General features: G+C 48.0%; 2 long non-coding RNA genes across 2 annotated transcripts; one reads left to right on the top strand and one right to left on the bottom strand.

Annotated features, from left to right (window-relative positions):
• Nucleotides 1–14,174: 14,174 nt before the first annotated feature.
• Nucleotides 14,175–15,640, bottom strand: LOC142473323 (uncharacterized). The gene is made up of 3 exons (XR_012790036.1): nt 15,517–15,640; nt 15,174–15,272; nt 14,175–14,202 (listed from the first exon to the last, which is right to left on the bottom strand). It is a non-coding gene; the product is annotated as an uncharacterized LOC142473323 (long non-coding RNA).
• An 8,642-nt stretch (nt 15,641–24,282) lies between these two features.
• Nucleotides 24,283–55,174, top strand: LOC142473324 (uncharacterized). The gene is made up of 3 exons (XR_012790037.1): nt 24,283–24,572; nt 53,193–53,291; nt 54,164–55,174. It is a non-coding gene; the product is annotated as an uncharacterized LOC142473324 (long non-coding RNA).
• The last annotated feature ends 16,915 nt before the right edge of the window (nt 55,175–72,089 follow it).

The following is a 72,089-nucleotide window of genomic DNA, read 5'->3' as shown; positions in this document are numbered from 1 at the left end:
GTGTACACTGCAGGTTAGTGCTGTGCAGTCAGTGCTGTGTACACTGCAGGTTAGTGCTGTGCAGTCAGTGCTGTGTACACTGCAGGTTAGTGCAATCAGTTCTCTGTACACTGCAGGTTAGTGCTGTGTACACTGCAGGTTAGTGCAGTCAGTGCTGTGTACACTGCAGGTTAGTGCAGTCAGTGCTGTGTACACTGGAGGTTAGTGCTGTGCAGTCAATGCTGTGTACACTGGAGGTTAGTGCAGTCAGCGCTGTGTACACTGCAGGTTAGTGCAGTCAGTGCTGTGTACACTGCAGGTTAGTGCAGTCAGTGCTGTGTACACTGCAGGTTAGTGCAGTCAGTGCTGTGTACACTGCAGGTTAGTGCAGTCAGTGCTGTGTACACTGCAGGTTAGTGCAGTCAGTGTGGGGTAGCGGTGCGTGTCTTTACTGTCACTGTGGGGGGTAGAGATGTGTGTGTGTGTGTGTGTTTGTGTGTGTGTGTACTGTCACTGTGGGGATAGGTGTGTGTGTGTGTGTGTGTGTGTGCCTGTGTGTGTGCCTGTGTGTGTGCCTGTGTGTGTGTGTGCGTGTGTGCGTGTGTGTGTGCGTGTGTGTGTGCGTGTGCTCTGTCACTGGGAAGTAGGAGAGTACACAAACTGATGCTGAAATGCTGTTTTATTGCAAAGTAAAAGGGAAAAGCAGCGTGCAAATGATCTTTGTGATTATACGGTTACAGACAGAGGAAGAATCCCTTCTCAGCACTGACAGTGTGACACAGACACAGATATTAGGTATACTGTCAGCACACGCACGGTTATTAGTAGCATGTTCTTCTCATGTGTGTGTGTGACACATGCTGAGTCTCACTCACTAAAGCACACACTCACATTAGTGCATGTTAGTACTAGTCACGTCAGTGACACTAGCGTGTGCTAAATCTCTGGCGTGGATTAGTGAGGGAGACCCTTTTATCTTCATGTTACAGTCTGTCTCATTGTAACAGTGATCTCTCATTTCTATCATTATTATTTCATGGAGAAAGCATGAAATCAGGACATTTAGGAACCCCCATAAAAGCAGCGTGACACTTATATTGTCCTTATACAGAGAGCGCAGAGTTACAGGGCATTGTCCTTATACAGAGAGTGCAGTGTTACAGGGCATTGTCCTTATACAGAGAGCGCAGTGTTACAGGACATTGTCCTTATACAGAGAGCGCAGAGTTACAGGGCATTGTCCTTATACAGAGAGTGCAGTGTTACAGGGCATTGTCCTTATACAGAGAGCGCAGTGTTACAGGACATTGTCCTTATACAGAGAGCGCAGTGTTACAGGGCATTGTCCTTATACAGAGAGCGCAGTGTTACAGGGCATTGTCCTTATACAGAGAGCACAGTGTTACAGTACTTTGTCCTTATACAGAGAGCGCAGTGTTACAGGACATTGTCCTTATACAGAGAGCGCAGTGTTACAGGACATTGCAAAGCTCAGTGTAAGGAGCAGAATCACTGAGGGATTAACCACAAATTCTACGCCCTGCAATAGTAAAGCAAGGACCAATCTCTGCCTCCCTGGTCTCTATCTGCCTGCGTCTCTCGTCTCCTGGCTCTGACTCGCTGCTCTCTATATTTTCCGCCCGTGTCTCCCGTACCCAGTCCCATGGATTAGCACCATCTGACTCTCTGGGCTTTTTAAAATGATGTATCTCCCGTCTGAGAAGAGATCGCACTTCTTCCAGGAGACATGCCAGTCTCTCCATGCGATTTCCCTGCTCATTCTCCTCTCACTTGGGGCCTCATGCAGTAAGCGTTGATAAGGGAAATATGGCCATGTTATAGCCAAAATTGGGTTTGAGATTCAGTAAGCGCCGATAAGTGCTTCATATCGCCAGGTTTCGGAGCCGATAATTTGGTTATGGCCAGTCGCCTGCCGATAAGCCTGTTTTCGACACTGATCGCCACTTTTTTAAATCGGCTGGATTCAACAAAAAAAAACAGCTTATCGGGGCTGATCGGCACTACGAAATTGAGATGTTATGGCCGATTTCTCCCGCCAACTAAAGTTGGCAGTTTGGACGGGAGAACGATCGCTAAGGCTGCCGGAACGGCACTTAGAAAAAAAACATCTTCTGTACATCAATGGAAGTCAATGGAGCGGGGACGTATAACAGTATAGTACTGTTTACGTTTCATTGCTCACAATACAAGGGGGATTTGCATTACAGTGTGGGGGCATTCCCTGCATTGTGTCACAGCTGATGTGTCTTATTTGCATAACATTCGACTTTTACATGTTTTCAGCATTTGCGGGTCACATTACTCATCATGTGATGATGTGGCAAGGGAAAATACTATACTACACTCTTAAAGGAGAACCTCACATCATATCACACATTTTACTCAACTCAGCGACAATTATTTACATGATGTCACACATGTCACACATGTCACTCATACACAGTATATTCATCTTCCTTTACATTACACAATGCTTGTAATGTGACACGCATCTTTAAACGTTCATGTACATCTGTCTTCTCATGTTTACATATACTTTTGGGTCCTCCCTATTTTCATGACGTCACTTATTGGACGCTCAATCACATTGCATGTTTACATTGTAACCGTTGCATTACAAGCACTTCAACCTAACTTATACACACATGTACAGTAATTCAGCATTGGGACACCTTGTAAACTCATTCTATACCAACTATCCTCCTTACACAAATGCATGCATATGCACACGACTATTCATTGTTGCCAACATGTCACAATAACATGGATAATTACACATGTTACACAAAACTTTTCCCACGTCAATCTCAGCCTTTTTGTCTCATTACATGACTGACTCTTGCGTTCACAAGTGTTACATGCATTGCACATGCAACTATTTATTTGCAAGCAATCTTTGTACAAAGCTTCACGTCACATCATTGCCAAATATCATCATTCCCTGCAGAATACACACAACAAATACTTAGAACAACAAGTGCACACAGCTTGCCACAGAAGTACTTTATTATGTTAATGTAACACCTTGCATTTTACTATGTCACCTGACATCATCACATACCTATTTAAAGGACGCACATTACCTGCTCATTCACAGCTACTCATTTCAAAATGTTGCGAATGTTTAGGAGACGGAGGAACATTCTTTTCTATGACATGCTTGATGATGAAGACAATCATATAGGGCAAGGGAGGGACACACCGAGGGACAGTGACAGTGACGCGGATACGACAGGGACAGGGAGAGGGACAGGCCGAGGGACAGGTAGAGGGACAGGAGATCAGAGGAGAAGACAGAGGAGACAACTTGTGCCTCGTCCGCGTCTGTACAGGGAGAGAACCCTGTTAGATGGGATGAGTGAGGAGGAGATTGTAAGTCGCTATCGTTTGAGTTCAGCAGCAATCTTAGCTCTTTATGAGGAGATAAGGGGGGATTTAGATTTTTTCACAGCCAGAGGTCGTGCAGTCCCTGGGCTTGTTAAAATGCTGTGCTCATTACATTATCTTGCTTCCGCGTCATACCAGACAACTGTGGGCATAGTGGGCGGGGTCTCGCAATCTACATTCTCGCGGGCCTTGACCCAGTTTCTCTATGCACTCAATAGACGCGCTAGGAATTATATTCATTTTCCTACAGAGGCGACAGAGTGGCTGGAAGTCAGGACTGGCTTTTATAATATAGCAGGGATACCATGTGTGCTGGGTGCAATCGATTGCACACATGTTGCTTTGATTGCACCTAGTCAGAGTGAGCATGTGTACCGCAATCGGAAGCACTACCATTCACTCAATGTACAGGTGGTATGTGATGCCACGATGAGGATAATGCATGTGGTACCCAAGTTCCCTGGTTCCAGTCACGATTCCTCTATCCTGAGGAACTCTTCAGTCTTCCATGCGTTCGAAGAGGGACATTTTGAACCTGGTTGGCTGCTGGGTGAGTACATATTTACATGTTCTAACACAAAACACATGTTGATTTAGGAATGTTGGCATTGTACAATTTGATCACTAATGTCAGCTTATGTGTGCTCCATTCATTATAGGTGACTCAGGATACGGAATTAGGCCGTGGCTCTTGACTCCGGTGCTAAACCCTCAAACTGAAGCAGAGGACAGGTACAATGCAGCCCATATATCTACAAGATCTGTTATAGAGAGGACATTTGGCCTACTCAAGACCAGGTTTAGGTGTCTGGACAGAACTGGTGGGGCTCTTCTATACAAGCCTCAAAAAGTGTCTGATATTATCCTTGCCTGTTGCATTTTGCACAATGTTGCACTCAGGCACAATGTACAGTCAGACCTAGCTGAGGCTTTGGTAGACGAGCATCCCACCCATGTAGCTGCTGAAAATGAACAAACAGCCAGTGGTGGCCAGACACGACAGAATCTCATCAATTCATTTTTTTCTTGTAAGTACAAACTCATATGTTCCTAGTACTACTTTTATAGTTTAATTATGTTATATTAACAATAATGTTTCTTTATATAACCTTCTGTTAGGACACAGATGAATATGGGTTGCACACCTTTCTTTTCTCTGCTGTGTGCACAAAGGGATGTGGCACCGGTATGTTATTGTTGCACAGGTTATATAATCCCTCTTCAATTGTACTTTAGTTGTGTGTATGTGAATACAACTTGGGTAACAAAGCAATAATATTTTAGCATTGTGTTATTCCTTATGCTAAGACAAAACACATATTATGCCCATAATCATTCATGCTTCTAGTATGCTTACATACAATGTTATTGGTGCAGTGTAACATGTACATCCATATGATGTGTACACCAGGCTGATTTACATTTTGAATGTCATGAAATATACATGGTGTTGTACATTTAACACCAAATACACACTTTGCTGTGTTGTTTACGGTACTGAAGATGGCATGTCAATGTTTGCAATTTATATATTGTTCCTTTGCATTATAGGTATATCTCCAGTATGACTGATCATGGTATGTATATTTGCTGACATCTCTCATAAGATGTGGCTACCTCAATCTTCCTATAATTATTGGAACTAAAAACCCAACATATTGGTTTAAACACAAATGTTACATATATGTACTTTCTGTATCATGTATATGCATTTAGCTACTCTTGAGCTTTCATGTGCATTGTATTACAAAATGATTACTCACATTTCATCACATTTTATGTATGTTTCCTTATAATTTCCATTAATGTAATATAGAGGTGGTTGGAGAAAAGGGGATAACTGTACTTATTTGTTTACTTACGGGAGCACATTCATCACTAGCATAGACACACTTTTTAAGACAACTGTTTGTGTCTCTATCAATTGGTGTAGGATCCATGTATAACACCGACAAATGATAACACCAGCTTTATTATGGTAGCTTATATCATCATATTGACTATACTATGTATTTCTAAACGATTAATAAACACAGTAAACTATAGTTAGTTAGGTTAATGAAATATACACAGAAACGTACTTCATAACATGATGGTGATGTCATATTCAGAACATCATGCATTGGAGGGGACCATAACATCTGGCCAGTAACATTATTTGCTACAGTCCCAAACCATTTTATCTACATACCCATGTAACAAGAGATTTTAAAAATAAATGGCTACTTGGTTGTAAGTGTCCTTTACATTGGGAGAAGGAGTGGCTCACTGAGTAAAGACACACACTGGCACTGATAGTTTGAAGCAGGGGAGTCTGGTTCAATTCCCGGTGTGGGCTCCTTGTGACCTTGGCCAAGTCACTTTATCTCCCTGTGCCTCATGCGGCAAAAAAACATTTGTACGTTCCACGGGCCAGGGACCTCAGGCTGAAACATGTGTCTGTAAATCGCTGCGTACAACTAGCAGCCCTATACATGAACATGCTCATATTATTATTATTATTGTTACATAGTTTCGACAGTCATACGTTCCATTACATATTAGAATACACAAATGTGTTAGCAGAGTGGGAATGGTTGTTATATATAAAACACACCATGTCATAAAATGTTAGTAGTCATTAAAGAACACTCAATAAAAATTCATGAGGCACTCTTTTGCAACATCATTATGTTAATTAAGTGCTTATGCAATATAGGCATAAGGGTATCACATTTTTAATTGTTTGTTAATAAGCGCTGCAAGCAATATAAAATTAGTTCCATATGTAGTATAGTAGTCGGTGGCTCCTCCTCACAATCATCTCATATAAAGGTAGACTCTTCTGAAATCATACATTGATCCGATTGTACAGTATCTTCCCCGACATCTCTGAAATACAGCAAACACATGATGGTCAAAGATGGCACCTTACTAGATATGCATCCGTGACAACGCGTTACGCAGCTCTATATGATTGTGTAGATACACACGTCAGTCACTTATATGTTAGAAGTAAAACTGTTCATCAGTATGTAATGTTTCTTTAAATTTGTAGCAGGCATAACTATGTATAAGAAGTGAACGTTGCCTGTATACTGAAAGATGTGCGCGCACATCTTTGTGTGCGCACGCACTTCACGCTTGGCTCCACTAACTGTTAGCGCATGCGCAAAACAAAGCGTACGTTGTGCGTTCAATACATGTTGAAAATACCAGTAAACATAACATCTTTATTTCAAATACAATGAAGACGAAACTACATTCGTTCTAAACGAGTACATCTGTATTCTTTTTAAACAGACGTGTTTGAACAGAAAGCACGGCCGATAACACAATGCGCAAATGCAATACGTGTGACGTCATGTTAAGCCAGCGTGAAACGCACGCTAACACTCCTCCCACTCAATTAACATTCGGCTAACGCCCAGGGTACGCCTACAAACACTGAGCCGCACGCATCACACACTGCAGTTACCGTTACTATAACAAAACATGACAGCCAATAGGCTTTGAGGCGCGCACGTCGCTTGGGGGCGGGACTTACATCACTAATCCTTTTTAAGGACGCCTTGGCCCATGACAAGGGTCCCACGTCATACGTGGTGGACCCGGTTTTCAATGTTGTAGATGTTGCATGATAACAAAACGGGTATGTGTTAGAGTAATGGTAAAATGTTGCTAATATGTTTAAAGGGATAGGAAAGTACGTATATTTATTCCGTCAGCAATGTGTACTACTCTTTCAGGTCCTACTATATTGTATTAGGAAACAATTTGTTTGTGATCGCTACATGTTATGCAGTCTGCAATGTTACGCTGTATCCACGCATTGAAAGTGAAAATGGTGGTTACAAAAAAAAAAAAAATTTAAACGCAGAGTCAACGCATAACGATTGTTATATTTACCATTCTTCTAGAATTAACTCTTCGCCTGGCTGCAACTGGTCGCTCCAGAAATGCAAGCCATTTTCATCCACGCTTAACCCAACCGCTGAATCCAGTATGGCACATATCTCCTCCAGGATGCGCTCATAGGAATCGCCACTGCTTTCTTCAAATAATTGGTCGGGAGGTAGGTTCATTTCTTCCGGTTCCCATTCCAATGCAATTTCAGCTGAAAGGCTTGGTACATAATCATAGTACTTTTGTTCTTGTACAATGTGGGTTTCAGGAATGGAGGCTGCAGATATTGCAGCACGTATCGATTCAAACGGATCAGTAGTAGCGGATACATTGCTATTGCCATTAGGAATAAATATGCCTTTCACGACAATATAAGTGCCGTCTTTCAGGATAAATTGTTTTTCCGGGGCAATCTTCCAGAAACCATAGGTGTGTTGTAGCTTATCCTGGTCACGTTCAAAAAAGTCATTACTTGATAAAGTGAATCTTATTGAGGAATTAAAATTCCGTGCATGCTTACGGTCTTGGTAATAAGGATATTTTGCTCGAATGAAATCATCGATTTGGCGTGTGCTTGCTTTCTGTCCGCGACTGTTCAAGATGGCTTCACAGATCATGTACTTATACCCTAAAAGGGGATTAATATTGTTAACAAATTCATCAGCCATGTCTGAGTAGCACAAAAGCTGTGTGCAGGTCTGTGTTATTTGCTCATCAAAATGAATGTGCTGAATGGCTAACAAACTCCTGTTTTTCCTTGTCAAGGTCAACAAAAGTAACTACTTTGACTCCTTATTTCAAACGCCAATTGGATTTGTTTGTCTAATTGGGTTAACAGTTGTGGTTCGTGATATGGGACTGTGGGAGAAACATTTCTCCTTCTTTTATCTCGTTTGTGAAAAACATCCCTAGACTGTGAATGCGTTCACATAGTGTTTTTTTGAAAACTAACAAAGACCAGTGTGTGAAAATATTTCTTAGCCAGGCATATCAGTAAAAACACACCTGCAAAAAGAAATGTTTTTTCCCCGCTTACATTTCTGTGTGTATGTGAAAGTCTGGTTAACTCCCTGTCTGCATGAGTTTAAATACGTGTGTATATATATATATATATATATATATATATATATAAATATATCTCTTATAAAAATATATATATATTTATATATAATATTTTATTTTTTTTTATATTGCAGGAGTACACACAACATTGATGGCATTAAGTATACCTTGTATGAAACCTATTTAAATGGTGAGAAACATGATTGAATGAAGTAATAAACATTTGTTTAAGCACAATACTGTTAGAGTCTCATACTTAGGATATTTCTCAAACATTAGGCCTGTATTATTAAAATAGTGTGCTTTCACAAGGAAGCATGAAGTGTATTAGTTTGTGTATACCAGTTTATATAGTACTATATATATATATATATATATATATATATATATATATATATATATATATATATATACACACATATATACATATATATATACACATATATACATATATATATACACATATATACATATATATATACACATATATACATATATATATATACATATACACATATATACATATACATATACACATATATACATATATATATACACATATATACATATATATATACACATATATACATATATATATACACATATACATATATATATATACACACTCACACACTCACACTCACACTCACTCAGTGTGTGTGTGTGTGTGTGTATATATATTATTATACATTCTGAGATGTTATAGAAACGAACACACAACTGATTAAAGGACAAAATTACAATGGCCAAGCAAGGCAAAGGTAAGTAATAATTTACACATAATCCTGCTGTACACGTACAAGAAAGATGTTTGCACTTACTTAGGTGTTTTAATAATTGCATGTGACTAATATGCATATGCAATTCTTACATCAATTAACACACCCAAATGCAATGTTTTGCTGCAAAGTCAATGGCAGCTTCTCTAAACTTAGCAACTGGCTCCTGGTGGACCATTACTGAACAGACGATTACAACATAAATATTTATAACACAATTACTTATGAGTGTTAACATTTCCAAAACTTCACGTGTACAAGAACATAGTTGAAAGTTTGGAAACAACACAGTCTTCAGCATACATACAATAGTAATTAGATAATCTGAAGTCAACAAAACAAGGCCAAAGACATATTTTCTGAATTATAACATTTATTTTTTTTGTTCCTTTTGCGAGCGAGTAACAGGCCTGCTTGTTGTCTCTTGAATTTTCCTTTTTCTTTTGCCACCAACTTTAGGCACAACAGAGCCACTTTGAGTGGCCTCTGGCACTTCACGGGCAGGGCTTGTGGCCAGTGACTGTTCACCTACGGGGCTTGTGGCCAGTGACTCACCTACAGGGCTTGTGGCCAGTGACTCACCTACAGGGCTTTTGGGCAGTGATTCACCTACAGGGCTTTTGGGCAGCGATTCACCTACAGGGCTTTTGGGCAGCGATTCACCTACAGGGCTTTTGGGCAGCGACTCACCTACAGGGCTTTTGGGCAGCGATTCACCTACAGGGCTTTTGGGCAGCGACTCACCTACAGGGCTTTTGGGTAGTGACTGTTCACGGACAGGGCTTGTGCCCAGTGACACATGTGAGCAAGTTGGTAGACACTGCACAAGTGATGGTTGGTCTGTTTCATGTGTGTCTTGTTTTGTTTTTGTCGCCTCCTTTGTAGGTGTCTGCTGCTGAATTTGTACAGATGGCAGCGGTAGGATGTCATCAGGAACCTGCACAGCAATGTCTGCTACTTGACCGGTAACATTTGGGCCTGGTGAATGAATATCAGATGAATGTGGTGAAAACTGACCTGCATGAACAGATCCTGGCTGGGAGGTGTTGAATTGTGGTACATTAGTCATTCTCCAGTAATTAGCTTGTGTTTGCTGAACAACTAATGCTTCGAATGAGGTGTTGATTTTTTGCAACTGTTTAGGCACTTCAATGAAGACTCTGTGGAGATGTGCCAATTGTGATACTGTTTCTTCCTGCAGTCCAATCATCCTTTCCAGCACTGTCATCATGTCTGAATGGCGACGATTTTCTGCGTCCACTATTTTTCCCTCTGAAGCTACAATTGCATCGTATGTGGAAGTTGATGGACGATTTGGCGGTACAACAGTTTCTATTGGCACCTCTTCATGGTCACATGATTGTATTTCAGTCTCTTCTGTGGCGTTATCCTCATCATACTCATCATCCTCATCACCATGATGTTCTAAAAAGAAATGTACACATTATTAAATGGCATGTTAATGTATGCTGTGTTACTATGTAATTGTACTGTGTCCTAAGTAACACCTAACATGTTAGCATACGTTTTATAACCTCATTAAAAACTACCTTGACTTACGAATAATGTTTGGACTCAGTATGAAATATGAATGAATGAAAAGTTGCTCTAAACTCAGAAGTCCTACATGATAATTAACATCACTAACACAATACATGTTGCCTTACACTTAATTTTCACTGACACTAAGTAATCCTATTTAAAGAAGATGTGCAAAACAAATAATGCACATGACAACATAACATATAGAAGAGCACATATTATATGGCCAGCAAATGATACACTCACCTTCTAGTAGTGTTGAGCTGGCTGACCCAGGTGAAGACACTTGTTCCATCTCAGGTGACACATGTCCTCCAGGGGCAACTATATATAACAATAACATAAGTTTTACATTTACATGTGTAAATATTGAACAAACACTTATTGTATGTTCTGTATTTATGATTAACTAACAACATCAGTTCCTTAACCGAAAATGTGTGTGAAAGTGAACATAAATAGTTGTAATAACACTGTACATGCATGTGTACTTAGAATTTTTGAGTTCCCTAACATACAACATACTATGTTTCTGCAGTAATGCGTGAGGATAAATAGATTAAATGAGTACATAAAAATCATATGTTGTGTAGTGATATCAGTATCATAATGTACATAACTATCATGAGATGACCATTCACAATGGTTATCATGAAGGTGGTCATATTGCAAAAAGTGTTGTTTTTGGTAGAGGATATGTGTGGTACATTAATCGAAGATGTGGCACACCTGAATGTGGCTGTGACTCAACAAGACAACACATGCAGTGTGTGATAATGTGTCTTTGATAGTAGTTCAACTATAGATATGAGTGAACTAATGTGTGACGTACGCTTTGATAAGTAATGAGTTGTTGGGGCATTTAGTAGCTAGAGTTAAGCTTTCAAATGAGTGTGATTAACTTCAGTTGTGCTATTCAGGTTGTAAGAAAGGTATTCCCTTCCCCAAAAAGCCTAATCAGCCACACCTTTCAATGACTTGAAACAGGTGCAAATGGTGTGAACTAAGTTGACCGTGAAATGAGGCTGTAATTAGTGTGTGTGCTGAACCCCACCCCCTCTGTTGAAGTGTATGCTGTGATGAGATATTAATTGCAGCTGCTTTAACACAATGGTAGATGAGCTAAGTAGTCATCTGCAGTGTTTAAGTTATGAAAACAATGACATAACATATGATACGTGTGCCTCATTATGCTGTCTGTATATGACATAAAGCAAAAATGGACCTTTTCATAAGCAACTATAGATGTGTTAGTGCCAGTGATGTTTGTAGGCCGTTACATGCAATTTCTTTGATGCATGCTTAAAATAGGCAGTAATGTCATGTTTGTCGGAGTAAAATCAATAAAATACACAATAATATGATACATATTTCTGTTCTGTACCTGTAGCTACTAATAATTTCTCATGAACATGTGTTACACATGTGTACTACCCTGTTGTTCCCCATCTTCGCCCACCATCAATTGCTTCCACTGCAGCTATGCATTTTGGGAATTCACATGTAAATGAGCACGCAATGGCACGTGCTATATTAGTTACTGCTTTTAGTAGGACTACTACATATATGTCTATTTTGAGATATATATATACAGAATCAGACATATACATATATAGATGCAGGTATGCTTATATTGTGAAGACAGTATAAAAAGCAGTGTAAATATGCAAAATAACTGTAAGCAACGACACGCCTAGTACAGTAATATTTATCACCTGCTGGAAATTGTGACGGATAAATTCCAATGTCACGGTCACCAGCCAAGCCTTCCACGACGACGGTAAGTAATTTTGGCCGAAGCAGCTCCTCCAATGGAGTCAATATGAGACGTTGTGGTGTGGGCCCACCTCCAGTGCCAGTAGCATGCACGCGTTGGTCTTGTATTTTCTTTTTCAATTTGGACCTAATATCATCAAATCTTTTCCGACAATGATACTTGTCCCTGACACTATTCCCACAGGCATTGACACCAATGACTATTGTGTCCCACATTTCTTTTTTGCTTGCTGCACTTGTCCGCCCTTGAAAAACATATAAAAGATATGAGGTAAATTAATAATAATATAAGCACCAGTTTCCTACACTGCTAGCTGTTCCAAGAGATAGCAAACATGCTGTTTTATGTGTAATATGTGCAGCACATGAGCATTCACTACTAAACCTATACATGTAAGCAAGGTTGCATTCATATTGTATGCAGTTCTGGCAAATTGACCGCCTGTGTTTATTTGTCCTTGTAAGGCATGATAAAAAGCTGTGTTTCCACACTAATGAACATAGAAAGATATTGTGTACCCATATTTGCATATGAACAAAACTCAGATGACCTAGGATCACATGTATTTGAATAATAAATGTAAAGTTACACTTACCTACTAAATGTCCATAGAGACTGTCATAGTGCTCCAGAATGCCAGTGACAAGAGCCCTATTTTCCTGGTCATTGAAGCGAGGATTACGTGGCTTCTCCACACGTTTTTTCCGAGCAGGTTTAGGGTCAGAGCTTGGCTGGTGCTGACTGGACTCTCCTTCTTCCAATGGAAGAGCCTCCAAAAGCTGGCCACCAGCAAGCACGCCACCACCAGACACCCCATCAGCAACTGCGCCACCAGCAGCACTCCCAGCACCAGCACTCCCACTCCTAGCACCAGCACTCACACTCCTAGCACCAGCACTCACACTCCTAGCACCAGCACTCACACTCCTAGCACCAGCACTCCCAGCACCAGCACTCCCACTCACAGCAACAGCACTCCCACTCCCAGCACCAGCACTCCCACTCACAGCAACAGCACTCCCACTCCCAACAACAGCACTCCCACTCCCAGCAACACCACTCGCAGCACCAGCACTCCCACTCCCAACAACAGCACTCCCACTCCCAGCACCAGCACTCCCACTCCCAGCAACACCACTCGGTGCACCAGCAACATCACTCCCCTGAACAGAACGTTCACTCCGACGCGTACTCGCACGAGTAGCACTCCCACTCCCACCAGCATCACTCTTCCCACGCTTTGCGGGCATACTTCCAGCACTCACAAAAAACAGACAAGAAATGTACAGGCAATCACACGACCCACTTCCACATATAAAACAAGACAAAGATGTAAACAAAACAACAAAGGACAAAGCTCACCCAATACACAACAAGTCTCTCAGTCAATATGCAAATCTTCAATCGTCCAGCTCTGTGCGTCTCTCTCTCTCTCTCACTCCCAACAACACAGAGAATGATTAGCAGTACACGTTGCCTTTAAATATGGCGCGCAATCAAAAACATGCTTGTTTCGCCTGATTCAGCAAGATTTGTGATTGTGCAACCTAACAGCACCCCGCCACGCACGCCGATACACCTGTGTGTGATCGGCTCATCATCGTGAGAGTGGGCGGATTTGTTTTCTGGTTGATTTTGAATGTATTCGGCACTTACTGCATACGGAGAGGGAAAAACGCCAATAACATGACTAATCGATAAGCTTGCCGATTTCACATAATCGTCGCTTACTGCATGAGGCCCTTGGTCTCCAACATCTGATCTTCTTCACTAGACAAGAAGACAACAAACTGATGTCAGGAAATGTCCCCCGGGGAGTTAGGGGGCAAATATTTCCCACAGATTTAACCCATTCACTGCCACAGGGGCAAGTAAAGAACTGCAGAGAATTATAATAACACGCAGAGAGATATAATAACACGCAGAGAGATATAATAACACACAGAGAGATATAATAACATGCAGAGAGATATAATAACACGCAGAGAGGTATAATAACGTGCAGAGAGATATAATAACACGCAGAGAGATATAATAACACACAGAGAGATGTAATAACACGCAGAGACATAATAACATGCAGAGAGCTATAATAACACACAGAGAGATATAATAACACGCAGAGGGATTTAATAACATGCAGAGAGATATAATAACACAGAGAGATATAATAACAAGCAGTGAGCTATAATAACACAGAGAGATATAATAACACACAGAGAGATATAATAACACGCAGAGAGATATAATAACACGCAGAGAGATATAATAACACAGAGAGATATAATAACACGCAGAGATATATAATAACACAGAGAGATATAATAACACGCAGAGAGATATAATAACACAGAGAGATATAATAACACGCAGAGAGATATAATAACACGCAGAGAGATATAATAACACACAGAGAGATATAATAACGCGCAGAGATATAATAACGCGCAGAGATATAATAACGCGCAGAGATATAATAACATGCAGAGAGATATAATAACTCGCAGAGAGATATAATAACTCGCAGAGAGATATAATAACACACAGAGAGACATAATAACACGCAGAGAGATATAATAACACGTAAGGCAGGCTGCTTATGGAACAGGCACAGGAAGGTTAATATCAGTTACAAGGTTAATATCAGACACGCATCACATGAAGGATCCCCAGCTACAACCCTACACACAGCACCAATAAATCTCTATTCCTTTCTCTGTCCCACAAACTCCATTTCTTACGTCTCATATTTGGCCGATTCCACCAATGTGACGATGGAGATTATCCCCAGGAGAAGCGCGAGCAGCAGAGGTCTCTGGGAGAGAAGCATCTTTACAGATCTGTTAGAGAATGTTACAGGTTATCACAGGTGTAATAATACGCTCAGCACGGGACAGACCAGACATATCTGGGGGGCTGCACCCCGGGGATACAGTGTTACTTACAGTATAGTATCTAGTTATTACACGTGAGGAGTATTAGTGGGGTTTGTATTGCAGAGAATATTTATAGACATTACATATAAAACGATCAACGTAGTAAAAATTACAGTTAATATAAAACATTAGAAATAATTGTACTTACAGCTGGGTGGAGATGGAGCTGAGATGATTCACCTGTGAATATCACCGGGTCTGTGTTACTATGGAGGGTGAGGTGAGTGTTATATACAGAACCTGATGGGAATGTGTCACTATAGAATCAGCAGACTCTGTGAGAAAGAAATCACATTATTTTATGGGTAAATATTACATTTCTCGGGCAGAACATTTTGGAAATAAACAAATAACAGAGTTTACTGACTGTCTCGTGTGACAAATAATCATTTGCTTGATTAATGTGAGACTTTCCTGAGAGTAAAGTTTGTGTCACATCTTCTCAAACACAAATAACCATCACGTGTGTATGTGCTGCAGGGACACGTATGCCACGGGGTTTGGGGGCACAAGTGGTGTGAGAGTTTCCCATGAGCCCGATACCTGATAGTGCTGGCTGACTTAGTGGGATTCTGGGAGGATATTTGGAGAGGCCCGGAGTGTGCGTTACTAGTGTGTTACTGTGTGTGTGTCCTGTCATTGTGGTGCTATCAGTGTTCTAATGTGTTTCTGTGTATTGTCACTGTGGGGTTACCACTTTGTTAATGTGTGTGTGTACTGAAAACGCTGTGCAACCAGTGTGATAAAGTGTGTGTGCGTGTGCGTGTGTGTGTGTGTGTGTGGGTGTGTGGGTGATGTCACTGTTGGGTCACCAATCTGATTGTGAGAGGGTACTGTCACTGAGGGGTAATGAGTGTGCTAACTTGTGTGTGGATTTGACCTCAGAGCCAAAACAAACACTTGTTTACTGTGTCACTGTGGGTGTGTAATTGTGTGTGTGCCAGTGACAGGGTTACTGAGCCTGTGTGTGGCACTGACAGGGTTACTGAGCCTGTGTGTGGCATTGACGGGGTTACTGAGCCTGTGTGTGGCAGTGACAGGGTTACTGAGCCTGTGTGTGGCAGTGACAGGGTTACTGAGCCTGTGTGTGGCAGTGACAGGGTTACTGAGCCTTTGTGTGGCAGTGACAGGGTTAATGAGCCTGTGTGTGGCAGTGAAGGGGTTACTGAGCCTGTGTGTGGCTGTGACAGGGTTACTGAGCCTGTGTGTGGCAGTGAAGGGGTTACTGAGCCTGTGTGTGGCAGTGACAGGGTTACTGAGCCAGTGTGTTGCAGTGACAGGGTTAATGAGCCTGTGTGGCAGTGAAGAGGTTAATGAGCCTGTGAAGCAGTGAAGGGGTTACTGAGCCTGTGTGTGGCAGTGACAGGGTTAATGAACCTGTGTAGCAGTGAAGGGGTTACTGAACCTGTGTGGCAGTGAAGGGGTTAATCAAGCTGTCTGGCAGTGAAGGGGTTACTGAGTGTAACAGTAAGGGGGTAGCCAGGCTCTCAATAAAGGCCAAGCCCATGAAAGGGTTACCTCTGATCCGTATAGGTGGGTTCAAGAGAGTCAGCTCTTGGGCCCAGTAACATTGTACCTGTGACATGCATGGCCTGTAATAAAGAGATTTCTGTGTTTTTTCCTTTCCGGGCGTGCCAGCAAGCAGGGATTTCCGGGCGTGCCAGCGAGCAGGCATATCCGGGCGTGGCAGCGAGCAGGGATTTCCGGGCATGCCAGCGAGCAGGGATTTCCGGGCGTGCCAGCGAGCAGGGATTTCCGGGCGTTACAGCGAGCAGGGATTTCCGGGCGTGCCAGGGAGCAGGGATTTCCGGGCGTGCCAGGGAGCAGGGATTTCCGGGCGTGCCAGCGAGCAGGGATTTCCGGGCGTGCCAGCGAGCAGGGATTTCCGGGCGTGCCAGCGAGCAGGGATTTCCGGGCGTGCCAGCGAGCAGGGATTTCCGGGCGTGCCAGCGAGCAGGGATTTCCGGGCGTTCCAGCGAGCAGGGATTTCCGGGCGTGCCAACGAGCAGGGATTTCCGGGCTTGCCAGGGAGCAGGGATTTCCGGGCGTGCCAGCGAGAAGGGATTTCCGGGCGTGCCAGCGAGAAGGGATTTCCGGGCGTGCCAGCGAGCAGGGATTTCCAGGCGTGCCAGCGAGCAGGGATTTCCGGGCTTGCCAGCGAGCAGGGATTTCCAGGCGTGCCAGCGAGCAGGGATTTCCGGGCGTGCCAGCGAGCAGGGATTTCCGGGCGTGCCAGCGAGCAGGGATTTCCGGGCGTGCCAGCGAGCAGGGATTTCCGGTTGTGCCGGCGAGCAGGACTTTCCGGGCGTGCCGGCGAGCAGGGATTTCCGGGCGTGCCGGCGAGCAGGGATTTCCGTGCGTGCCAGCGAGCAGGGATTTCCGTGCGTGCCAGCGAGCAGGGATTTCCGGGCGTGCCAGCGAGCAGGGATTTCCGTGCGTGCCAGCGAGCAGGGATTTCCGTGCGTGCCAGCGAGCAGGGATTTCCGGGCGTGCCAGGGAGCAGGGATTTCCGGGCGTGCCAGCGAGAAGGGATTTCCGGGCGTGCCAGCGAGCAGGGATTTCCAGGCGTGCCAGCGAGCAGGGATTTCCGGGCGTGCCAGCGAGCAGGGATTTCCGGGCGTGCCAGCGAGCAGGGATTTCCGGGCGTGCCAGCGAGCAGGGATTTCCGGGCGTGCCAGCGAGCAGGGATTTCCGGGCGTGGCAGCGAGCAGGGATTTCCGGGCGTGGCAGCGAGCAGGGATTTCCGGGCGTGCCAGCGAGCAGGGATTTACGGGCGTTCCAGCGAGCAGGGATTTCCGGGCGTGCCAGGGATCAGGGATTTACGGGCGTGCCAGCGAGCAGGGATTTCCGGGCGTGCCAGGGAGCAGGGATTCCCGGGCGTGCAAGCGAGCAGGGATTTCCGGGCGTGCCAGGGATCAGGGATTTCCGGGCGTACCAGCGAGCAGGGATTTCCGGGCGTGCCAGCGAGCAGGGATTTCCGGGCGTGCCAGCGAGCAGGGATTTCCGGGCGTGCCAGCGAGCAGGGATTTCCGGGCGTGCCAGCAAGCAGGGATTTCCGGGCGTGCCAGCGAGCAGGGATTTACGGGCGTGCCAGCAAGCAGGGATTTATGGGCGTGCCAGCGAGCAGGGATTTCCGGGCGTGGCAGCGAGCAGGGATTTCCGGGCGTGCCAGCGAGCAGGGATTTCCGGGCGTGCCAGCGAGCAGGGATTTCCGGGCGTGCCAGCGAGCAGGGATTTCCGGGCGTGCCAGCGAGCAGGGATTTCCGTGCGTGCCAGCGAGCAGGGATTTCCGTGCGTGCCAGCGAGCAGGGATTTCCGGGCGTGCCAGGGAGCAGGGATTTCCGGGCGTGCCAGCGAGAAGGGATTTCCGGGCGTGCCAGCGAGCAGGGATTTCCAGGCGTGCCAGCGAGCAGGGATTTCCGGGCGTGCCAGCGAGCAGGGATTTCCGGGCGTGCCAGCGAGCAGGGATTTCCGGGCGTGCCAGCGAGCAGGGATTTCCGGGCGTGCCAGCGAGCAGGGATTTCCGGGCGTGGCAGCGAGCAGGGATTTCCGGGCGTGGCAGCGAGCAGGGATTTCCGGGCGTGCCAGCGAGCAGGGATTTCCGGGCGTTCCAGCGAGCAGGGATTTACGGGCGTGCCAGCGAGCAGGGATTTCCGGGCGTGCCAGGGAGCAGGGATTCCCGGGCGTGCAAGCGAGCAGGGATTTCCGGGCGTGCCAGGGATCAGGGATTTCCGGGCGTACCAGCGAGCAGGGATTTCCGGGCGTGCCAGCGAGCAGGGATTTCCGGGCGTGCCAGCGAGCAGGGATTTCCGGGCGTGCCAGCGAGCAGGGATTTCCGGGCGTGCCAGCAAGCAGGGATTTCCGGGCGTGCCAGCGAGCAGGGATTTACGGGCGTGCCAGCAAGCAGGGATTTATGGGCGTGCCAGCGAGCAGGGATTTCCGGGCGTGGCAGCGAGCAGGGATTTCCGGGCGTGCCAGCGAGCAGGGATTTCCGGGCGTGCCAGCGAGCAGGGATTTCCGGGCGTGCCAGCGAGCAGGGATTTCCGGGCGTGCCAGCGAGCACGGATTTCCGGGCGTTGCAGCGAGCAGGGATTTGCGGAGGAATGGGTGACAGAATGTGGCTAGGTAGTCGGGGCCCGGAGTTCTCGGATCCCCTATAAATGTACCCGGGAATCCTGCCTGATTCTCAGGTACATGTAGGCACATTGTCCCGGCAATATCTCTCCTTGAGAACGCTTGCGCGACTCACCACTATGGTTCCCTGCTTCAGCACAGCAAGGAAGGTAAAATGAGGCACAGGGATGTAAAGTGTCCCTGTAGCTGTGGGCATCCCTATGTAGCATAGAGGTACCCCAGTTAGTGCCAGGCAGCCCAGAACCAGTATTGGGTTCATGGGTATCCCCACCCGTAGATAAGGTTGTGGGGGGCTCTCAGAGTCCAGATAAGACCTATAGATAGTGTGGGGAATATAGGCTGATAGAGAAATACAAGCACACGTTTTATTCCCCATACCCAGGGTTTAGGGATGTATTAAAGGTTTATTGTATTAATACATGTAATGCAATGTTCTGTAGGGTACTATAAGCTGCTGTGCCCTGTACATGGGCCGGGCTTACGGAACCGGTGTCCCCGAGACTGTCAGGGCTGCCAAGCTGGTGCCAGTAAGTCTGGGAGACATCGTAGTTCAAAGCAGCCAGAGGTGTGGCAGGCAAATGGGCAGCCGGGAAAGTGCCCAAGTTCGGGGGTCAGTGGCGGCATTCCGGGGTGCCGGCTGTTCTGGAAAGAGAGGTGTTTGCCACTTCCGCTGATATAGAGAAAACTTTATTTACAAAATGACCCATAAAGAATATATTTAAAATCAAAACTCATAGTGCTAGCTCTGCTGATCGGTAGGTAAATAATCCTGTCCGAACGTATTGCTCTCAGCGTGGATGTAGCGCTTACATATACTCTAGATCCACCATGTATACATACATTGTATAGCTACATATACTCTAGAGCCGCCATGTATACATACATTGTATAGCTACATATACTCTAGAGCCGCCATGTATACATACATTGTATAGCTACATATACTCTAGAGCCACCATGTATACATACATTGGGTAGCTACATATACTCTAGAGCCGCCATGTATACATACATTGTATAGCTACATATACTCTAGAGCCGCCATGTATACATACATTGAGTAGCTACATATACTCAGGCAGAAAACCAAACTCATCTCCTCACCCCTCTCTGCAACCTGCACTCTCTATCCTATCCCCTCACATCCCCACCGCCAAGAATCCTACACTAACTCATCTCCTCACCCCCCTCTGCAACCTGCACTCTCTATCCTATCCCCTCACATCCCCACTGCCATGAATCCTACACTAACTCATCTCCTCACCCCCCTCTGCATCCTGCACTCTCTCCTATCCCCTCACATCCCCACCGCCAAGAATCCTATACTAACTTATCTCCTCACCCCCCTCTGCAACCTGCACTCTATCCTATCCCCAGTCACTGGGGCTCCTTCTGAAGCTCCTTCTGAGAGACTTTGAGATCTAAGTTAAGATGTAGGATAGTTTTCCTTGAAATGTCCAGCTCCTCAGTGAGACTGTGTAGTTCCTTTCTGGAAACTTCCAGGTCTGTGCGGCAGCTGTTGGTCTCATGATGTGAGGCATCCAGTGCTCTGTGGAGTGTCTGAACCTCTTTCTGAGCTACGTCCACCTCTATCTGGACACTGTTGACCTCCTGTTGTGAGGCATTCAGCTCTATGCGAAGAGTGTGAACCTCTTGCTGGAAGATTGTCATCTGCTTCAGTGCCTCCTCATACTTCCGCTTTAGCGTAGCCACCATTTTGAGAAACAAGGAAAGGATCCCACAAGATGCACTCACTGGGGGTAGAGCTCAAAATAAATAAATTTTATTAATGATAACAAGAAAAACAATCTAATTAAAACCTGATATCCTGGCGCATGTTTAGGCACAGCGGAGTGTGGAATGCTTGATATAAGTCTATGCCTGGGTATTAACACTGTATGAGTGATCCAGGATAAGGACTAGTATCTCGTTCATAGCCTGGTGTTGGTAATGATAGTATAGAAGGTGACAGGTTGGTAGTCTATATGTGTAGCTCCAAATATAGTCCAAATATAGTCACAGTGACATAAGGACAAACAGTAGTGGTCGTTTGTCAACCTTCTAAAGTCAGAGGTAGTGAGTCAATCACTCCCCATACCTCATGGTATATGACAAGTAGTGCCAAGGGTTAAACACCTGTACCATTTATCCATGAATATCAGACACCAAGCACAATGTTCATATATAATTATCCCTGATTATGCTGCAGTCATGATGTTGCTAAGCAGGTAATAACAGATGTTTGCTCAAAAAACGACTTTTGTTCTGCTGCATGTGGGTATGAAGGGGTTAACCAATTGTCCCACTTTGTCATGGATGTTAAGCAAGCTGTAGTGATCGCTTAGGCAGCCTTCTGGAGTCAGAGGCAATGATTCATTTACTCCCCATAGCTCAGAGTGTGTATCAAAAAGTGCCAGGAGGTAAACAGTTAACCTACTTGGCCAAAGATACCAGACAGGCAGTAATGATCGTGTGTGTAGCAGCTTGCTGGAGTCAGACGCTGCGAGTGATTCTGCCACACACTGCAGAGTGTATGGCAGGGGAGTGCCTGAATCGCCGAGTGCAGGGATTTATAGTGAGATGAACAGGAAAGCAATCCTAGCTAGTGGGATCCACAACTGGCCCACATCTTTTTTAGCTAATTGTACTCCACTCTGTGAACCGGTTCGTGCTGTGGTCTGGTCTAGGGGTGTGGGTTCCTCATTCTCTGAGTTTTCCCACTCCGTGGAGCTATCGTGGTGATCTTTAGTTTTATATTTTTTTGGAATTTTATATATCTTGCCTGTTTTATAATCGTCAGTATCTCTCAAGAGTTTCATGTGTTTCCTTGTTTTTATATCTTTAGTAAATTTCTCAATGTTTTTTTTTGAGTTTGTTCTCCAGATCTTTATAGTCTGGGTTATTTTCCCAAACATTGGTATTTTTGAGTTCAGTGTTCAGGTCAATAGTAGCCTGTTCCAGTCTTTTTGTCTCATAGTCTATAAGTAATACCATAAGCTCCTTTGAGCAATTTGACAGAGTATTCTCCCATTTATTTTGAAAGGTTTCGTCATCTATTCTAAATGATGGGAACAAATTAATGCGTAAGCCTCTAGGTATTAATTCTTTAGTAATATAGTTTCTTAGGCTTAATGTTTCCCATACTAGACGCGTTTCTTTTTTATAACACCTTTCAAGGTTGTTAAAAAATGTCTTGATGTCCACTGGGGGGGTCGTTACCCCTTGCGCAATTTCCTCTGAAAACAGTTGTTCTGCCTCCAGGAAGCGCTCCCTGAATTCTATTTTGGACGTAAGGAAACCTGTCATTCTGGGTTAATAGGACCCGTTTTTTAACCTTGTTTCCCTGCCTAGATCACCTTTTCCCCTTTGCTTGTCATTACATACTCTGTCATGATGACGCTACCGGGTTACCATGACAACCAGAGTACATAAGGCTGCAGGGAGCATAGACCCGCCCACCCCCGAAGAAGTTCCAGTCAGGAACGAAACACGTGTCGGGTGAGACGTCCTGTGTGACGTCATCAGCGCGACCCACTAGCTAGTAGTGTGGTCAGTCCGGTTCACAGAGTGGAGTACAATTAGCTAAAAAAGATGTGGGCCAGTTGTGGATCCCACTAGCTAGGATTGCTTTCCTGTTCATCTCACTATAAATCCCTGCACTCGGCGATTCAGGCACTCCCCTGCCATACACTCTGCAGTGTGTGACAGAATCACTCGCAGCGTCTGACTCCAGCAAGCTGCTACACACACGATCATTACTGCCTGTCTGGTATCTTTGGCCAAGTAGGTTAACTGTTTACCTCCTGGCACTTTTTGATACACACTCTGAGCTATGGGGAGTAAATGAATCATTGCCTCTGACTCCAGAAGGCTGCCTAAGCGATCACTACAGCTTGCTTAACATCCATGACAAAGTGGGACAATTGGTTAACCCCTTCATACCCACATGCAGCAGAACAAAAGTCGTTTTTTGAGCAAACATCTGTTATTACCTGCTTAGCAACATCATGACTGCAGCATAATCAGGGATAATTATATATGAACATTGTGCTTGGTGTCTGATATTCATGGATAAATGGTACAGGTGTTTAACCCTTGGCACTACTTGTCATATACCATGAGGTATGGGGAGTGAATGACTCACTACCTCTGACTTTAGAAGGTTGACAAACGACCACTACTGTTTGTCCTTATGTCACTGTGACTATATTTGGAGCTACACATATAGACTACCAACCTGTCACCTTCTATACTACCATTACCAACACCAGGCTATGAACGAGCTACTAGTCCTTATCCTGGATCACTCATACAGTGTTAATACCCAGGCATAGACTTATATCAAGCATTCCACACTCCGCTGTGCCTAAACATGCGCCAGGATATCAGGTTTTAATTAGATTGTTTTTCTTGTTATCATTAATAAAATTTATTTATTTTGAGCTCTACCCCCAGTGAGTGCATCTTGTGGGATCCTTTCCTTGTTTCTCAGTACATATCTTTATCCCTGATAGCACCCTCTCCAGTCCTTACTCTCATATCCTAGTGGCTGAGCGGGGTTACTCCACCTCTCCCCCCCCTCCCTTATTACTACGTAGCCACCATTTTATCAGATTGGCTCTGCTTTTCATCCATGCGGAAATAGCAGCATTTGCAGTATCTTGCTCAGTCTTGAGATCGTCCAATTCTGTCCTGGCTGTAGAGTACATTGCGAGCACATATTCCTGTAGCTTCACGTTATTTTTCAGTAGCTCCGTGTAACCATCTTTCTTTTGATTCAATTGTTCACGGAGTAAATCACAGTCACGCCTGGCAATTTTCAGGGCGTCTACAGGGCTGGTCAAGGGATCGTCACTCACTGGTTCCAGCTCCGCTTCCCTGGGATGACTGGTTGAGGGTTCCTCACTGTTAGCACTGGACAGACACTTCTTTGGGGTACACGACTTCTGCCTTGGGCCCTCTGGATATTCGGTTATACGCGGGACGAATTCTCCATTTTCTCTAGCCTGCAGGGCATCTCGGTCCCCCTTTTTCTCCACAGGATCTGCGGACTTGTCTGTTACTTCCACGGTAAGTGAAGAACCGCTTTTCTTTTTCTTTTGCTTCCTTTTTGATTTGGATGACACCGTCCATTCAGGGTTACTGGGGTCTCCCTCTTCATTTGAAGTTTTAGCAGCGTCACTGAATCCACCCGGCTTTTCTTGCAACTGTAATAGCTGACGGAAATATTCGGTGATCCACTGCTCCCGCTCTGTCTCCTGCTGATCATATTCGTCATCAAAGGGAGCGGTCTTTTCTGTTCGTGCCGAGTTCAGGCACCCCCACCATTCCTGGGGTGTTTTGTGGGGGTGACTCGGTTCGGGTTCCCCGTAAGAGATGTCTTCCTCTTTATTGGACTGGAAGGGCCACTCTTCAGTGGGGTAGGGTTTATTACAGGAACGCTGCATCTTGTCCTCCATTTTTAGGCTATCAGGTGTCATTTTCTTCCTGACCTCAGGAGGCGCTATTGCAGCTGTAGTCACTGTATTTGCTAGAACCCCCAATTGTGGTAGTCCTACAGATGGGCATATTGTGCTTGTAGAGGTCGTAGCTCTCACAGGCATCTCTGTAGATTTTTCTTTCTTGGGTAATTTTTTTTTTTTTTCAATATCAGCAGTACTGTGCATGCATTTTCTTTTATCAGGTATACAAGATTGTGCAGTTGCTAGGTAAAAAAGTCTATTTGCTATACACCATTTATTTGCTATGTGCAATTTCTCCGCTTCAGCAACAGAATTTGGTTTTCTGCCTGAGTTCAGTAATTTTCAGTCTCATCTTTGGGTATTATGGCATTCACACTTCACACTTTGGGTGTCTGTTTTGCTCCCAAGATAATAGGCATACTTTTTTACTTGCAGAAAAAAAAACATTCTTTGCAGTGGACTCAACACTCAGCAATTGGCTTTGAAAAACCTTTTTCTTTATAGGGCAATTTTACACTCAGCATTTGTTTGCTAAAAATTCCCTTGCTTCAGCACAGTCTTGTATCAATTTTCACACTTTTCTGCATATACTCCATTCACAGCTGGTAGCCCTATGCGGTGTGGCAACCTTTATTTGCAAAATCAGTACCACTCGTGGGTCACCATCTGTATTCACTGCTTCAGCGAAACTTTTGAAAACAACAAACACCTATCCCTTTCCAAGGGCTGACTCACTTCTTGAACCCTGACTATGGCTGAAAGGCAAAGACCCCTATTTCAATGACCATATTACGCTTTGTGATAGGCAAATAAAGTTTTAGCTACTTCAGCAGTCTCTCTCCTCTTGGGATTGGGGTAAAGAGTCCATCTGTGTTTTTGTAAGTTTCAATGCAGTGTAAGTTTCAGTGCAGTGGTGTGTCCCTTTAATTCTGATCTCTGCTGCATGAGGTTTTTTTTGTTTTTTTTCTCTAAGTTTCTCAGACTTGTTTGTAGGCAAAAAAGCATAACAAAAAATTTCACATAAAACTCTCCGGTCCTTTTTAACTACAAAGACACCTCTTGTCCCACCTCGGACACCATATGTGGACGGACGTTCACAGAGGTACACAATTAGGAGGCTTTATAATGTGAAATTATAATAGGCTTTATTGTGCCTGTTCCTTTTCATCAGGAAATTATCCAAACACAGAGGGGGGAACAAATCTTCCATTCACTTGGGAGTATTTCTAGTGAAATCCTATGCAATTAGTTCACATCTCCCTTAGTCAAGCAGTTCTCGCAGCCCCAAAACATATAGCATGAAAATAAGCAGATATAAGCAGTCTCTTAAGAATAAAAGTCTTATCTGTTTCTGCCACAAAGGAGAGGGGTCTCTAGGAACTGCCGGGGACTGGGGCTATACTCTCCCCCTGGTGAAATCCCAACGATCTCGCTTGGGTAGCAGACATAACCATGTACAAACATTATATAATAAAAATGCAGTACATAGAACACACCACGTATCACATGTGCATTGTGGAACTTGGTACATCTCATAACAACCACAGTAGTACCCGAGGGTTTGCTGTTTGCTGAGACCAATTGCGGGGTGCCCCTAACTGATAATGTGGGGTACCTCACTTTGACTTTTGTGAGCCTCCGTCGGGATAATCTCTTGGAGATCATGCTCGGGGGTAACAGTCACTGGGTCCATGCTACTTCCTCCCTCCGGTGGAAGGAATTGCACAGTGTCTCTTGGCCAGACCTTTACCCAGCCATCTGCAGAGCACATGCGGTATACCGGGAGGCCTGGACCTTTTCCTCTGTCCACCACATGATGAATAAAGCACTCCATGTAGTGCCTGAAGAAGGCAATCGTTACCAGAGTGGTCACAGCACAGTCTTTGTTGGCTCCATCAGTCACTTCTGAAGTGATGTCTTCGGAGTACCTCACGAGCTCGGGGTCTGGAGACATACGTACTTGGTGATCCTTTGCGTAGAAGTAAGCACCGAGCAAGGCCTCCTCACCGGATATCTCCATCACATCCTGCAGGGAGTAGAGATTTGGTGCCTCACCGTTGCATTGACTCACGGTGGCCAACAGGTCCTCGGGGACGCTGTCAGTTTCCACCCCGGATGTCTTGGGACCTGTCCACGGCACTTCTGGGGCAGTCCACTCACTTTCTGGAAACTCGGGAGCGTTGGATCCCAGTCCTGGGACCATTTGGGTTGGAGCGCAGTTAGGGCCTTTTCCACGGCCGCCTCCATCGGAGCCAGTGGGGAGCATGGAGGTTCCTTACCACTCTGCTGGCTTGCGATGGGTTCCTCCTCCTCCGGACTCTCCGACACACTGGGAGTCGCCACGGCCGTGTGACTCGTCCGCGGCGCCGGCCGCACCAGCGTTTGCTGCCGAGGGAGGTCGCTGTGCAACGGGCCCACAGCAGGGTCCGCAACAGATGCTTCAGCTTCACTTGGGTGGTCCGCCGGCTGGCGCATCACCATGGCTGGTTGTTGGTCGCTGGAATCACTAAGAGAGGAGGGGGGTAGAGACACCTTACCCTGTGCTTCCGGAATCTGCGGTTCAGGAATCTGCAGTCCTGAGGGTGAAACCGAGTCTAGAACCGGGGTGCACGGACCCCCTGGAACATCTGCTACAGCCCACTGAATCGGTGCGACCACAGCATTGCAGCTGTCCATTTTGGGCAATGTAGCTTAAAAATTGTATGGTTCTAGAGCCGAGTCTAGAACCGTGGTTATAGCACGTGGAGCCTCCGAATCTTCCGTGGTTGAGGTAGAGGGGTTAACGGCATCGATTACCCCAATAGAGAGGTCATTTGCATCTTCCTCTGCGGATTCTGGCTCTGGGACCGACTCTGGAACTGGATCTGGAACCACGGTTAGAGTGCAAGAGTCCTCCGAAACATCTGTGAGTGTGATAGATTGGTTACCTGGATTGACCTGTCCAGTATGGAAGTCGATCGCTTCTTCCTTGGCGGGTTCCGTAGGCCGCCGCTACACGGGCCTCAGGAACTGTGCTCCGCAGTGAGCACAATCTGGTCCCCAGGTCAACTGGCCAACTGGGCAGTTAGACTTGAGATCGTAGCATTGTACACACGTCTCCCCGCTCACGGTTGTCATATGGCATCTTAGTGGTAGCTGAGAGAGATCTGAACGCATGACAACAGACATATCTACACTTTGCTGTAAGCACGGACACAAAAGAAAGGGTACAGTCATTCCTTGTAACTGCCAGCATACATACAGCTGGGGGTGGGGTTTTCTGCATCTTGTATGGTGAACAGAAGTTTCTGATTGCTGCTCAATGTGCTCACTCCCCCTGGTGGAAATTAAGGGAGGGGCGGCACACTCTTTCAAAAATAGTTTCTGGCTCTGCAATGAGTCACTCACATTGCGGGGGCGGGGCCCTGGTTTTCCCGCCACTCCCGGACAGATCTTTGCAACACATGTTGGTGCACCCTGGTAATCAGCAGCACGTGCGCTCTCCTGCTTTGGCGGAAGACGCCATTTTACTGGGTCAGCGTAGACAAAGGGGTAACCCTCAGACGGGCACTCTGGCATAATCAGTGCGGGCGGCGCCTCTGACAGGCATCAGTGTGAGTTGCCACAAAAAGTATCGTTTTCCATGTGGACGTGGGATCGTGTTCTTCATCTAAGACACAGGCGTGCGGCCACCCAGGAATTTTACACATATAATACCTGACCCTGGCAACGGGTATAGTTGTGGGAAGGCCTCCTACCGCCACCACCTGGCCGGGTTCTAGATATTGCCTCAAGGCCCAGGCAAGGACCTCGTGTCCGGACTTTACAACCATGATGGACAATTTGACAAAAAAATAGAATAGGGCACCTGTAACAGGGGACTTATCCCTGTTCACAAATGTGCCTCTAATCCAGCAGTGTGGTGGTTAACTGCTGGTAGCAAATTAACTAGCACCACCTGCCTGATTACAGGTAGTAGAAAAAGCCTGCCTTTGAGACAGGAAGTAACTCCTCCCTAACTCTGACCTGAGAGCTGACCTTTGGAGAGACAGAGCAGAGGTTCTTGAGTCCCAGGAGAGACTGACCAAAAGAAACCCAGATCTCTGGAGCTGAGCGGTCTTGAGCTCTGCACAGCAGAGCTGAATTCAAGACACAGGGAAAACTACTGCACCTGAAGCTGAATCAGGAAGTGAGATTTTCCCTCCAAGAAACAGATAAGACTTTTATTCTTAAGAGACTGCTTTTATCTGCTTATTTTCATGCTATATGTTTTGGGGCTGCGAGAACTGCTTGACTAAGGGAGATGTGAACTAATTGCATAGGATTTCACTAGAAATACTCCCAAGTGAATGGAAGCTTTGTTCCCCCCCCCTGTGTTTGGATAATTTCCTGATGAAAAGGAACAGGCACAATAAAGCCTATTATAATTTCACATTATAAAGCCTCCTAATTGTGTACCTCTGTGAACGTCCGTCCACATATGGTGTCCGAGGTGGGACAAGAGGTGTCTTTGTAGTTAAAAAGGACCGGAGAGGGGGCGTGTCCGGCATGCCAAAGAAGATGGACGTGTAGGAGCTGAGCTCCACAGGCCCACGCGTATAACCCGTCAAACAAACACCCTTTAATCCCCCCCCCGACCCTAAAAAACTTAACTCCTACCAGGATAAACCCCCCGTTATGGCAACTAAACAAAAAGTGCCACCGGGCCAAGGAGCAATCAATTTTTTTCCGCAATCGCAGCGGAGCTCGGAGCTCTCCCCGAAAAATCAAGATGGCGGCGGGCCAACAACAGCACGAGGCCCCAAGCAGCAGGCCGCGGCAAAGGAGCAACGGGAGCAAGCACGAGCCCCAGAAACCATCCCTACAAGGGAATTTATGCAGGAACTGATGGCAGGCATGCTGGACAAACTTCATGCCTCTATCCTAGCAAGATCTAAAAGCCGTAGTGTCTGAACTAAGAACCGAAATATCAGGCCTAGCGGAACGAACGGCGACGCTGGAAGCTAAGATGGAGGAATCCCTCCAAACTCAAACCACAACAGATAACGAAATTTTCCGGCTGGGAAGGGAAATTTGCTTTCTGAGAGACAATTTAGAAGACCAGGAAAACCGCGAGAGAAGGCAAAATCTGAGGATCCGCGGTATCCCAGAAGCAGTCCTACCGGAGCAACTCCAGACTTACCTTCTAGGGCTTTTCTCATCCCTGTGTCCAGACTTAGACAGCAAGGAACTCGAAATGGACAGAGCCCATCGGGCCCTTGGGCCCAGATCGGAGGACCCACACAAAGCAAGGGATACAATAGTCCGCATGCACCACTTCCTCACGAAGGAGAAGCTGATGACTGCGTGCAGAAAAAAAGACACCCTCACATATCAGGATGACCTGTTGTAAATCTACAACGATCTGGCCAAACAAACCATCCTTAAAAGAATGGCACTCAAACCCCTAACCGTTCTCCTCAGAGACAACGGAATTAGGTATAAATGGGGGTTCCCATTTAAGTTGGTCGTTACCAGGAATGGGAGAACCCACGTTACCAGGCACCCCACTGAAATGACAAGAACGGCGAAAGCACTGGGCCTATCCCCCCTCCATCGTGGAGTGTCGATCCAGAGGACAACCGGGAGCAGGAGAATGAAGGCCCGGCAGTGAGGGCCTCTGAGCGCCTGGCAGGCCGCAAACAGAGACAATAAAGATTTCAAAAGGTACCTCTCTGTTCTCCCAGTCCCAGCACCGCACCGTCACGAAATGCCTTACGGGACAGCATGTCAATCCAAACATTGCCTGAGTGAAGACCGCACCGAAGGAGACAGAAGGGGGCGCCATACCAACCCGAGCCAGTGCGGAGAGGAGACCGACCACCGAGACCGGAGTGACCAACACGGAAAGCCGCACATGCATCCAGGAAGAGCCACCCACGAGACCAGCACGCGGCTTAACCACCAGACCCGCAACAAGGCTCCCTTTGTGGTTGGGAGGGGGGAGGATCTGCGGTGGCGGGTGGGGGGGGGTGGGTTTCCCATTCATGGTGTCCTGTCCGTCGGAGCCCCCACACGGACCCGCCTGCCCGGGCCGCCGCCCCCCCCCCCTCATCAACCGTGAGTACAATACCGCTATAGCAATGGCTACTACGCATACCGGAACGGCCCCCACCTGCGCTGGCGGTATACACACCTTCCGTGCTAACCGCTATAAGCTTCAAGGCTCAATGTAAGGACAGAAATGAAAGTGACAAGTGCTAATTCCCAATCCCCAAAAGTTAACAGTTATTAGGAGTTAATAGTAATGTTTCCCTCACCCCATCCCAACCCCGTCTCCCCTCGCCCCCACTCCCCCCAGTCAGCCCCCGATGGTCCCCCCCACCCTTCCAATCCATCTGTTCCCCACCCCCCCATCCCTTACTAACCTAAATAAACACGTACTTGGGCCCGCGGACCCAAGAGCTCAGCCTCACCCATGAGGGCACCAACCAGCTGACAGAAAGACAGCGCTGCGTCAGAGAAACACACACCAGACTCACTGGGTGTCGTGAAACTGACTGTAACCTGTATAACAACATACCACACTGCAATCACACATACACACACTACGGGTTAACTAAACAAGGCACCAGCAACGCTGACATAACTGCTCCCACCGTCAGCCTCTCACTTGAGTGGCAGCCCCCTCCCTCACCCCACCCGCCCCCACCGGCGATGCCCTCCCCTCCCCCCCCACCTACTAACCCCCCCACCCCCCCAACCCCCGGAGCGCTAGACCCTAATCATAACGGGCGGGGTAAAATAAGTGAACCTACACGATCTCACTGGTACACCCCAAAAGTGTCCCGCTGTTCCCACACAGAGAGATTAAATGCAATAAATAAATGTATATCCTAAAGGTTAAAACCCACAACCACAATGCAGACGCACTGTAATGTATATTGCTGAACGTATCATGACTGTATTGAAAACTGTTTAACTATGTGCTGAGGGACCAGATATGAGCTGGCATAATTCCAACCTCCTCAACACATAAGACTTAACCCACAGAATGCATATACCATGTGTGACAAGGAAACCTGCACTACCAAATGTAAAACTGTAAAGCTGATCCTCTTAGCTATGTCAACAAATGTACTGCTGTAACCAAATTGTGAACCGTGTATCATAGCTATGCAAACGATGTGGCAACAGAACCCTAGGGACCACTGCTGACCATTTACAGACTCTAGCCTACCTCCCCCTCTCCACACCCCCCCCCTCCTGCCCCCCCCCCCTCCCCCCCTCCCCCCTCCCCCCCCTCCCCCCCTCTCCCCCCTTCCCCCCCCCCTCTCCCCCCCCACCCCTCCCCCACCCCCCCTCCCTCCTAGCCCCCCCTTCCTCCCCTCTCCCCCCCTCCCCCCCCTTCTACCCCCCCACCCCTCCCCCACCCCTCCTCCCTCCTCCCCCCCCTCCCTCCCATCTACCCCCCTCCCTCCCCCTCCCCTCCCCCCCCCCCTCCCTCCCCCCCCCCCTCATACCATTGAGACACACGTAATACCAAAATGTTTACCCCATAGACCCATGACTGCAAACACATGGATACTACACAGAAGCAAACAATGTTGTGAGCATGAATAAACATGGAACAATGTATGGCGGGCCCGAACTTGCCCAAAGGTAAAATATTATATGACAGAACTGAGAGTGCGTAAATATGCGAAAGGTACAATTCCCCACCCTGAAGATACTATAACACTTCTGAATAAATCATCTAAACACTACAAATATCTTAAAAACGCACTCAGGTATGTACCAAGAACCAAACCACAACCACCGCACGCCTCAAACACGCCTTACTCTACACGCTGATTACCTTTAAGAGGTGCAAATTAAGCATAAGATGACTAGCACCACGCCAAACACGGATTGTGACCTCCTTGACACATTAGAATCAATCCACAGGGTACCTACGCCACAGACGAGGCAAAGCCAGAGGAACTCAGGACTACAAAATGTTGAAGTGAAAAGTTGCTCCCCATATTCATATTAACGTCTGCATTGTTGTTATCAAAATATGTACCATGTCTTATAACCATGCAAAGGATGACGTAACAGTATCATACTATGCTTTACTGATCAATTACAGACCATGCCTTATATTCTCTTCTTCCCTCTTGCCAGCTCCTCTCCTCCCCCTTCCTCCATACCCCTGCCCACCCCGCTCCCCCCCTCTCTATTATCCACTCCCTTCATTTCCCTCCCCTTCCCCCTCTACCCCCCCCCTCCCCCCCCCCCTCCCCCCCCTCCCCTCCCCCCCCCCTCCCCTCCCCCCCCCTCCCCTCCCCCCTCCTCCCCCCCCCCTCCCCCCCTTCCCCCCTCTCCCCTCCCCCCTCCCCCCTCTCCCCTCCCCCCCCTCTCCTCCCCCCCCTCCCCCCCTCCCCTCCCACCCCTTCCCCCCCTCCCCTCCCACCCCTTCCCCCCGAGCAGCCCACCCCCATCCCTTCCCCCCCTCCCCACATACCTGTAATCAAAGGTCATGGGGCCGAAGGGCCACACAAGCAACAGAGGGCCAGGACATCACTGTTGCACCCCTGACCTCGGGCCCCGAACCCACCCCAGAACGGGTAAACCTACCCGGATGCCGGTTTCCAGGAGACAAGGCAAAACCACATTAGGACCCTTCCAAGGCCTACTCTCTCTTCTCCTCTATCTGCTGATCCTGTCCCAGCAGATCTATCCCCCTCCCCTCTACCCTATCCCAACCACCCCCTCGCCTGAACAGCTCGAATACAAGCCCCCAAAGAAAGATATTGAATCAATACCCCCTACTCAAAAGATCTATACACCCAAACGCACCATCTCACCAAAAAATGGAAGCAAGGTCTCGACTAATGGGAAAGCTGAGACCTCAGGCCTACGCACTACAAAATTAAAACATTAAAATGGCAACGACAGCCCCGATTAGAGTTAGATCCTTAAACGTAAAAGGACTACAAAATAATAGAAAGCGACGATTGGCCCTTCAGGACATGAAAAAAACAGGGGGGGACATTATATTCTTGCAGGAGACCCACTTCACATCTCAGGACCCCCCAAATTTATTCAAAAAAATGTTCCCAATAAGCTTTTTTGCTTCCTTCAGTAGTAAGAAAAGGGGTGTAGCTATCCTGATCAGACAAGGCACCCCATTCAATCATATCAAAACAACAGCGGACCCAGAGGGTAGATTCCTAGTGGTGTATGGCTCCTTAGCGGGCTCGACAATTGCCCTGATCAATGTATACGCCCCGAACGAAAACCAAAATGAATTCCTGCAGACAGTTCTCGAGGGCGTTGACCCGGGATATCTATCCTCGATGATAGTGGGAGGAGACCTAAACATGGTATTGAATCCCGCCGAGGATAGATCAACTACGATGGGTCCCCCCCGTACAACCCAATCCCAGATCAAGGGGAAAAGGTTTAGGGGAATTCTAAACGAATTTTCATTGGTGGACACATGGAGATCCCAACATCAGGACCAGAGAGACTATACTTTTTACTCAGCTCCTCACCAGACTTACTCTCGAATAGACTATTTCCTGACCACAAAAAACGTACTGGCGGCAACTATGGAATCAGACATTGGCTCAATCACCTGGTCGGATCACGCCCCAATCACCTTGACATTATCACTCCCCTTTGAAAAAACGATAAACTACTCCTGGAGACTTAACGATTCGCTATTAAACCACCCAGAGATAGAAAGGGAAATAAGAACCTCACTTAAGGACTATTTCTTTTTCAACACAGGTACAGTCTCCTCTCCAGCAATCCTATGGGAAGCCCATAAGGCAAACATCAGAGGAAAAATCATCTCCATCGCCTCCCATAGGAAAAAAGCCCGCCTAACACAAATCAAGGAATTAACCGATAGTATTAAAACATTAGAACAAGCCCATAAGGCCGACCCTACTAAGAAATTATATAAAATGCTGACAACAGCTAGAGCAAAACTTAGGCAGATTCAGCTGGAGGATGTGGAAAAAGCCCTTAAATGGACAAACCAATTATATTATGACAAGGGGAACAAGGCAGATAGACTCTTAGCAAGTAAACTAAGAGGGGTGCAAAAGCGATCCCAAATAACGGCTATCAAAAGCAAGTCTGGTGAGATACAATATAGTGATAATAAAATTGCAGAGGAATTCACTAAATACTACACGGAGTTATATAACCTTAGATCTAAGAATGACCGCTCTACGCCAATAACCATAGAAAATATAACACAATATTTGAATAAATGTCAACTCCCCACCTAAACGGAGGAGGAAAACACAGTCCTCAATGCTGAGATAACAAAAGAGGAACTGGAAATAGCGGTCAAATCACTAAAGATTACCAAGTCTCCCGGCCCTGACGGTTTCACCAATGTCTACTATAAAAGATTCCTACCCACACTATCCAAACATCTTCTAGCTACATTTAACCATTTCATGGAGGGGAACCAGATTCCCGCATCAATGTCTCTAGCTAATCTGGCCATTATTCACAAGGACGGCAGAGACCCGATGCAGTGTGGAAGCTATCGTCCAATCACCCTACTCAATAGTGATCTCAAACTATACAGTAAAATCTTGGCAAACAGATTAAATCCCATCTTACCGAGACTAATAAACATAGATCAAGTCGGATTCGTCATGGGCAGACAAGCCTCAGATAACACTCGGAAGATAATCGACATAATTGAGCATGTCCACCTCTCAGGGACCAAAGCACTCTTGTTAAGCCTAGATGCAGAGAAGGCGTTCGATAGAATAAACTGGCAATTCCTGGACCAAACTATGCGTAAATTCGGATTCAAAGACCCATACTTAGAGGGGGTCCGTAGATTATACCATAACCCATCAGCAACGGTAAAATTACCAGGCGGCAATAACCAGAGATTCGAGATCACAAATGGTACTCGACAGGGGTGCCCCTTGTCTCCTCTCCTCTTTGCACTAACCATAGAACCGCTGGCATCAGCAATACGACTCAATAATGACATCCAAGGCATAGAAATTGGACAAAGCCAGCACAAGATATCCCTATTTGCAGATGATGTCATATTAACCCTCTCCAAACCCCAAATTTCCCTACCCAACCTTCATAAAGAACTCCATGATTTTGGGCAAATTTCGGGTTATAAGATAAACCAAGACAAATCGGAGGCCCTGATTCTAAGCCTGCCAGAGCCAGAGGTGAAACTCCTCCAATTAAACTTTAACTACCGTTGGAGCTCCTCCTGTATCAAATACTTGGGAGTTAAGATATCGAGGACCTACCAAACTCTATATCAACATAACTATCCGGCCCTGTTCAAAAAAATCAAACAAGACCTAGACAAGTGGGGAGAATACCAAATATCATGGATCGGGAGGATGGTCTCGGTTAAAATGAACATACTCCCTAGGTTACTATATTATTTCCAGACACTCCCGGTCCCCATCCCAGGCTCAGAATTAAAGAATATTCAAAAATCAATTTTCCATTTTATTTGGCAAGGTAAAAAACCTAGAGTCGCCAAAACGGTTCTTCTGGCCCCACGGGGGAGAGGAGGAATAGGAGTTCCAGACGTGTCAAGATACTACCTGGCCGCACAACTACGACAGGCAGTGGTCTGGAACACTAACCCAAAACAATACTGTTGGCTAGGTATAGAAACATATTATGCCGGGACGCCTTCACTACCAGCTTGTCTTTGGTCCATGAGTAAGGAGGACATGCCAAGTAGCAAATTCCAATTAGGCCCGATGAGACACACTTGGGAAATTTGGACGAAATGCAGATATAAATTTAAGCTCACATCACCTCACTCCCAACTTACACCAATTCACAAAAACCCAAAATTCCCACCTGGCTGTGAGCCCAGACAACTTGACCAATTTGAAACCAAAAACATTAGAGCAATTGTCGACTTCTTGAGCTTTGGGCAGTTCCTGAGTTTTCAAAATCTACGAACCAAATATGAACTAAGAGACCTAAACGTCTTCAAATATCTACAAATTCGGCACTTTATCCAAACATTATCCCCAACGTTGGAATTTCCCCCTCTCACTGGCTTTGAAAGGCTCTGCAGGGAGCCTGACCATCAGAAAGGTCTCATAACACAAATATGTGCAGAGCTAGAGAGAGCCTCAGAAGCTCCAACACATGACTATATGCTGCATTGGGCAGCAGAATTGGGCATTGTTATAGACCGAGAGGATTGGGAAAGTATTTGGGAAACAGCCTCAGGAACTTCCATATGCACCACAATAAAAGAGAACATTTATAAAATCCTGTTCCGCTGGTATCTTACCCCAGCCAAAATTAGCCAAATCTACCCACTGGCCTCCGACCTATGCTGGAGAGGCTGCGGTCATCGGGGGGACATGGCCCACATCTGGTGGTCATGTCCAGAAATTCAAAAATACTGGGAAATAATACATAATCTTATAAAAGAGGTCACAGACCTCACAATCCCAATTGAACCGCTGACCTACCTATTGGCCAGGCCCTTAGAGAAACTGGACCGACCAACAGGCAAATTAATCTCCTTGATCCTCACGGCGGCGAGATGTGCGGTGGCGGCCGCCTGGAAGAAAGTGTCCACCCCTCCAGACAGACGGTAATAAACAGGATTAATGAAGTCAAAGACATGGAGAGACTGTCTGCATTCGTGAAAAGGTCCACCACCGCCTTCAACAAAACTTGGGATCCGTGGTATACACGTGTAGCCCTTTTTGTTAACGCCTATACTAAGGGACTACGGTGGTGCATGTACCTGTGGCTTCAGGAGCTCTGAGCCTCCGCTCATTGGGAGCCTGGGGTCATATACCTTATCACTTACGGTGCAGCGCCTCCACTTACCCAGGATCCCCAGTATAGAGATTATACCCTGAGCAAGAACATAACAACAGCAGTATGCAACAGCAACCTTTTATATATCACACATGAATAACAAATGATCGGCAGACTCATCGTATAACATTACACACACACACCGTGGCTCGGCCACACCTTATTATGGGTAATGTTCTGTACATAGGTGGCTCTGCCACTCTCCCAAGGAGTATATCGTATAACCGGTAAAGTATGGTACCATATGGATTCACTCAGTAAGCCCAATTAGTTAGTGGGAGGCGGGATCAGCGCCTGGTGCCCGGGGTAGGTGCACTTGTAGATAATGATACCTTCCGGTCACTACGATGACCGTGACACTCCACACCTGGTCCTGGGGCTAGTCCAGCCTTGCGCCGTCTCTCCCTTCTGCAGCACCGTCAGTTGTTTAATCCAAGATGGCGGCCGCAGCTCCGCAGCTCCGCAGATAAACCTCACTAAAGGGAAACGTCCCTGACAACTATGGGCGTCCTTACAAAAGCAGCAGCCTACTGTGGCAGGGGGAAGACTCCTCGGGCCGGGGAAATACCCTTACCTAAGCGGACGGGTCACTGACCCTCCGCTCTCGCACACGAGGTTCCGCCAACCTCCTCCTCCACCTCCCTCTCTGCTCTGACCCTCCGCCCACACGCATCCGGTTCCTCTATACAAAGTCTCGCATCCGATTGGTCCTCAGCCTCAGCTGACCCTCTCACAGTTCGGAGTTCAGAGTTCAGAGTTCCTCCAAGTCTCTACAGATTGGTTACCCTTCGCGCGCTTCTCTCGCGCATGCGCAGCCCAACTTGTACGCAGTGACCTTGCTGGCAAAACAGGGACAATATGGCGCTGCCTATGTGATGCAACAGCGCGGAACCTTTATATATATATGCACATCCTTACATTCTCCCCTCTCCAGAATCCAACGTCCCCGCTGGACTACCTAACCCACATATATATAACTATTTACACAACCCTCTCCCTCCTAGATTAGGTTACACATTTCATTAAACAGTACCATCATAGCTTGCATCCTATGCCGAGCCCACTGCTGAGCCTCATAATGGGGTGCCCCAAATTGATCATATGCCATTCGCATGGGAGGCTGACTGTTTCTTTGACTTCGCCGGGGTTGATTCTCCTCTGCTTCTTCTGCAGAGTGTCCAGTCTCAACTGGTACTTCCATCTCTACCCTTGAGGGGTATTCAGCATTAGTACAGTCTCTTTGGGGTGTGAAACATGGGCTTTGTGGGTCTAGAGGCTGACTCGCGGGAGTCAAATGATCAATGTTCAGGCCAAGAGGCTCTTTACCCGTAGCTCCTTCGGGAGATGCCTCCACGGCCGGAAGGCCCCTTTGAGAGGTTCCTTCCATTGGATCCTCAGAGGTGGCAATTTTTACAGTCTCTGGGCCATCCTCTGTGTGTTCAACTTCTCCATCTATGGGCGTGGCTGGGATTTCCAATTCGTCCGTCCCTACTTGAGGTATGGGAAGCAGATGATTCCTATGCCACACTTTTACGCGGCCTTCAGAATCCTTGATCCGGTACACAGGAAGACCAGGCATCTGTGACTCTACCTCATACACACCCTCCCGCCACCGGTCGGCCAATTTATGCTTCCCAGGAACACCTAAGTTGCGTAAGAGGACCGCATCTCCGGGGTGAATTTCCTTGTGACGTACTTTGTGATCGTAGCGCCTTTTATTTCCCGCATTCAATTGCGCAGTCGTCCGTTCAGCCAATCTATAGGCCAGCTGTAAACTGTCCCTTAGCCGCTGGACATATCGAAAGTGCGTCCTATTGGATACCCCATCGGTAGATATCCGCAGGCGCACATCCACCGGTAAACGGGCTTCTCTTCCGAACATCAAGAAATACGGAGTATACCCGGTGGACTCATGTCGGGTACAATTATACGCATGTACCAATGCTTCGACGTGTTTACTCCACTCCGTCTTTTGCGGGCTCGTCAAGGTTCCTAACATATCTAACAGAGTGCGATTGAACCGTTCAGGCAGAGCATCCCCTTCGGGGTGGTACGGGGTAGTACGCGACTTGGCGATGTTCAATAGAGTGAGCAACTCCCGTATCAGTGTACTCTCAAAGTCCCTGCCCTGATCGGAGTGAAGACGATTTGGTAATCCATAGTGAATGAAATATTTCTCCCATAGTACTCGGGCCACCGTTACGGCCTTCTGGTCTTTCGTAGGGAACGCTTGGGCGTACCTAGTGTAGTGGTCAGTGATCACAAGAACATTACTAACTCCCCGACTGTCGGGCTCGATACAGAGAAAATCCATACACACCAAATCCATTGGACCCGAGCTTTTCAAGTGTGCCATAGGAGCCGCCCTGGTGGGCAGTGTCTTTCGTTGTAAACAGCGATTACACCTCCGACAATGTTGCTCCACGGACTCCCTCATTCTCGGCCAATAGAACCTATCCTGTAGTAGCCCAAACGTCTTGTCAATGCCCAGGTGACCATGGTCATCGTGAAGGGCCCTGAGGACTAGGGTTCTCAAACGTTCCGGCAAAAACAACTGACGCCAATCGGGATGGTTATGATAGGATATCACCCGATATAACAAACAATTGTCCATTTCAAACTTCCCAAACTCATTTAGCAGGAGTTTCACCAAGTCTCTGGGGGCTCGCTTCAGTATAGAAGGGTTATCTTGTTGTACCGCTTGACGGGCTAACTCCACTATGGGGTCTTGTGTTTGATAATGCACTAGGTCCCTCCACGAGATGATATTATCTTCAGTGATGTTCATCCCTTCTCGACCTTGATAGGCCAGGGGAATAGCCCGCGAATTACATCCCAACGAGTCAACAATCCGCAATTCCGAGAATGCTACGTGGTCGTCGACTACCGCAGCCACGGAGCAGAGGGCACGAATCCCTGGACCCGGTATCTCTTCCCAAACTTCCTCATCAGGGGTGGACTGAAGGCCCGGTCGACGAGACAGGGCGTCGGCACCTATGTTGGTGGGTCCGGGTTTGTATTTAAGGTTGAACCTGTAGTTGGCTAGAGCAGCTAACCAACGGTGTCCCGTGGCGTCTAATTTGGCAGACGTGTTTATATAGGTCATGGGATTGTTGTCCGTACGTACTTCGAACTGCACCCCATATAGGTAGTCATGCAGCTTATCCACTACAGCCCATTTTAGCGCCAAAAATTCCAGTTTGTGGACCGGGTAATTCTGTTCGCTAGGGGTCAAGCTTCGGCTCGCATAGGCCACCGGACGTAGCCCGGTCTCATACTTCTGATGCAAGACCGCTCCTAATCCGCTAAGGCTAGCATCGACATGTAGGACATATTCTCGTTCTGGGTCCGCATAGGCCAAGACGGGAGCCTGAGTGAGGCTGGCCTTTAAGTTCTTGAAGGCCTGTTCACATTCTGGAGTCCAGGTCTCCCCAAAGGGCGTCTGTGCCGTGATGCTTTTCCTCCCGATTTCTCCCGGGTATACTTTTAGAAGATCATTCAGCCGCTTGGCCTTGCTGGAATAGCTCTCAACGAACCGTCGATAGTAGCCACAAAATCCCAAGAAGGACCGCAATTCTTGGACATTGAGAGGCCTAGGCCAATTCACCACCGCCTCTATCTTCCCTGGGTCGGTGGATACTCCATCAGCCGACACAATATGACCCACATACGTCACAGAGGATCGACAGAACTTGCATTTGTCCAGGGACAGTTTGAGACCCTCCCCTTGAAGCCTATCCAGCACCTTCATCAGCCTCTCGGAGTGCTCCTCTAGAGTCCGCCCAAACACGATAATATCGTCCAGATACACTAAGCACTCTCGCGGGTTAAGGTCTCCGAGGGTTTTTTCCATTAGTCTCTGGAACGTGGCCGGGGCACCGCAGATCCCTTGAGGCATGCGGGTAAATTGGTAAAACCCTAATGGACAGATGAAGGCCGTTTTTTCTTGATCTTCCTGGCCCATGGGCACCTGGTAGTATCCGGACCGGAGGTCGAGCACACTGAACCATTTGCTTCCCGTCAAAGCGTTCAGGAGGTCCTCGATTCGGGGCAGTGTATACTGGTCGGGGATAGTACGGGTATTCAGAGTTCTGTAATCCACACATAGACGGACCGTCCCATTCTTCTTGCGGACTACCACGATGGGTGAGGCGTAAGGGCTCCGAGATTCCTGCACGATGCCAGCCGTTTCCATCTCGGCGAGTAATCTCCTCACTTCCTCAACATCCCTGGAGGCAAGCCGCCGGGAGCGCTCCCGGAAGGGGGTAGCGTCGCTCATTCGGATGGTATGGTGGGCACTGCGACTGCACCCCACGTCCATATCACTGGTGGAGAACACATTTCTTCGGTCGTGAAGCTCGTTCTGCAGTCTCTCCCTCCATTCATCCGGAAGTGGTGAGTCGCCGAAATCAAATTCCAATACTGAATCAACGATAGTAGATGAACACCTTGATTGTCTCGTCGGAACCTCCTCTTCGGGAGTCACGGGGTAGATCCTTCCCAGCGTCTGCCGCCTGTCAATAGTCATGGGGTACGGGGATATATTCTGCACGTACACCCAGGTGCGATCCGGAATCTTCCCGGGCCATTTCTTAACAGAGGCCAGTACTTTGTAGCCCAACCGTTGTTCGTCTTGGGCCACGCTCTCCACGGTGAAGAGTTGATCCTCTAACCGTCGTCGGGGGTAATGGCAAGCGGCGACCATCATTCGTCCTTCCCCCGGGGGAATTTGGGTCAGCCCCCATTCTTGGCTGTAAAGGACGCCATACTCTTCTTCGGTCGCAATTTTACCGCAGACCTCTTGGAGGGCGGGACAGGCCGCTAGGGCCAGCAGTGGGGCTTCTCCTGCTTCCTGCAAAAACTGGCGGAATACCGCGCGCACAATGTCAGCGTTGGTCCCCAAGATGATTGGGGCGCTGGGGTGGTCCTGCGGCTCGGGGCACACTAAGGCCTCCACTTCCATGGGGTGATGTTTACCAGTATTCAGCTGGAGAATATCTAACTGCACCTTTACTACTCCGTCTATGGGGTAATCTTCATGACTCAGTCCCCGTAGTCGCAAGGCATCCGCAGATAGCAACGGTAGTTGGTGTAGGTGTTGGTCGTAGAAGGGCCGATACACGATGGTCACTTGAGATCCCGTATCCAATAATGCGGCGGCGTAGATGCCCTCAATAACCACTCGAATAATGGAGGCGGGGCCAATTCGGGGGCTCGGAGAGGGTGGCAACACCTTTTCGTTATCCAGGGGCCGGCACGGCATTGATTGCGCCGATCGGGACGACGTCCTCCGCGAGGTGGGGCAGTGGGCCCGTAAATGTCCCATCTTTCCGCATGCGTAACACTGCATTTGGCTGAGGTAAGCCTCGTCTCTCCTGGTTGGGGGACTTCGCCCAGTCGGGGGACGAGGTCTGGGTGTCACGGGGGTGGGGACATCCTCGGGATCGGGATCCCCAGGTTCGGGCACGTCGGGCTTTGGGTCCACTTTCTTGGCTTCTTTACCCCCGGGCGGTGGCTTCTTCCCGGTGGCTAAGTCACGCCCTAACAACACCATCTCGTGCGCTTGGACCCGATCCATTAAGTCGTGAAACGACAGGGCTTGCCCGGGCGTTATGCAGCTACTGACCCGCACCGACACGGGGTGTAGGGGTAGGAGGCCCCTCAGCAACTGAGTGGTACGTATTCCGTTGGCTTCTTTCCGTGGCAACACGCCTTTCCTGACCATATTCCAGAGATCCAGGTGTAGTCGCCTGAGAAAATCGGATACCATCTCCCCTTCCTTCTGGGCTAACGCATGAAATTTCGACATCAAAGTATACATGTCCACCGGAGCTCCATACGCCTTGGTTAGGCAGTAGATGAGGTCTGCCGCATCAGCTTCCGGGTTGTCGTCTCGGTAGTAGTGCACCATGTGGGACGCGGGGGGCCGTAAGCACTCGACGATGCGCTGTCTACGGACCGCATCCGTGCAGGTCCATTCAGGTAGTACCTGTTCGGTATGATCCAGACAGTCCTCTATCCCTACTTCCCCTTGGGGCGTGGGTTTCTCCCCGGAGAAGGCCTTTAACTTCCTGTACTGGAGCGACTGGGTGGTATTGTGGATAACGGCAGCTAAGGCGGGCAAAGAGGTGTCTCCCGGTAAGCTATCCCCGACAGCGGGGTAAGCGTCCAATCTTGATAGGCTAAGTCGGTTGAGGCTAGCCCGCAGGCCGGACGGGGTAGAGGAGGAGCCTAGGCTCAGGGCTGCGGGCCAGTGAGGGTGCAGGCCACGGTCAGGGGAGTGGTCGGGGCCTCCCGTCGCGGCGCCAGCGGTGGGGGTATACTCTCTCCGGGGGGTGGAAGTGGCCAGGGGCGCAGGGGTGTCCGCCTGGACTATGGGACAGCGCACCCCCGGGGCCTCGGGCAGCAGCAGTATACGGGGCAAAGCCTCGGGGCATATATCTTGTTCAGTGGCATACAAGATCCGGCGCCAGGTCTGGTCGCGGTCATAAAAATGGTCTTGTACTTGGGCATTGTCCAAGAGAGGAAGCTTTCGGACCTGCTCGGTCACTGTGCCTAACGAGATCATGGCGGGGACATGGCCCAGCGCGAAAACACGGTTCAAGGGAATCCCGCGCCGTTGGGCCCACTTGCGCACCTCGAGCGCCGAGGGCACCGACATGATGTGGGTTGGTTGCACAATAGAGACAAAAAAAATGTGGGGGCACCCCAGGTCTAAGATCTCAGCAGCGCCTCCAAATGTAGCCCTTTTTGTTAACGCCTATACTAAGGGACTACGGTGGTGCATGAACCTGTGGCTTCAGGAGCTCTGAGCCTCCGCTCATTGGGAGCCTGGGGTCATATACCTTATCACTTACGGTGCAGCGCCTCCACTTACCCAGGATCCCCAGTATAGAGATTATACCCTGAGCAAGAACATAACAACAGCAGTATGCAACAGCAACCTTTTATATATCACACATGAATAACAAATGATCGGCAGACTCATCGTATAACATTACACACACACACCGTGGCTCGGCCACACCTTATTATGGGTAATGTTCTGTACATAGGTGGCTCTGCCACTCTCCCAAGGAGTATATCGTATAACCGGTAAAGTATGGTACCATATGGATTCACTCAGTAAGCCCAATTAGTTAGTGGGAGGCGGGATCAGCGCCTGGTGCCCGGGGTAGGTGCACTTGTAGATAATGATACCTTCCGGTCACTACGATGACCGTGACACTCCACACCTGGTCCTGGGGCTAGTCCAGCCTTGCGCCGTCTCTCCCTTCTGCAGCACCGTCAGTTGTTTAATCCAAGATGGCGGCCGCAGCTCCGCAGCTCCGCAGATAAACCTCACTAAAGGGAAACGTCCCTGACAACTATGGGCGTCCTTACAAAAGCAGCAGCCTACTGTGGCAGGGGGAAGACTCCTCGGGCCGGGGAAATACCCTTACCTAAGCGGACGGGTCACTGACCCTCCGCTCTCGCACACGAGGTTCCGCCAACCTCCTCCTCCACCTCCCTCTCTGCTCTGACCCTCCGCCCACACGCATCCGGTTCCTCTATACAAAGTCTCGCATCCGATTGGTCCTCAGCCTCAGCTGACCCTCTCACAGTTCGGAGTTCAGAGTTCAGAGTTCCTCCAAGTCTCTACAGATTGGTTACCCTTCGCGCGCTTCTCTCGCGCATGCGCAGCCCAACTTGTACGCAGTGACCTTGCTGGCAAAACAGGGACAATATGGCGCTGCCTATGTGATGCAACAGCGCGGAACCTTTATATATATATGCACATCCTTACACACGTATGACCCAGGCCAATAGAACTACCTTCTGAGGATAGACTCGGAGGTCCTAACAGGAGACGACAACTGCTTGAACAAACCAGGACAAGGGGGTGACACACCCTCCTCCCCCCCCCCCCCCCACTCTTCTCCTTCCCTTCTACCTTCTTTCTGTTTCAACTCCGCGCCATCCCGATTGACCCCGGAGGAACAGGGGGACGCGGAGTCTCTCTTTCTCCTAAAAATTTTGAAAACTGTATTAGGCCATATATGATCTGTTTTTAGCAAATTTGTTAACAATTACTACTGCCTAATAAAAAAAATTGAAAAAAAAAAAAAAAAAAGGACCGGAGAGTTTTATGTGAATTTTTTTGTTTGCTTTTTTGCCTACAAACAAGTCTAAGAAACTTAGAGAAAAAAAACAAAAAAAACCTCATGCAGCAGAGGCAGAATTAAAGGGACACACCACTGCACTGAAACTTACACTGCATTGAAACTTACAAAAACACAGATGGACTCTTTACCCCAATCCCAAGAGGAGAGAGACTGCTGAAGCAGCTAAAACTTTATTTGCCTATCACAAAGCGTAATATGGTCATTGAAATAGGGGTCTTTGCCTTTCAGCCATAGTCAGGGTTCAAGAAGTGAGTCAGCCCTTGGAAAGGGATAGGTGTTTGTTGTTTTCAAAAGTTTCGCTGAAGCAGTGAATACAGATGGTGACCCACGAGTGGTACTGATTTTGCAAATAAAGGTTGCCACACCGCATAGGGCTACCAGCTGTGAATGGAGTATATGCAGAAAAGTGTGAAAATTGATACAAGACTGTGCTGAAGCAAGGGAATTTTTAGCAAACAAATGCTGAGTGTAAAATTGCCCTATAAAGAAAAAGGTTTTTCAAAGCCAATTGCTGAATGTTGAGTCACCCTGCCGGGAATGAAAGAAATAGTCCACTGCAAAGAATGTTTTTTTTTCTGCAAGTAAAAAAGTATGCCTATTATCTTGGGAGCAAAACAGACACCCAAAGTGTGAAGTGTGAATGTCATAATACCCAAAGATGAGACTGAAAATTTCTGAACTCAGGCAGAAAACCAAATTCTGTTGCTGAAGCGGAGGGATGCACCTAGCAAATAAATGGTGTATAGCAAATAGACTTTTTTACCTAGAAACTGCACAATCTTGTATACCTGATAAAAGAAAATGCATGCACAGTACTGCTGCTATTGAAAAAAAAAAAAAAATTACCCAAGAAAGAAAAATCTACAGAGATGCCTGTGAGAGCCACGACCTCTACAAGCAAAATATGCCCACCTGTAGGACTACCACAATTGGGGGTTCTAGCAAATACAGTGGCAACAGCTGCAATAGCGCCTCCTGAGGTCAGGAAGAAAATGACACCTGATAGCCTAAAAATGGAGGACAAGATGCAGCGTTCCTGTAATGAACCCTACCCCACTGAAGAGTGGCCCTTCCAGTCCAATAAAGAGGAAGACATCTCTTACGGGGAACCCGAACCGAGTCACACCCACAAAACACCCCAAGAATGGTGGGGGTGCCTGAACTCGGCACGAACAGAAGAGACCGCTCCCTTTGATGACGAATATGATCAGCAGGAGACAGAGCAGGAGCAGTGGATCACTGAATATTTCCGTCAGCTATTACAGTTGCAAGAAAAGCCGGGTGGATCCAGTGACGCTGCTAAAACTTCAAATGAAGAGGGAGACCCCAGTATCCCTGAATGGACGGTGTCATCCAAATCAAAAAGGAAGAAAAAGAAAAGCGGTTCTTCACTTATCGTGGAAGTAACAGACACGTCCGCAGATCCTGTGGAGAAAAAGGGGGACCGAGATGCCCTGCAGGCTAGAGAAAATGGAGAATTCGTCCCGCGTATAACCGAATATCCAGAGGGCCCAAGGCAGAAGTCGTGTACCCCAAAGAAGTGTCTGTCCGGTGCCAACAGTGAGGAACCCTCAACCAACCATCCCAGGGAAGCAGAGCCGGAACCAGTGAGTGATGATCCCTTGACCAGCCCTGAAGACGCCCTGAAAATTGCCAGGCGTGACTATGATTTACTCCGTGAACAATTGAATCAAAAGAAAGATGGTTACGCGGAGCTACTGAAAAATAACGTGAAGCTACAGGAATATGTGCTCGCAATGTACTCTACAGCCAGGACAGAATTGGACGATCTCAAGACTGAGCTAGATACTACAAATGCTGCTATTTCCGCATGGATGAAAAGCAGAGCCAATCTGATAAAATGGTGGCTACGCTAAAGCGGAAGTATGAGGAGGCACTGAAGCAGATGACAGTCTTCCAGCAAGAGGTTCACACTCTTCGCATAGAGCTGAATGCCTCACAACAGGAGGTCAACAGTGTCCAGATAGAGGTGGACGTAGCTCAGAAAGAGGTTCAGACACTCCACAGAGCACTGGATGCCTCACATCATGAGACCAACAGCTGCCGCACAGACCTGGAAGTTTCCAGAAAGGAACTACACAGTCTCACTGAGGAGCTGGACATTTCAAGGAAAACTATCCTACATCTTAACTTAGATCTCAAAGTCTCTAAGAAGGAGCTTCAGAACTTAAACCTGGAGATGGAAGTCTCACGCCAGGAGACAGCCCGCCTCCAAGCAGATGTGCAAAAATGGAAGGTGGACTGCAAGGAAGCCCTAAATAGTACAGAGACTGAAAAAAGAGAAAATTTAAGATTAAAAATGAAACTTCTGAGTTGACAGAATACGTCAAGGGAAAGAATGAAGAGCTGCAGGCTCTTAAAGAAATAAATAAACTTTTGAAAGAGGAAATGTTTGAAGCAGAGCACCGACTGCAGAACCAACTGCAAGGTCTGCGTACACACCTCCAGTATGCTGAGGAGAAGCAGCAAACGCTGCAGGAAGAAAAGCTGCAGGCTGCTAAAGAGGTACAAGCGCTGCAGGAAAGTCTGAATACCCAGTACGTCCCCACAGAGCAGTATGAGGAGCTAAAGGCCACGCTGCATGTCTTCAGAGCATCATTGGAGGCAGAGCTTCGATACCAGGTGACTCTGTATGAGAGGGAGCGTGAGAAGGCTCAGAAACTGGAGCAAGAGCTTGAGAGACAGAGCGACTGTTCCATTCCCTTGAGTCAGTACACCAAGGAGGAAACAGATGCAGCGGCAACCTTGACAACAAAAATTACGGAGCTCCAGAATATGAAGGAGACTCTAATACAGCCACCTAAGGAAGCACTAGCCAAACCTACAGCTGCCCAACAGGCAACAAACAGAGGTAGGAGTGCGGAATCAAAGCCAGAAGAATCCTTAGCTGAGGAAGCTGAAAAAATAGGACGTTCTCTGGAAAAGGAGGTGGAGGTGCAACTCAGTCCCAAAGAAGGTGAACTGGCGACTCCGTGGTGTGGAGAAGAGCAGAAAAGTCTAAGGGCTAGTCCTAACTGCTCTATAACTGTTACCATACACTTTGTCTATAAAAAGAGGAGTGCCCGACGCAACAGAAATCTCATGGCCACGCACGCGATAAAAAGACTTTACGTGGAAAAAGTCCTCCTCGAACGACTGAGGAGTGCTGATCTCAAGCACCTTCAGGAGGAGACAAAAATAAACTGGAGAAAGGGCTCCAATCCCAGCGGGACAGAGGGTTCTCTTCCTCCATCCACTCTCATTCAAATCACAGAAAGATCTCGAATGAGAGTGGAAGGATGGGATTTGGCCATGGTAAACCCGAGCTTCCCACAAACAGGGGAGGTATGTAAGAGGGGACTTATCCCTGTTCACAAAGGTGCCTCTAATCCAGCAGTGTGGTGGTTAACTGCTGGTAGCAAATTAACTAGCACCACCTGCCTAATTACAGGTAGTAGAAAAAGCCTGCCTTTGAGACAGGAAGTAACTCCTCCCTAGCTCTGACTGAGAGCTGACCTTTGGAGAGACAGAGCAGAGGTTCTTGAGTCCCAGGAGAGACTGACCAAAAGAAACCCAGATCTCTGGAGCAGAGCGGTCTTGAGCTCTGCACAGCAGAGCTGAATTCAAGACACAGGGAAAACTACTGCACCTGAAGCTGAACCAGAAAGTGAGATTTTCCCTCCAAGAAACAGATAAGACTTTTATTCTTAAGAGACTGCTTTTATCTGCTTATTTTCATGCTATATGTTTTGGGGCTGCGAGAACTGCTTGACTAAGGGAGATGTGAACTAATTGCATAGGATTTCACTAGAAATACTCCCAAGTGAATGGAAGCTTTGTTCCTCCCCCCCTGTGTTTGGATAATTTCCTGATGAAAAGGAATAGGCACAATAAAGCCTATTATAATTTCACATTATAAAGCCTCCTAATTGTGTACCTCTGTGAACGTCTGTCCACAGCACCCCAGGTCTGATCTCAGCAGCGCCTCCAAATGTAACCCATATCCCCCCCACCCCCAATCGCAGATAGAGTGTATGTGAGGGGATCTATATGCATTACCCAGCGTGGTGCTTTACCTGTTAGGCTCACAGGAGGCCTAAGCCTCCGCCACGGAGAGCCTGGGGCACGTATGACACAATATGAATAACCTCGTACTTGGTGCAGCGCCTCCACCTGCGATGGCTCCCGCCAGAAGGGGAGTGGTTCCTCGCAGGAAAATATATATATATATATATATATATATATATATATATATCACTCCACACAACGTATGTAAAACAACCAATGACTTTACTGTATAGCATATGCACATATATCAACAGGTGTCCCTCCCTAGAGGAGACACTAACTACTGCATCTCGCAGGACGCTACCTCCACCTCCACCGGATGATCCCACCCAGTGTCCAGTAACCCCACACAGTATCACCCCACCCTCAAGTGAGATAGATATGTGTGACTGCGCAGCCACTCTGTCCCGTGTGAATGTGATATGACTCGGTGGTGCACTTGTTGATTACCTGCCGGACACTCCGGTGCCCGGGCCTGCCAAGGAACTTCACAAAGGATCCTGATGTCGGCTTTATACAGGAACTACTGTCCGGGGCGATCCCTCCCGGATGGCTGCTGCAGCGACAGCGAAGGTCTGAGCCCAAACCTCTGGAGGGACGCGCAGCGTCTGCTGGGTCCCTAACTGACTCTGGATAGTAAGGGGCAGGGTCCCTAACCTGGGGCCTGCCCCTGACACAACTCACACTACTGGGTGGCTCAGGACTAACTGGGGCCTTGGGGGCTGCTGGCCTAGTGCAGGGAGTCACTGACTCCTGCACCCTACCTCCTTCCCCTAGCTTCTCCTGGCGCCAACTGCCCCTCTCCTCAAAACCCCGTGAAATGTATCTCTTCTCCCGGCAGGGCAATTCTCCAGCCCTATTGGCCACTCTGGGGCACCTGGTACCTTACCCCCTTAGCCTCCTGGGAATTGTAGTCCCGTGGAGGCTATCCCTACATTGGGGCCGCGTGCGCGACTGCACTGCACATGCACAACTCCTCAATGGCCGCCACAACTCCCGGCCTCATCCGCGCATGCGCGATCACGCCGCATGCGCGCGACACCACAGTGGCGGCCCCCGCTAACCGTGTGCGCCGCGAGCCTCCCAAGGCTCTAACCGCTCCCTGTTCCGGCCCCCACCTTTGGAAGCAGCCGGCGGCTCCGGCGCTGGCTCCGGCGGCACCCGCAACCATGCTGCCACAAAGTAGGGTGTCTCTAGGAGCTGCCGGGGACTGGGGCTACATATATGTAGCCAGGTCCCCTCTGGTTCCCCAGACATTCGGTTCTCTCTCTCATCTGCGACAGCGTGAGGGCAGTTGCAGGGATGATCACGTCACTGGGGGCTCCCGGCGACATCAGCTACAGGGTGCCGCCATCTTGTGTGCGTTCGCACATGCGGGGAAGCTCGCGCACGCGCAGTATAGCCCCAGATGTGATACGGCAGCCATTGCAGGGAGTGAGAAGAGGCTCTCCATAGTCAGGGACATCCCCCAGTTCGCACATGCGCAGTTAGCAGCGGCAGCGGCCATTACACAGCGCGCACGCGGCCCCAATATTAAAGAGATCCACCAAGGACTACAATTCCCAGCAGCCTCTGGGGACTGCACTTTCACCCTGGTCACAGGCAGCCAGACAGCCAATAAGGCTGACAGATGCGCATGCTGCAAAGTTGCAACAATGTTGTGTGAAGACAGGGAGTGTCAGTTATGAGCTGGGACAGAGATAGGGGAGGGTGTGTTTGTGCAGGGAGGAAAGTAGCCTCATGCACTAGGCCAGAAGTCTCCCCTGAGGCCCCAGCTAGGCCCTACTCACCTCAGCTAGGGGTTACTACAGGGACTCCCCTTAGACTAGGGACAGGGTCCTGTAAAACCTAGACAAGTGAGGGTCCAGCCAGGAACCGTAACTATCCTGGCAATTGCTGTGAAGGTAATACATCCTCTGCGTTAGCAGAGATAAGATAAGAGACATTATAAAGGTGGATCACTCCATGCGGGAGCCAACCACCGTTGAGGCGGAGGCATCTTGGATCATCTCCTGGAGCAAGGGATTCCAAGTAAAGGTCATCTGCGCACCCGGTAGCAGGAGCACCGGGCAGGTATTATCCAAGTCACCAAGTGCACCACCTATACACTTCATCTTAGTGGGCAGCGCTGTCCCACACGTGGGTGGGGTTGTGGGACTCTTGGGACTTGGGTACAAGGACTTTGGGAATACTGTGTGGGGTTAAGGCCCTGCGAGGTGTGTGGATAGTTGTGCATAGTAGTGTTACAGGGTGACACTGAAGTTATGTGCTGTTGATATCATATGGTTGATGCATGTGTATTGTGTTTTATCTGCCCATATAGTAAACCTGTGTTATATATACCTTGGTGTATGTGGTTCATATATGTGGGTCCTGTGTATGGAACATTCTACATTCCTAGAATCCTGCACAGGTGGAGGCGCTGTAATTAGAAGATCTTTCCAGAGGATTCACCCCAGGCTCTCACTAGCGGAGGCTCAGAGATCCAGCTGTCCCTTTAAGGCCACGGGTACTATCGCGCGCAGGCGCGCAGAGATTTCCCGTTTGCTCCGGAGGAGGAAGTAAGGCGTGTGTCTACACGCGGTGCAGAGCTGTGGACCCCGCACACCAGCCTCCACGGCCGGAGCTGTTCCGGCTACCATCGCAGGGACGGTCTGGAGCTCAAGCCGCAACGGAGCAGAGACATCACCCGGCAGGGAGACCATCTGTATTTAGGACTTGTTCCTACCAATGCGAGTTTAAGCCTTGCTGTCTGTTAGTAGGGCTCCATTTTTTGTGTCTCAGATGACCTGCGGTTCTTTGTATTTGCCATTGCCTGTCTTGGCATAGTTCCTTTTAATAAATAGTTTTTTAATTGTCGCTAGGACTCTTAATTGTTTGTGTGTACATTAGTGCAGTACTGCTCACCCTACAGTGTTGCGCTATGATTTTTGTTTGTTTGTGTTTTTCTCTTTGCGTGGTCTTTCGAGCAAGTGTGCGGATCCCTTGAGGAGTTCAGGACATTCCACTGACAATTTGGGGCCAGGTTTTTCTTTATTTTGTGTTATTCTGTTAGTACTGGCAGTATCACCGGGCAGCCAACCTTTATTAGAAGTCATTATTATACTATCACACTGTGTTTTACACTTTAGCGCTAGTTCACAATTTTTTGTTCATCACCTGTGATAACCTGTAACATTCTCTAACAGATCTGTAAAGATGCTTCTCTCCCAGAGACCTCTGCTGCTCGCGCTTCTCCTGGGGATAATCTCCATCGTCACATTGGTGGAATCGGCCAAATATGAGACGTAAGAAATGGAGTTTGTGGGACAGAGAAAGGAATAGAGATTTATTGGTGCTGTGTGTAGGGTTGTAGCTGGGGATCCTTCATGTGATGCGTATCTGATATTAACCTTGTAACTGATATTAACCCTCCTGTGCCTGTTCCATACGCGGCCTGTCTAACGTGTTATTATATCTCTCTGCGTGTTATTATATCTCTCTGCGCATTATTATATCTCTCTGTTTGTTATTATATCTCTGTGTGTTATTATATATCTCTGTATGTTATTATATCTCTATGCGTGTTATTATATCTCTCTGTGTGTTATTATATCTCTCTGTGTTATTATATCTCTCTGCGTGTTATTATATCTCTGTGTGTGTTATTATATGTCTCTGTGTGTTATTATATCTCTGTGTGTTATTATATCTCTCTGCGTATTATTATATCTCTCTGCGTGTTATTATATATCTCTGCATGTTATTATATCTCTCTGTGTGTTATTATATCTCTCTGTGTGTTATATCTCTCTGCGTGTTATTATATCTCTCAGCTTGTTATTATATCTCTCTGCGTGTTATTATCTCTCTCTGTGTGTTTTTATATCTCTCTGCGTGTTATTATATATCTCTGCATGTTATTATATCTCTCTGTGTGTTATTATATCTCTCTGCGTGTTATATCTCTCTGCTTGTTATTATATCTCTCAGCTTGTTATTATATCTCTCTGCGTGTTATTATCTCTCTCTGTGTGTTTTTATATCTCTCTGTATTTTACATGCTCTGCAGTTCTTTACTTGCCCCTGTGGCAGTGAATGGGTTAAATCTGTGGGAAATATTTGCCCCCTGACTCCCCGGGGACATTTCCTGACATCAGTTTGTTATCTTCTTCTCTAGTGAAGAAGATCAGATGTTGGAGACCAAGAGAGAGGAGAATGAGCAGGGAAATCGCATGGAGAGACTGGCAGGTCTCCTGGAAGAAGTACGATCTCTTCTCACACGGGAGACTCGGCGACATCATAGAAAGAGAATAGGACATACAATAAAACAATTGGCGAAGTTGGTTAAACATATCCATGGAACTGTAAAACGTGACAGTGATTTGGAGAGCAGAGATATCCTTTGACGTGATGATTTTTATCGTATGTTGTTGGGGCGTTAATAAATTGTGCTCTTTACACGGGAGCTTTGCAATGTCCTGTAACACTGCGCTCTCTGTATAAGGACAATGTCCTGTAAAACTGCGCTCTCTGTATAAGGACAATGTCCTGTAACACTGCGCTCTCTGTATAAGGACAATGTCCTGGAACACTGCGCTCTCTGTATAAAGACAATGTCCTGTAACACTGCGCTCTCTGTATAAGGACAATGTCCTGTAACACTGCGCTCTCTGTATAAGGACAATGCCCTGTAACACTGCGCTCTCTGTATAAGGACAATGCCCTGTAACACTGCGCTCTCTGTATAAGCACAATGTCCTGTAACACTGCGCTCTCTGTATAAGGACAATATACTGTACATGTCACGCTTCTTTTATGGGGGTTCCTAAATCTCCTGATTTCCTGCTTTCTCCATGAAATAATAATGATAGAAATGAGAGATCACTGTTACAATGAGACAGACTGTAACATGAAGATAAAAGGGTCTCCCTCACTAATCCACGCCAGAGATTTAGCACACGCTAGTGTCACTGACGTGACTAGTACTAACATGCACTAATGTGAGTGTGTGCTTTAGTGAGTGAGACTCAGCATGTGGCACACATACACATGAGAAGAACATGCTACTAATAACCGTGCGTGTGCTGACAGTATACCTAATATCTGTGTCTGTGTCACACTGTCAGTGCTGAGAAGGGTTTCTTCCTCTGTCTGTAACCGTATAATCACAAAGATCATTTGCACGCTGCTTTTCCCTTTTACTTTGCAATAAAACAGCTTTTCAGCATCTGTTTGTGTACTCTCCTACTTCCCAGTGACAGCACACACACACACACACAAACACACACACACACACACACACACACACACACACACACACACACACACACACACAGCTACAACAGTAAACCTCTACCCCCCACAGTGACAGTAAAGACACATCGCTACCCCCACAATGACTACACACACACACACACCTCTACCCCCCACAGTGACCATATACACACACACACTTCTACCCTCACAGTGACCGTATACACACACAAACACACACTTCTACCCCCACAGTGACCGTATACACACACACACACATAAACACACTTTACCCACACAGTAACCGTATACACACACACACACACTTCTACCCCCACAGTAACCGTATACACACACACACTTCTACCCCCACAGTGACCGTATACACACACACACACTTCTACCCCCACAGTGACCGCATGTAACGGGGTGCTCATCACAAACAAGGCGTGACCGCGAGGCCGAGGAGGGGATAGATATATAACACCCCCCACAGTGACAGAACACACACAGCTACACACATACACACACTCTACCCCCACAGTGACAGAACACACACAGCTACACACACACAAACTCTACCCCCACAGTGACAGAACACACACAGCAACACACACAAACTACCCCCACAGTGACAGAACACACACACAGCTACACACACACAAACTCTACCCCCACAGTGACAGAACACACACACAGCTACACACACAAACTCTACCACCACAGTGACAGAACACACACACAGCTACACACACACAAACTCTACCCCCACAGTGACAGAACACACACACAGCTACACACACACAAACTTTACCCCCACAGTGACAGAACACACACACAGCTACACACACAAACTCTACCCCCACAGTGACAGAACACACACACAGCTACACACAAACTCTACCCCCACAGTGACAGAACACACACACAGCTACACACACAAACTCTACCCCCACAGTGACAGAACACACACACAGCTACACACACAATGACTACTCACACACACAAACTCCACCCCCACAGTGATAGAACACACACACAGCTACACACACAAACTCTACCCCCACAGTGACAGAACACACACACAGCTACACACAAACTCTACTCCCACAATGACAGTGCACACACAATGACTACTCACACACACAAACTCTACCCCCACAGTGACAGAACACACACACACCCGCACACACAAACTCTACCCTCACAGTGACAGAACACACACACAGCTACACACACAACGGCTACTCACACACACACAAACTCTACCCCCACAGTGATAGAATACACACAGCTACACACACAAACTCTACCCCCACAGTGACAGAACACACACACAGCTACACACACAAACTCTACCCCCACAGTGACAGAACACACACACAGCTACACACAAACTCTACTCCCACAATGACAGTACACACACAATGATTACTCACACACACAAACTTTACCCCCACAGTGACAGAACACACACACATCTACACACACACACTCTACTCTCACAGTGACAGAACACACACACAGCTACACACAAACTCTACTCCCACAATGACAGTACACACACAATGACTACTCACACACACAAACTCTACCCCCAATGACAGAACACACACACAGCTACACACACAAACTCTACCCCCAGTGACAGAACACACACAGCTACACACACAAACTTTACCCCCACAGTGACAGAACACACACACACAGCTACACACAAACTCTACTCCCACAATGACAGTACACACACAATGACTACTCACACACACACAAACTCTACCCCCACAGTGACAGAATACACACACAGCTACACACACAAACTCAACCCCCACAGTGACAGAATACACACACAGCTACACACACAAACTCTACCCCCACAATGACAGAACACACACACAGCTACACACACAAACTCTACCCCTACAGTGACAGAACACACACACACACACACACTTCTACCCCCCACAGTGACCATATACACACACCTCTATCCCCCATAGTGACTGTAATGACACACACTGCTACCCCCACAATGACTACACACACACACACACACACACACACACACCTCTACCCCCACAGTGACAGTATGTAACGGTGTGCTCACCACAAACAAGGCGTGACCGCGAGGCCGAGGGGGGGTAGATATATAACACCCCCCACAGCCGCGGGGGCGCGCCTGGAGTGTAGATTAGTCGAGGTTTCCGGGTCGGGTTTGGAGAAGTAAGGATAGTATGTATGTATGTGTAGCCCTGGTAATTTTATGGGCTATATTTCTACTCTCCTCCTGGCAGTAATCCCTGTGTAAGGGCAGGTTAGCCAGGAGTGATCATGGATTTTCCCTGCTTCAGACAATTACTGAATCAGTGAAGGTAGGTCACCTGGCCCTATGTCCAATCAAGAGACACAGGGGCGGTGCCTGCTGAAGCTATTTAGGGCAGAGTCACTTCCTTTTTAGGTATGTGTGAGTACAAGGTTCAGTACAGATGATGAGTGTGACGATAGCTTCCACAGGCTTATTAATATTACACAAAAATAATTGGGTTTGAACTGAACGAGGCTTAAGATATAATAAATTGTATTTATTCCTTAGAATAAAGGTGAACACAACAGATAATGCAGTAACAAACAAGAAGTACACTTACATTGGGGTTGGGGAATGAGAAGTATGATGTAGCATTTCTCTCAGCAGTCAGGAAATCATTCAGGTGAGATCAGGTTACCATATCAGCAAACGAAAACGAATGAAGACTTTGCATGAAGACCAAGGGCCTCATGCAGTAAGCCCCGATACAAAATTTTCGGTACGAATTGCGAAAAGGCTTTTTTTGGGCGATTTGCCCTCGCAGTATTCAGTAAGGGCCGAATCCTTCCGATCCCTGCCGAAGCACTGCGAAAGCAAAGCTGCCGATGACCTGTGGCGATACAGCCTGGCTCCCGATAAGGCTCCCGATAAGCCTTTGGTGCCGATAGATGTTTGCAGCTGAGAGAGACAAGCCGCTCTCTCAGCGCAAACATCGGCACCAAAAAAAGTATTTAAAAACAACTTTTACTCATAGTGTACATGTGCAGGGGGTCTTCGGAGCTGAACCGCGTTGGTTTGAGGTCTGGGGACCCCCTGCCCCCCGAGATACAGGCCCCTTTATGAGGTGCCGGTATCCCTCGGCGTTTAAAGGTCCCGATCATGTGACCGCGACCTGTAAACAAACCAGAGGGATACCGGCACCCCATAAAGGGGCCTGTATCTCGGGGGGCAGGGGGTCCCCGGACCTCAAACCAACGCGGTTCTGCTCCGGAGACCCTCTGCACATGTACAGTATAAATAAAACACACACACATCAATAAAGACTCGTTCCTTACCTTGGCGGCTATGGTCAACGGTAATGAAGCAGCATGAATGTCTTTTTAATTATACTGTACAGTGAGCAGGGGGTCCCCTGAGCTGAACCGCATTGCTTTGTGGAGCAGGGACCCCCTGCTTCCCGAGTTACAGGCCCCGGTATGTGTCATCGGGTGGCAGTGTCGCCGCCATGTTTATAGCGTCCCCGCAATAAACATGGCGTCCACACTGTAACCGATGGCCCAAACCGGGGCCTGTAACTCGGGAGGCAGGGGGTCTCTGAGCCACAAATAAATGCGCTTCAGCTCAGGGGGCCTCCTGCTTCCGCACAATATTATTAAAATACATTAATGCTGCTTCATTACCATAGCGGATAGCCGCTAACGCAATGAAGGGGTTAACGCATAGTAGCATGTTTATTGGGGACAAATGCCCCCAATAAACATAGCAGCAATACACAACATACAGTATAGTAATGGGCAGAATGACTATTATCCACAAATGGATAATAGTGCAGTTGTCCATTTAAAATACATACACAACAATAAAGACTTTAAATACATATAGCACTCACCCATGTCCCACTGCCACGATGAAGGCCATCCTCATCTTCATCCTGCCCATGCCCCATCCGCTTCTGCAAAACAAACACAAGAATTACAACATCCAAATTAATGTCCCCTAACCCCTTAATCACCATAGCTGTTATTAACCGCTACAGTTATTAAGGGGTTAAGCCACCATCACCCACATACCCTCCCCCACAAAGCCCCCCAACCACCCTCACCCAATACCCACAGGGGAGTCCTACCAAATACCCTTGGGCCTAATACCCCCTCCCCCAGCACATACAGTACAATAATGTGCCAAATAACTATTATCCACATAGGGATAATACATTATTTGGCCATTATTAAACACATTCAATACCGTTAAAATGTAAAGAAAATTGTACTAACCTCATCAATAAGAAGTCTCCGTCGCCAGCATCATCCTTGGGGTCCGTTGCCAACATTATAAATAGCCACAACATTTGAATATCATTAACATAACACTGAACCCCTTAATCACCTTATCGGGTACTAACCTGAAAGGTAATTAAGGGGTGAAGCCATCCTGCAATGCCTACAACAGTTATGCATAACATCCTCAGTGAAATAAATACCCATTGCCTAACCAAATTCCATTAAATCATTCAATCTGTAGGCTCACATGCCTCATAAAACATTGCATTTACAGTGTATACATGTAGCATAACATGTAAACTGCATGTACACGCTGCAAATCAATGTTAACAATACAATAATGCCACTCAAATCGCCATACATCACAAGAAGTATATTATTTAATCCAATAAACTCACCATCAATGAATTACCACACATCAATTACATCCCTAAACAATTAAAATACCATCCATACCAATTACACAATGAACTAAAGCCATCCTAACAGAGAACAACTTCAAAACATAGAAAAAAGTACACCAACAATTACAATATACTAAAGCAAGGCTTTCCATATCCTACTGTACGGCCTGGAAGCCCAAAACTTACATCTGTCTAAAAATAAAATACATTTAGCACACATCAATGCATAGCCACAATGATTAACAATACAGAATTAGAAGCTTTAACAACACTATCATTTCTTACCCTGTATATATATCTGTACACATACATACAGACATACATACAGTGGGAAGAAATGATATGCATTATAAAAAATGAAAACATGAAAAAGCAACAAAAAAAACAGTTACATTAAGAACATTTCTTTATTTAACTTACCATTACTTGCCCCCACCGACTCCCGTTGATCAGCTTACTCACGTACCAATCCACGACACCATCCACGACACCATCCACGACACAATCCAGGAACAAATCCACGAACCAAACCAGGAACCAATCCAAGAACAAGTGCAGGAACCAATCCAAGAACAAGTGCAGGAACCAATCCAGGAAGCAAGCCACGAAGAAATCCACGAAACAATCCACGACACGATCTAGGAACAGGAACCCATAAAAGAAAAAAACATAACAAATTAAACATTAAAATAATAAAACATGACAATCAAGGGTTGTACTAGTTTTATTCTTAGTGAATCTGTATTAAAATACCTTGTTCCGGGGTCTTCTTGACGTCCGGTGCCACGCCCTGGTCTTCAATCTTCAGGAGGAGGTCCGTCCTCCTCGGCATCTGCCTTCAAAATGAGACGACATAGGCTTTTAAAGGCCTATGACGTCACATTTGTCGTCATATGGTTCCCACGGCCCTGATTGGGCCGTGAAAACCATGTGTTTTGGCCGATGTAAAAAAATTGATGACGTCACTTAAAGGCAATGCCAGCACAGCCAATCAGAATGGCTTTGCTGCTATTGCCTTTAAGAAAACGTCATGAAATTACACATGGCCGGACTCACATGGTAAGCCAGCCAATCAGAGTAGGGATGGAGTTCCCACGCTCTGATTGGCTGGCTTACCATGTGAGTCCGGCCATGTGTAACAGGGACAAGGTACCTCACTGCGGAGGTGCAGGGGGAGATAGAATAGGGAGCACAATCACTCACATACTTGACACGATGGGTCTGTGTTCCATACGAAGCGGTCGGCGTTTAGAATCCAGCGATGACGTCGGGTGCCTTCTGAACCGGAAGTGAAGAGTAGCGTGCTCCAGCCCAGGGAAGGAAACCAAAAATAGAACAAGGAGGCGGTGCACTGCTGCCGTCAGGTATTGGAAGATAGGAGATCCACACGCAATAGGATACAATAAAAAGGTTGTAATTTATTTGTGCATATACACTAGAAAAGATGTGCTACAGAGCGAACTCTGACACGTTTCGTCTCAGCCTGAGACTTTGTCAAAGAGCTGATTGATAAAGAGACAGTGTGTGAGACTGGAATCTCTCATCCCTGGGAGGGGATTCTGCGGTAGGGATTCCACCCCGTATCCCTGGGGCCTACTACAGATGGAGGCGCTGCACCATTGAGGAGAACGAAGGCACAACCCCTGTCCTTTTGTCCCCCATGTCACCGCGGGAGACTCAGGCCCTCCTGTTGCCAGCAGGTATGCACCACACTCAGACATGTAGCCAGACCTTGAGACACCCTAGGGTACCCGATGAGGTTGGGGGGGGGGGTTCATGGGCTACAATTCGAGGTGCTGCTGAGAGAATCAGGACAGGTTTTCAGCGAAGCAGAGCTGAAAGTAGTATGTACACTTTCAGAGCAAGTACTGCAGAAAGATGGGCATTTTTGGAGACTAGGGGTAGTCAGGAGGGACTGTTCTCTCGCAAAGCACACCCTAGGTGCCCTAGGAGGGTGATGTAGATTTGGGTACATTCGGCTATAGCTGCCCTAGTCACCTTGAGGCAGATAGTGTAGGCTGCCTGTGGGGGTAGCCTGGTTAACTTGGGACAGGAACTTCAGCATAGGGTCTGCACAATGAGTGGCCAAAAGTAGGTTGACGCCAAGTACTGCTGGAAGTCCCAGTACACTAGCCAGTACCCAGAAAACACACCACAGAGTGCCTGTAATGAACCGTCAGCGAGTGCGGTGTACAAGGAGAGAGTTCTGCCTAGCCTGGGGTATGCCATGCGTTATATTCACTGGTTAGAACACTATTGAGAGTAGTAAGTACCTAGGAACGAGTTGCACTTCAGGCACTGAGAGTAGCGCTATCGTGGGCTTAGTGGGCTCACTAAAGATGGCGGCGATAGCTACATGTGCTCTGCAGGGCACGGAGGAGGTTAAAATGGCGACTGCGGTGCCATTCACTGCAACGCGTATTGCAGCCGATCCAAAATGGCGACTTCCGCCAAGCCTAGATCGCGCACGTGCTACGTGCAAGCAGGCTGTGTGAGAAATGTGGCGAGAAATGTGCAAGGGTTTGGCACCAAAACCAGAACCCCAGCTAAAAGACGGGAGCGGCGCGAAAGCTGTGGCCGCGCACCCCTTTGCAGTGACTGGCCAAAGGACGAGCCCACGTCACCCAAAGAGAAAGGGTGCCCCGCCTCTACCATCCACCAGAGGGAGGGGGCACGCCGAGAGCCAATCGCAGCGTTCCTCCCAAGCTGAAGGAGGGACAGGAAGTGAGACTCAGAAACCGCACTCTTGTTTTGCTGGCGACAAAGAAGGAGCTATTGTCGAGCAAACTACTGTAGCTGATTGAATCAACCCCAGCGCAAAAGATGGCTGATTTGAGTGTGACTACTTATCAGCTTCCAGGAGGCTTCCTGTTTGTGGAGGTTGATAGCCGCGAGTATCTGGAGTTTGACCTTAAAGCATTTCTCACTAATAAGTAATTTAATATTTTTGTCTATTAAATTCTGCTATTTATATTCAATTATTTTTGAGTTCATTCACTTGATGTTATCGCACATGTATCACTAGTCAGATGTCACTGTTATGGGGGTTTATTCGCTTCAGCATAAATATCACATATGGTTTAAGAACATTTTTTTTTATGTGTTCTAATTAGCTTTCTTATAGTCTTTCACTAAATATTTAATTATATATCAACATAACACTCAGTGGTTAGTACACATCTTTCATCACATTCTCCTCATTATTTATTACTTTTTGATGGCTAAGACCGTCATGTACTGGACACTGAACATTTCACCTCATATTGGGTTCCATTTGTCACTCTGGTTGTGACCGCCTGCAGTTCATTTTTGTGGGCTCTATTGCTTTATCTGCTTCATTTGCATACTGCCCGTCTTGGATCATATCTTTCCACAAACACTTTGGGGCCTATGCAGAGTCGTCCGAATACATGCCATTCGGCATGTATTCGGCAGAATTTGCTTCCCGTATGCACAGAGGCTTCCTTGAGTGGCGAAATTTGAAATTTTCGCCAGGAGATTTGCTAGGCGGCAGCATCCCGCCAATGTGTTGGCGAGAAGCGTGTTTTTTTTACATTTCGCCATGTTTCTAGGTTCGGCATATGCAGGAAAGGGCAAAGTGTGGTATTCGGCATGTGTGCTTGAATTCTCAGCGCTGAAGTCGCCAATTGTGCGCGCCAGGAAAAAACGGCAGTAGCCGTCCAGTTCACTGGAAAGTGCTGTCAGTTAGTAAGGGGAAGCGGAGGAGCGGTCACGTGACCGCTCCCATCCAATGGGTCTGCAGCCGGTTCCCTACAGAGCCGTCATTGCCAGACAGAAGGTGGGGTGTGTGTGTGTGTGTGTGATGCCCCGATCGTTGTCTCCCTTCTGCCCTGGTCCCTGCCCCCCTTCTGCTCCGGTCCCTGCCCCCCTTCTGCTCCGGTCCCTGTCTCGTGTGTGTGTGTGTGTGTGTGTGTGCGCGCGCCGTGTGTGTGTGTGTGTTTGCATTGTGTGTGTGTATGTGTATGTGTGCATGTGTGTGTGTATGCATGTATGCATGTGTGTGTATGTGTACTGCTGCCGAGTGCAGGGCTTCACATTGCGATCAGCTGCTGGGCTTGGGGGGGGGGGGGGGGGGGGGTCAGTAGTGCTGCCGAGTGCGGGGCTTCACATTGCGATCAGCTGCTGGGCTTGGGGGGAGGGCATCACGCTGTCACAAACCTGTCCAGATCCATGCCAACTGCTGTCACTATATGTGGCTCCCAAATCTCTGATGCACACAGGGCATTGACAAAGCAATAGGGTGAATATGCCTCTATACACATAACATTGCCATGTCAGCAAAAACTCTGAGCATTACAGTATAAGCAGTATACAGTATATAACAATATATAAGCATGTGTGTGGCTATGTGTATCTGTGTGAGTATGCATGTACAGATCAGTATATATCAGTATGCCTATGTCTCAACTGTGCCTTTGTGTATCAGTGTCTGTAAATGTGTGTGTATACAGTATTGTGTGTCTGTCTGAGTATCAGTGTATATTCCTGTGTGTCTGTCTATCAGTATGTACACTGTCTGTCACTGAATGTCTATGACTGTAGCTAATAAAAATTGTAAAAGTGTAAAGAGAAGGTTTTTTTTCAGTATCTGCAGCTTCACAGTGCTTCTACCACTTTAACAGAGAGACGCGCGCTGTTTCTCTGGTATGTAACTATGCAGAAGCCGTCACTAAGACGCTGTGCCAGGAATGTGGTGTTTACTTTCGAAATTTCCCGCCCACTTGAATTGAAGTCTTGCGAGACTCACGAGCGCGACTTTCACCCGCAGTGACTGAAAATATAGCCAGATGTAAGTAGCTCAGTCTGAAATGGCGCGATTAACACTCGCCAATCATACACTTTGAGACTTGATTGACGATTTGTCCTTTCTGAATCAGGCTCAATAAATACGCCACAATGTTGAACTTTTACAACAATGGCAATTTATTATGCCGTTCCTCTCTGCATAGGCCCCTTTGTTAGAGAGACATTAAAGGGTTAACAATGGATATCTGACAGTGCAGAATAATTCAATATATGTTTATATATCATTCATCAATATTTTTAGATTTTATGCATGTATGCTAGTGTAACGGGTATTCCCCCCCACCCAATCGCATATATGGCGTATGTAAGGGGAACCTATATGTTACCAGGTGTGGTGCTTTACCTGCTTGGCTCACAGGAGCCAAGTTTTTTTTTACTCTCAACAATCCCCACCCGTCCTTATGAATTCTCAACACTAATACACAAACACATTTTGGACATAACATACAACTTGATTACGAGAGAGAGGAAAAGGTTGTTCCGGAATCTGTCGGCAGGATTCCGCGCTGTTACCAACCGTAACGCGCACCTTAACACCCCTCCCTCTGAAACGCGCCAACCACGCAGTCACTACAGGGATCACCGTGTTCCTCTCTGAATCGACTTTCCCTTACTCCCCCTTTTCCCCTCCTTCCACCAAGTTTACAACGTACAATGACAAGACCCCTAGTCAGCCAGCAAAAATCCCACTCCACTCCGGGCTCCCACTTGCGGCACTGACTAACATATACAACATGTAAACATATACCGGGTGACAGATAGTCTAGGTAACAGGTTTGAGTTTAAAACGGGCTCCAGACAAGATATCTACCTGTCTTTAGGTGACCTTCGGAGAGCCGTATGAGACACAGAAATAGACCAACAGCGGAGACAGTGCGTATCGGTAGATAATAAATTTTATCTTACCGTACTCCAGAGGTGATCAGTCTCTTGCCGCGTCCGCATTTGGTCCAAGTCGGTCCCTCTGTTCACGGCTGTCTGTTGGTTCACAACCCAGATGCCCCACGTTGGGCGCCAGCTGAATTGGATCAGACCACACGTCTGCAGAGAGTATCTGTCCCCGTCCAAATTGGTTTCCTACGTAGGTAGTGCACTGAGAAAAATCACACTGACACAGAGTTCAGAATGATAATGTCTGTCTTTATTACTACAGCCTGCGTTCCTATATAGGGGCTGTAAGGGAGGGTTTGTATGCAAAGGAGCTGTCTCATTGGTTCTTTGTTAGGTCTTTTCCTTGTATGGTCTTGTTATTGTAGGTTTTTTGGACACATCAGCATTTGGGTGGAATTCCTCGGTTGGGTGTCATCTTGATTTCATAGTTGATGGGAGGGGGAGCTGCGGTAGCCATTTTGAGTAAGGAATCATAGCAAAGGTATTACAGATGAAGAAATAGGCATTTTATTCAATCCATCACATTACCACTCCCCTTAGATACATATATAACGGGTTTCCCCCCCCCCCCCAATCGCAGATACAGTGTGGGGGTGCAGGGAACATACAGTGTTACTCGGTGTGGTGCTTTACCTGTTGGCTCACAGGAGGGCTAAGCTTCCGCCACGGGGAACCTGGGGCAATTATGTTAAGAGTAATCCTATACTCGGTGCAGCGCCTCCACCTGCGACGGTTCCCAGCAGAGCGGGAATTGTTCCTCGCAGGACACATACAAATAATCAATACACCATAGGTATGATAACCAACACTTTTACTTAGGAACATAAGAAACCTATTACATCGACATATTATAACATGTCCACACGGTGCCCACAGCCCAACCCCTTTGTCCCGTGGTCAGTGCTGCCACTATGTGTTATGAGAATGTTAGGATTGTTGGTGCACTTATGGGGTACCTGCCGAGCGCTCCTGCACTCGGGCCTGCAAGCACTTCGAAAAGGATCTGTCGCTCTGTGACTCCGTCTGATCCTGTGGTTCCTTGCCCGGGGTCCGCCAGGGGCGATCCCACCCTGGAGATAGTCTCTGTGGGCACAGACTTGAGCCCAAGTCTCTTCACGGGAAGCGCAGCGTCCTCTGTGTCCTTATCTATCACTAGCACTACTGTGACAGAGTCCCTGACCTAGGGCCTGTCCCTGTAGCACCACAAACTGGGGAGTGAGGACCTATCTGGGACCTAAGGGGTTACTGGCCTAATCCTTTCCCCTAGCTATTCCCGGTCCTGACTCTAACTACCTAGTACTTCCAGCGCCTGCAGCAACGCACTGCAACCAGCTGGGTGCGTGCAGCAAACGTGCTGCACAAACACTGTGCCTTCTTGTCAGGCCTCACAGCACTGCCAGCCGTGACTCTGACAAGACAGCACACACACGCAACTAAGGGCAGAGTCCCTAACCTGGGGCCGTCGCTTATCACTTACCCACTAGCCTGGTGGGGAGTTGGGTCCTACCTGGGATATGGGGGACCTTACCTGGTGCAGGAGCTTCACTTGCTCCCTACACCCTTCCTTCCCCTTCCTGCTCCCAGCTACAACTAACTAGCGTGGGCTCAGCGCGCGAAATGTATCCTTTCTGCAGAGAGATCCTAAGCCCTATTGGCTCCCTGGCATCACGTGGGGCGTACAGAGGCTCAAGGGACTCGTAGTCCCTTCCTAGAGCCTGAAAAAGCCAACGTCCCCGCTTGGGGAACGACGTCACTCGGCACAATTGTTATATAATCAAAATGCAGTGCATAGAAAATACAACTCATCACATGGCAATTATATGACTTGGTACAATGCACTTCACACCAGATAACCGAAGCGAGCTGAGACCATTTGTGGGGTGCCCCAAACTGATCATGTGGGGGTACCTCACTTTTGCGTCCGTGAGCCTCCCCTGGGTGAATCTCTTGGAGAGCACACTCTGGGGTAACAGTCACCGGTTCCGTACTCATTCCTCCCCCTGGTGGAAGGAAAAGTACAATGTCTCTTAACCAGGTCTTTACCCGGCCATCCGCGGCATGGATGAGGTAGGCCAGGAGGCCAGGACCTTTCCCGCGGTCCACCACATGGTGAATGGAGCGCTCCTTTCTGGGCTTAAAGGAGGCAACTTTCCCTGAATCCCTCGCCACACAGTCCTTGTCCCTACATACTTGCGAGGCTTCCACTGGGAAGCGAGCAATGGGCAATGTCTCGGTTTCACCCTGCAGGGGGTAAAGGGTAGATAACTTACCACTGCGGTGATTCACGGTGGCCTCGGCTGTCTCGGGACCTGTCCCCGGCACTTCTGGGGCAGTCCACTTACTTGCTGGAACCTCGGGAGCGTTGGATCCCAGTCCTGGGACCACTTGTGTCGGAGCACACGGCCTCACACTAAGATCAGGAGCCTGTGGGGAGTAAGGAGGTTCCTCACCACTCCGCTGGCTTGCAAAGAGTTCCTCTTCATCTGGAGCACTGTCAGGTACCCTCTGTGCTTCACTGGACACTACGATGGAACTGACTGTTCTCTTCGCCTGGACGATAGGCGGTAGGTATTCGTCCACTCGCACCACTGGACAGCTATCTTCTAAGGGGGATACCTCCGCCAGGACGCGATGCCGAGTGGAGCCATTTGCCCTGGTGGCCAGACTTAAGGAGCTATCGTGCTCTGCGGTCACCTGGAGGCTCACACCCGACACCCCTGGGGCAGTCAACTCACCCTTGTCTTCGTTAGGTACTGGTCCCCAGCCTAGGACCGATGGTACCATTGGAGTAGGCCGGACTGGCCATTGTAGGGCACACGGGCCCACAGCAGGGTCCGCAGCATCTGGATACACCTCCTCTAGGGCACACGGACCCACAGCAGGCTCTGTATCCGCCGAGATAGTGGGCTCGGTGACTTCACACGAGTGGTTCGCCGGCAGGCACATCACCACGAGCGGTTGGTCGCTGGAATCACCAAAAGAAGATGGGGGTATAGTCACCTTACCCTGTGATTCCGGCATCTGCTGGTCTGGGCTCTGGGGTTCCTGCTCTACCACTAGGACGTCCCCTTTGAGAGGGTCTGGAACCGTTTCTGCAACATGGTTTTGGACACACGGGTCCCCTGAGGCCTCTGGAATTAGGACAGACTGATTAGCAGTGTAACTTACTTTATTAGAGAGGTCAGGCTCCTCCTTTTCTACCTTGGCTGGTTCCGTAGGCTGGGGTACAATAGGCGTCAAGAAAATTGCACCGCAGCAGTCACATTTGGGCTCCCACGCCAGTGCGCCTCTAGAACAGTCACAGGTGGGACTAAAGCACTGTATCCACGGTTCTCCATCCACCTCGGTTGTCTTGAAGTCTATTGGTAACTGGGACAGGGCGGCTCCCTCGTCATAGGCTTCTTGCAGGCAGGGGCACATTAGTGCAAGGAGATCTATTCCTGGCCCTCGCCAGGGCACATACACATTGGGGTGTATCCCCTGACAGTCTATCTCATCCTCAGAAAAAAAAGAGTCTATTACGGCATCAATGTATGGTTGAAGATCACAGTGTTTGCTCCCCCTGGTGGAATGTGAAGGAGGGGCAGCACACTCTTTCAAGGAGTGATTCTGGGTCTGCACTGCGTCACTCAGTTGGCGGGGGTGGGGCTTAGGGTTTCCCGCCAATCCCGGACAGTTTTCTTCGACACAATTTAGTGCAAGCTTGCAGTCAGCAGCACGTGCGCTCTCCTGCTTTGGCGGGAGACGCCATTTGACTGGGTCTGCGTAGACTAGGGGGTACCCCTCAGACGGGCCCCCGGGCATAAACAGTGCGGACGGTGCCTCTGCCAGGCATATATCCGCAGTGTGGGTTGCCACAAAAAGTATGGTTTTCCATGTGGACGTGGGATCTTGTTCTTCATCTAAGACACATGCGTGCGGCCACCCAGGAATTTTACACATATACTCCCGGACCTTGACCACAGGTATACACTACCGACACGTTTAATCCGAGCAGGGCTAGTTCCGCAAGCCGGGGGATACCCCGGCTTGCTAGCCCCACTCCCTCGGCGTGCCGCGCGTCACCGATGCGCGGTCACGCGTCATCGGGTGTCAGCGCCCCCTGCACGCGCGTCCAGGGCTCCCCGAGGGAGCCCTGGTGTCCCGCGATGTGGGGGACGGCGGCAGGGGGTTCCGGGGGACCCGGCGGACCCGGCAGCGGGAGGGAGAGCGCCCCGATCGGAGGGCGCTCTTCCGCTGCTTTGGCGCGCGCCCGGCACCCTCCGGCGCGCGCCAGGTTACTGCTGCGGCCGAGAACGGGCAAATGCTCGAATAAACTCGGCCGCAGCAGTAGTTGCGGGAAGGCCTCCTACTGCCACCACCTGGCCGGGTTCCATATATTGCCTCAAGGCCCAGGCAAGGACCTCGTGTCCGGACTTTACAAACATGGTGGACAATTTGACAAAAAAAATGGACAGGGCACCCCAGGTCTGATCTCAGCAGCGCCTCCAAATGTAACGGGTATTCCCCCACCCAATCGCATATAGAGTATATGTGAGGGGGAACCTATATGTTACCAGGTGTGGTGTGTTATTCCTGTCAGGCCCACAGGAGGTCTGAGCCTCCGCTAGTGAGAGCCTGGGGTTAATCTCTGGAACGTTTCTTGTCAGCGCCTCCACCTATGTGAGCTTCTAGGAGTGTAGAGTGGCCCTCACATAGGAACATCCATAAAGTAACCAGCCCACACCAAAGGTTATGGCTAAAAGGGTTTACTATATGGCAAATAACACAACATAACATACTTCAACAATATGACATTGACAGTGTCCCTCTATAACACTAATAAGCACAACTACCAGGTCACCACGCAGGGCTTTGTACCCCACACGTTATATCAATAGTCCCAAATGTCCCACAATACCCCAAATGAGTGACTGTTGGTAAAGTTGGTGCACTTATAGATACCTGCCCGGGCACACGTCCGTGCCCGGGTGTAAAGCTCTTCAAAAAGAGTCTGACGCAGGAACAGGAATCCACCTCCGCGTGAGGTGTCTCCCTCGTGGAGCGTCGCATCCACAGAATGTCTCTTGTAGTAGAGCCTGTCTGAGCCCAGACGCAGGCCGCGATCACTGCGTGCAACTGGCACTGGTGATGTCACATAGAACTGGGTACTATAGAAAGCAAACCCCCCCTTGCACTGAAAGGGGCCTTTCCTGAAACTGCCAAACTAACTGCTGTGGCTACACTGCAAGCCACACTGTCTCTTCTTGTCAGAGCCCACAGCACTGCAGCTGTGTCACTGACAAGACTCAGACTCAGATGAGGGCAGGGTCCCTACCTAAGGGGCCTTCCCTATGAACTTACCCACTAACCTAGTGGGGAGTGGGGCCTACCTGGGCCTGGGGTTTCTCTGGCCTAGTACAGCAGAGCCCTGCTCTCTGTACACTACCTTCCCCAATCTCTTCCTGGATCCAACTGACAAAAACCCTGTCTGCACACAACATTGTTGCAACTCTGCAGCATGAGAATCTGCCAGCTCTATTGGCTTCAATGCTGCCTGTGACCAGGGTGAAAGTGCAGTCCCCAGAGGCTGCTGGGAATTGTAGTTCTTGGTACAGCTCTTTCCTATGGGGACCACGTGCGCGATCTTTACTGCTCATGTCTGAAGCTGTAATGGCCGCTGCTACTCTTAACTGAGCATGCGCCACTTCCAAGAGCTCTTGCACACATGTAATGGCCACCTCTATGCTTGCCAACCTCTGTGCATTGTACTGCACAGGCGCGAAATGCCGCGCCAACCTCAACATGGCCGCCGCGACTGCTCTGCATACGCGCAAGCCTCCGCCCATGCGCGAACACATTAAACAGGGCGGTGTCCTGCCGCAGCTGCCACCGGGAGCCCCCGGGAATGCGCTCGCCCCCGCGGCAGCACACACGCAAGGGGGAAAGAAACCTGCAGACAGGGGGACCGGAGGGACCCCGGCTACACTAGCTAGTGGTCATTATATGACTTTCTGTGTTTGTTTGTTTGTTTTTATGATCTTTTCAGTTTATGTATGTTTTGTCTTTCCATGTTTAATGTTGCTGAGACATCCAGTCCAAATTGATGCAATTGCGCATGTCCAACTCCTTATTTAGTAAATATTCTGGAGGCCAGGGTCATGTGTAAGATGATTAGCCCAGATAGGTTTAACTCGCCCCTCTTTCCAAAGCACAACAAGTTCTGTATCTTTTCTTCACTTTATTTAGGGAAAGCAGGGTAAAAGACAGGCACTTGTGAAGAGATGTTGGTGTTTAGATAATGTCTCTCTGTGGGTGCTTTGTAGTCAAGGACAGGTGAAAAGGGTAATCCTGCCACTAGAGCAGTTACAGCAGGTACTCACTCAGCCAGTGGTGAAGGTGGAAATGGAAGTCCCAATGTATTCTGGTAGCAAGATAGCCTGG

The sequence above is a fragment of the Ascaphus truei genome, assembly GCF_040206685.1.
Source record: "Ascaphus truei isolate aAscTru1 chromosome 3 unlocalized genomic scaffold, aAscTru1.hap1 SUPER_3_unloc_11, whole genome shotgun sequence".
Classification (NCBI taxonomy): Eukaryota; Metazoa; Chordata; class Amphibia; order Anura; family Ascaphidae; genus Ascaphus; species Ascaphus truei.
This window is presented reverse-complemented; position numbering and strand designations above follow the sequence as displayed.